The sequence below is a fragment of the Mixophyes fleayi genome, chromosome 2 (assembly GCF_038048845.1).
Source record: "Mixophyes fleayi isolate aMixFle1 chromosome 2, aMixFle1.hap1, whole genome shotgun sequence".
Taxonomy (NCBI): domain Eukaryota; kingdom Metazoa; phylum Chordata; class Amphibia; order Anura; family Limnodynastidae; genus Mixophyes; species Mixophyes fleayi.
Genome location: NC_134403.1, coordinates 202,674,571 through 202,746,659, shown reverse-complemented (window position 1 = coordinate 202,746,659; position 72,089 = coordinate 202,674,571). Strand labels below are relative to the sequence as shown.

Genomic DNA, 72,089 nt, shown 5'->3' with positions numbered 1-72,089 from the left:
AAAATGATGTCAAAGTAGACCGTATACCTAGAGGTCTGCAGATTAACAAATCTCCCACCTTTGGCACTAATGATTCTAATTTTGTTAAAGAGTGGGACACCATTCAACATGAATGTTCAAAAAGTGTCATTAAACTTATTATCTGGGAAAAAAAAGAACATTTTTCATAATCTAGAAACTGAGATCATTGAGAAAGAGAAAGCCTTACTACCTCATAAATACAAACAGTTGTTCTCTGAGAATGAACAGGTGTTAAATAAAAAGTTAGGGTGGAATCAGGTGTAATCAAAATTAAAGAAAGGAAATTTATCCGCGATAAACATGACTATGTGAAGAACCATTTTAAAAGTTCCAACAGGGTTCATAGGGATATACCTAAACAATATCAGTACCCTGATAGATCCAACAATTTTCAAACTTCATGGAACACTGTCACTTATAAAAAAAAAAAATCTTTCCAAACTCCTACATATGAGGAGAAAAAATATTTAAGATATAGACATGCTTCCAATAGAAATAGATTTTCTGTACTTGAAGGCATTGAGAGTGAAAGTGAGGATTTTTAATCTCCAGGCATGACACCAAGGGAGAGATGGAAACATTCTCAGACAAAATATAAAACGAGCTTCCCCTGTAAAATGCAGATACACCGAAGGAGAGAAAAACGTGGAGACTATAAGGCCACAAAAGAGGAGATATATGTAATGAGTGTTGAAAGATTGAAACAAGATGGTATCTTCAACTTATCTAGACACGTACTAACTAAATCAAAGACATCAGTATTAAATAAAGGGCTATCATTTACTCCTACGAAAAAGCCTAGCAGATTTCAATTGTATATAGACATAAATAAGTTTGTAAGGAAGTTAACATTGAAAAGGCACTTTGCCAGGAAAGATCTTGCCATTTTGGCTAACTATGAAACAAATTCAAAATTTGGTCTCAAAATACCCTCCAAATATTACCCCTTGGAGTCTAAAAGTAGACACATTGAAATTTTTCAAGATTTGATTACTGCGGATTTGTGTGAATCTGAAAACACCTTCCATACGTCTAGAAATTTAGAAACTAATGAAATAAAAGCTCTTCAAAATCTCCAAAGAAACATGGAAACAGTAATAAAACAAACAGATAAAGGAGGCATTGTTATACAGAATCATATTGATTACATAGCAGAAGTCGATAGATTATTGAGTGATGTAACATCTTACACCTCTTTAAAGGGTGATCCAACTTAGTTATTATGTTAACGTATTAAGAGAAATGTTAACCAGAGCACTTCATGATGGCATAATTGTGAAAGATGAATTACAATTTTTGATAGTGAATAAAATTCATAAGAGTCTGGATAATCCACCTGGAAGACCAATCATAGCAGGCATAGATTCATTGACCTCACATATCTCTAAATATGTCAATGTATTTCTGAGAAAATATGTTATTAATTTGGTCATATTTAAAGGACGCTACAAATGTGTTACAGATTTTTGAAAATTTCAAATGGAGCAATGAATTTTTATGGGTGACAATAGACAATAGGCTATTAGGAAATTTTTAGATACGGATGATACTCTGTCAAATGTACATAAAGACTTTATTTGTAATTTGATTAAGTTTAACTCACAATTATTTTAAATTCCTTGATAAGTTCTATCTACAGTTATGCGGAACTGCGATGGGTACAGTTTTCACACCCAGCTTCGTTAATTCTTTCATGGGCAGCTGGAAGAAACAATATATTTACAGCACTAGTCCATATTCAGAAAATATTGTTCTATTTAAAAGATATATAGATGATATTGTATTAGTTTGGAAAGGAGATATTAAATCATTGGAAAAATGTATGCTGTATATTGAAACAAATGAATTTAATCTTAAATTTACAATGAAATATGATCCGATACAAGTTAAATATTTGGATCTAGTCCTTACAGGACAAGAGGATAGAGTGATTACAAAAAATGTCATTAAATCTGTTGATACCAATAGTTATTTGCACTATAAAAGTTCTCATGTCAAAAGATGGAAGACTAATATTCCGTTTTCTCAGTTCTACCGCATTAAGAGAAACTGCAGTGATAATAACCACTGCAAAGAACAACTCAATATATATGCTGACAGATTTCGAAAAAGATCAAGACCTATTAAGAAATGCCATTGATAGAATGGAAAAATTAGATAGGCAAGATCTGTTGGTCTATTCTGAAAAGGAAAATAAGAACAATGATATTCCTTTCATGACCACATATTGCAGTGGAGAAAGTAAAATTATATCAGCCATATCTAAACATTGGAATATCTTGAAGAGAGATCATATTCTTTACAATATTCTTTCAGAGAATCCTAACATTATTTTGAAAAATCACTAAGATCACACATACTCCATTTCTGGACACAAAAGGAAGTATTAGGTGCAATCATTGCAATATATGTAGATATACGGCTCCAATGAACAAAGTGTTTTATAACCATAATAATATTAAGAGTTTCAAAGTTAAAGAACTCATGAATTGCATGTCAGTTTCTGTTATATATCTTTTAGAATGCGTATGTGGTCTAAAATATGTGGGCAAAACCAAAAGACCTCTGAAACTCTGCATTCAAGAACATATAAGGAATATTAAAAATAAAGTAATGAGTCATACGCTTTCATTTATGGCGATAGAACATGTAAAATTGGGCACAAGAGGTGGTGATTTACAGAAACGTCTCTCACGTGAGATGTTCTGGATTTACACATTGGGTACTTTAACCCCCCAAGGTTTTAACAAGAATTATGAAATAGCTCCATTTTTTATAACTTGTATATGTGTCATTTTGATAATGGACAAGTATTTTCTGCAGTATTTTTGTGCATTGGTTTTATTATGAATGCTTACATTCACGTTTTTATGTATAATCGTAAAAAATTACATACGAGTTTCTAAAGATATTTTTTTGTATGTAGGCTGAAGTGTCTATCATATAGATTTTAACTATATATATATATATATATATATATATATATATATATATATATATATATATATATATATATATATATATATATATCTATTATATTACTAGCTATATTATGGATATACAAATACGCTTTCTACATTTAAGATATACTAAGTCTGGTGATATATGTATTAATGTTACTTGTTTATAAGTTATGTAAGCATTAAACTTATTTTTATATTTAGAATATACATTTTACTGTGTTTATTAAATATATGAATCTTTTAACATATGGTTATAGATGAGTTGAGATTTATATCTGTGTATCTCAATATTTTGCTGACAAGTGTGTTCAACAGCATGTATTTAAGTGTCCACTTTTTATCTTTTTTATTATAATTTTATTTATGTCTGTTTAATATGTATGAAAAAAGTTTTTTATGGGTGCGGTCATGTGACAGCTGTTTACATTCTGCAGTTCAGTCACGCAAAGCGTGAAATGTCTTGGTTTGCTGCGTAGTGCTCAAGATGGCGCTGCGCATAGCATATAAGACTGAGACTCGAGTAGTCGTATATCTAATTCCTCCTGATGAAGTGTAAATTGTACAAGACGAAACGCGTTGAGGACATGTAGGTTTTTCCTATTCTGGACTTTTATTAATATATCCGGATTTGAAGCGGCACCAGCTGTAGAGGTTGTGAGCAGACTGGTTATCTTATCCGGGATTCATATATACCAAACCGTGGATGAAATTCAATATTTGGCGTGAGCCCCATTTGCCGTCAAAACAACATTAATTGTTCTAGGTACACTTGCACAAAGGCAAGGATTTTGTAGGATTATAGTCAGGTGTATGATTAACCAATCATACCAAACAGATGATAATGATCATCATTTTCATATGTAGCTTGAAACAGTCATTAATTGAAACAGAAACAGCCGTGTAGGAAATATATTCATAGGTTATATATAGTAAATATTTACTGTATATAAGTTCAACCATGGGTTATTAATACGTAAGTATAGCGAATTGTGACACTGTCTGCAGAGAATTAGTGCCGAACAGAGTGCATTCTGACAATTATCATTGATTTGCAAGGTGCCACACTGTACAACAGATCCAGACATTGGGGGAAAACAGGGCATATATAACCTATACACACACACGTGGTAGACAAAATAAATGCAGACATGAAAAAGAGGATTTATAATTATGATAAATCGCTTTCTCTGATTCCATCTGGGGGACACTGCTTTACCATGGAGTTGAGTCGGAGGAATTTGGCACCTAAATAGTCAATTTCCAAGCTGCAGACAGGCCCCTCCCCCTGCCAACTCCCTCACGAACTCAGTTTGATTAAAAAGTCCCAAGAAGATCAAATCAACCAAGAACACACAGAAGAAAGCAGAAGGGAGGGATCGCAGTGTCCCCAGATGGAATCAGAGAAACCGATTTATCATAAGTATAAATCCTCTTTTCTCTGTCATCCATCTGGGGGACACTGCTTTACCATGGGGACCTACTAAAGCAGCCCCCTTGAACGGTGGGACCGCTCTGAAAGCCCAGCACAGGCGTCAGATGACGCAAAGACATAGAACTGGTAAAATTTTGGGAAAGTATGGATCGAGGACCAGGTGGCTGATCTGCATAACTGATCCGCTGGGGCCCCATTTCGTGCAGCCCAAGACTTCCCAACAGAATGGGTAGAATGGGCAACAATACACTCTGGTACAGGACGGTAGCACTGAGATAAGCCTGCTTAATAGTCAGGGTAACCCACCTAGCAATAGATTGCTTAGGCGCTGGCCAACCACATCTTGAGAAATCAAACAAGACAAATAAAGAATCTGTCCTACGAATCTTTGCAGTCCTCTTGACATAAATTTGTAGAGCCTTAACCACATCCAAAAATCTCATGTTCCCTGTTTTGGATTCTTGAGGAACCTATGTGAACACAGGAACTACTATCTCCTGGTTTACATGGAAACCAGACACCACCTTAGGAAGGAATGATGAAATTGTTCTTAGAACCACACTGTCATCATGAAAGACCAGATAAGGCTCACGACAAGACAAAGCACCCAGCTCAGACACCCTCCGGGCTGAGGCAATAGCAAGTAGGAAAACCACTTTCCAAGTTAAGAACCGTAACTCTGCCGACTGTAACTGTTCAAACGGAGGCTCCTGCAGCATATTAAGATCCCAAACCAGCCGTGGGCGGAACATAAGGAGGTTGGATATGAACAACTCCCTGTAAGAAGGTCTTAACACCCGGAATCTCAGCCAAATGTCTCTGAAAATACACAGAAAATGCTGACACTTGAACCTTTAGAGGTCCTAATCGAATACTTCCATCCAAGCCATCTTGTAGCAAAGCAAGAAACCTAGCAAGATGAAATGACTCTGAACTGCAGGCCTTATTCCTACACCATTTTATATATGTACGACAGGTACGGTGGTAAATTCGATTCGAAACTGGCTTCCTAGCTTTGAGAGTATCAATTAGCCGCGAAGAGAACCCTCTGGATGTCCACAGACTGACGTTAAATTCAGCCGGGTTAGATCCTGATGCAAGAATGGTCCCTGAATTAGCAGATCTTTCCGAAGCGGTAACCGAAGACCCGGACCTACTGCCATAAGAAGAATTTCTGGAAACCAGACTCTTCGTGGCCAAGCTGGAGCCACCAGAATGACTGGCCGACCTCCCTGCTTGACCCTCCGAAGGAACCCGGGAATCATTGATATGGGAGAAAACAGGTAACCTAACCTGAAATTCCATGGCATTGTCAACACATCCACTGCCACTGGATCTCTTGCCCTTGCGCAAAACTCTGGAACCTTCCTGTTGAGACGCAACGCCATCAAATCTCGATCCGGAAGTCCCCACCTGTCTACCAACATCTGAAAAACTTACGGATGAAGAGCCCATTCTCCCGGCAGAACCTCGTGCCGGATTAGAGTCCGCTTGCCAGTTCTAAATTCCTGGAAAAAAGACTGCTGACAGCACGGGAACGTATTTTTCGGCCCAAGCTAGAATCTGAAATGCCACTTCCATTGCTCCTGCACACTTGGTGCCTACTTTGACCGTTTATGTGTGACACTGCCGTGACATTGTTGGACTGAATGCAAATCGGCAGTCCCTGCAGGACCCTCTGTGCTCCCTGCAATGCCTTCAACATGGCCATCAGTTCTAAAACATTAATCTAATTATGTATGAATGTGCATCAGTAGCCTAAGACTGTACATAAGCAAGCAGCTGAGGTAGACATTGTTAGCTTGGGCATCAAAAGTCTTTGGAACATATTTCACTAGGTTTTCAACCCAGCCTGATTTCCAATGTTCTCAAATTTTTCAGTAAGACTGTATATCTCTGAACATAATTTCTGATCCATAGCAGACTGGGATTTCAAATATTGACAGCCTTCGATATCAAAATTTGTTCATACAATCGGTCAACTATAATGCTCAGACTAGTCAGAGTGCCCATGCTGACCCCTGTTCACCGACGAAAGTGACTACATGTAAATGCCACAATTAGATCATGGCGCAATAGAAGGTGGCCTGGTCTGATTAATTGCGTTTTCTTTTACATCAATTGGACGGCCAGGTCAATCTGCATTGTTGACCTGGAGAAGAGATGGCACCAGGATGCACTATGGGAAGAAGGCAAGCCAGTGGAAGAGGTGTTATGCTCTGGGCAATGTTCTACTGGGAAACATTGGGTCCTGGCATTCATGTGGATGTTATTTTGACTCGTAACACCTATCTAAACATTGTTGCAGACCAAGTTCATGGCAACGATATTCCCTGATAGCAGTGGCCTCTTTCAGCAGGATAATGCGCCCTGCCACACTGCAAAAATTGTTCAGGAATGGTTTGAGGAACATGAGAAAGAGTTCAAGGTGTTTACTTGACATCCATATTCCTCAAATTCAATCCGATCGAGCACTTGTGGAATGTGCTGGACAAACCAAGTACAAGACACGGAGGCTACATCTAACAACTACAGCACTTAAAGCTGGCCTGGCCAACCTGCGGCCCTCCAGGTGTTGTGAAACTACAAGACCCCAGCATGCTTTGCCAGTAGACAACCTGTTGATAGCTGGAAGGGTTTAGAGGATATGACTTAGAAAGTGCAACTTGGAGAAAGTAGAAAGCCTACTCCACCACCTTGTCTGTTTCCAGTTCTGGGGTATGGCCGAGGAAGTGTCCCTCATAGGAGAGAGCTGCAGGGGAAAAAGCGTCAGAGGAAGAGAGCCAAATTTCTGAAATGGCAAGGAGGTTGAGGGATTTAGAAATCAATAAATCATGAATAGATGCAAGTTTATTACAAACAGGTCTGGCGTTCCATAATGCACAGAAGGGAAGAGAGGGTAGGGGAGATATGTGGATAAGGTTGGCAGGATTGCAAGTACGTGGTGGATGGGAAGTTTTTGGATGGAGCAAGGAGCGTGAGCAGTGTGGGGAATGTATGGCGTGCAGGGTTAGGAGAGATGTCGAGTTGGCAGCCATGAGTAGTAGGGTGAGGAAGAGGACATGCGAGGCTGGTGAGTGTGGTGGCTGCAGGAGACAAAACAGTTCATGTGTGCAGACTACTGAAAAGAGAAGTATAGAAGGTGAAATAATAGGGAAGGGAGAAATATAATGATGGAGAGACTAGGAGTTGAGAGAAGTGTGGTGAAAGTCTATAGGAGAAAGATCGTGTAAATTTAGTAGTTGCATGATGGAGATGTGAATGAATGTGTATTAGCAGGGGTAGGTAATAAGGGAGTGGAAAGGAACATATTGATCCAACTGGTGCAGCACAAACCATAAGGTGAAGGCTACTTTATCACCCCCTTAGCAGGTGTTAATAGAGTAGGCAGTTTACGTAGCTCCGACACGACAAGATCCAGGATACTGACAGCTGGGTGCAGAGGATCCAACAGAAAAACAGATATGGTAACAGCAATTACAATTGAACTAAGTGGGCAGCTGAACAGATGCTGAAACATTGACAGTTGAGCTCTGTGGGTCCCACAGCTGAACAGAGATGGTGGTTCAGTAGGTCCTAAAACACCCTTGTTTTTTGGTATGAAGTCGATCATCAGCGCTACTGTGATGTTTGCCAACAGTAATTAGAAATATTCAATGGTTTATATTTGAGAGAATAAGGAAAAGTGGGAGCTTGGGCAAAGTGCTGAGCCAGTATACAGTTTACTCCAACAGACGTCCACATGTCAACGTATTATATGCAAATTAAAGTATAGGATTGTTAGATGAAAATATATAATTTAAGGGAAAATAGTACATGGTAGAAATAAAATGATCAATGGTCATCTCATTTGAAACCTTGTGTGTAGTAGCAGGTAATCAAACAACTGTGGGGACCCATCCAAAATGGCATTTTGTTAACAACCTGTTTTATGTACCACACATTACTTGTTCTGGCTAGACAACAGTACACCTCCAAAATCAAAAGTCTCAGTCAGTTTGTGCTTTTAAATGTATAATAAATAATATATTTAATTTTCAATCATTGCTAGTGATAAATCTATGGATATTGCATCGTGGAGCTGTTCGACATTTGAATTGTGTCACAATTGTGTTTTAAATCTAAGCATCTGCATTACTTTCCCAGTACTGTATGGTAGAAGCAGTTGTCCCCTGTGTGATGCTGTTTATTAAGGTTTCCAAAAGAAAAATGTCAGACTGACTGAACATACAGTACTTGGATGCATGATCCCAACTGATATATAGTTACTGTGCTGTTTACTAATGGACAAATGATAAACACAATTTGGAAAAGGAAACCTATTGAATATGTAATTTGACAAATTGTAATTTGCCAATGAAACACCCACCTCTAGTCCTCATACTCATGCAGTTTCATTTCAGTCAGTCATGTCTCTCATTAGTATTTACATAATATGTGATAATTGTCTCTTTAGAATGTGTTCCAAGCATACACAAGTTGTGCTAGTAAATATGCAAAGATATGTAGTTTACAAGAATGGTATCATGTAAGTTAGGCTGTTTTATTTAAGATGTTTCACTAGGGTCTGGACCCTCCTGCTCCTGAACGCTGGTCCCCACAAACTACTCCTGCTCCTGTGATTACCTGGAACTCTCCCGGTACCTGCACTCTGTAGCCCTCACTGCCTTTTGTTGTGTTTCATTTGATCATACCACCAATCCATTTATTTAATTTAATTTTTATCTATTTTTCCCACTTTTCATTTTAGTATTACCCACTCTCCATTGCTTAGATTGTATTTTCATTCATTTCACTGTGTTTTTCATTCATTTCACCATACCACCTATCCATTTATTTTATTTATTCCACCTTTATTTTATTGTTCCCCACTGTACATTGTCCTCATTGCTCACCACACCACCAATCTATTTAAGCTAATCCATTTATTTTATTTACTCCACCTTATTTTATTGTTCCCCACAGTACATTGTCTACACCGCTTAGATCGTGACTTCAATCTACTTAAGTTAATCTATTTATTTTATTTATTCCACCTTTATTCTACTGTTCCCCACTGTACATTGTCGTCACTGCTTAAATCGTGATTATTATTATATCTCATTCATTTCACCCCACCGCCTATCTATTTAAGTTATCTATTTATTCCACCTTTATTTTTGTTCCCCACTTTACATTGTCTACACCGCTTGATCGTGATTTCATTCTCCTCCACTTCACATTGTTATTGCTCTGCCACTGCTCTTCTCCTTTTACATTGTCCACATTGCTTTCATTGGTTTCACTACTTTGTCTCCGCTTCTAATTTGATCTGTTCCACTTCGGACTCCCTACCGCTGCCCTCCTCTCTGTACTTCTCCCCCTCTCCCTCCAGCCGTTCTCTTATTCCCCTGTCTGTCATCATGCCGCCTCGCTCCTTTCCTATACCCATCCTCTCCCCCAGCCCCCGCCAAGGGCCCATATCTCTCTATCCTATCTCTCACCCGCCCCCTCGCTCCATCAACCCTGACAATCTCATCCATATCTCCTCTTCTTCGTCCCTCCCTTTTTCGTGTGCCCTCTGGAACTCCAGGTCTGTCTGTAACAAACTCTCCTCCATTCATGACCTCTTCATCTCTAACTCTCTTAATCTTCTTGCCATAACTGAAACCTGGCTCACTTCTTCTGATACTGCCTCTCCTGCCACTCTCTCCTATGGGGGCCTCTCTTTCACCCACTCCACCAGACCAGACGAGCGTCCAGGAGGGGGAGTGGGCCTCCTCCTATCCCCTAACTGCACTTTTCGGGTCATACCTACTCTACCTTCCCTCTCCTTCTCCTCCTTTGAAGTCCACTCCATTCGGCTCTTCTCCCCCATCCACCTCCGTGTCTCCGTCATCTACCGTCCCCCTGGCCCTACCTCTCTTTTTCTCGACAACTTCGCCGCCTGGCTCCCCCACTATCTTTCCTCTGACCTGCCCTCCATTATACTGGGTGACTTCAACATCCCTGTTGACAACTGTACTGACCCTGCCACCATAAAACTTCTCACTCTTTCCTCCTCCCTTGGCCTCACTCAGTGGACCTCCTCCCCTACCCACTGTCTTGGTCACTCCCTCGACCTTGTCTTCTCTAACCTCTGTGATCTCTGACTTCTCCAACTCTCCCTTCCCACTCTCTGACCACCATCTCCTCTCCTTCTCTCTGTCCTCCTCCCCTTCTCCCACCTCGCCTAAAGCCACCCTCACCAGGCGCAACCTTGACGCTATTGACCCCATCTCCTTCTCTGCCTCTCTTGAAACTCTCCTATCACCCCTTCCCTCTCTGGCCTGCCCTGATCAGGCGTCCTCTCTCTACAACCAATCCCTCACTACTGCCCTGGACACCGTCGTCCCGGCCTCTTCTATCCGCCGTCGTCGCCTTACTCCCCAACCCTGGCACTCCAAACTCACCCGCTCCCTCCAAAAGTGCTCTCGTACAGCTGAACGCCTCTGGAGGAAATCTCGTTCCCTGGCTGACTTCCTTCACTTCAAATTCATCCTCTCCTCTTTCTGCTCTGCCCTGTCCCTCGCTAAACAATCCTTCTTCAAGTCGCTCATCTCTTCAGTCCTCCAACCCCCTCCTCTTCCCCCCCCCCTCCTCCCACTGTCCCGCCTTCCCTCTCTGCGTCTGACTTCGCCTCCTTTTTCTCCTCCAAAATTGAAGCCATCAGACGCAACATCTCCTCCTCCCACCACTCTCCCCCCATCCCCACCGCTTCACCTCCCGCCATCAACCAGCTGTGGTCCTCCTTCATCCCCACATCAGGTGAAGAAGTTCGCTCCCTTATTCTTTCCTCTCCACCCTCTACCTGTCCTCTTGATCCCATCCCCTCCCACCTCCTTCGCTCTCTCTCTCCTACTGCCTGCTCCTACCTCGCACACCTCTTCAACCTATCACTCTCCTCTGGCGTTGTGCCATCCTCATTCAAACATGCTCTTATCTCCCCTATCCTTAAGAAACCCAATCTTGACCCCACCTCTCTTGCTAACTACCGCCCTATCTCTCTTCTCCCATATGCCTCCAAATTACTTGAGCGGATTGTCTCCAGCCACCTCACCAGACACCTCTCTGACAACTCCCTCCTTGACCCTCTCCAATCCGGCTACCGCCCCCTCCACTCCACTGAAACAGCCCTGGCTAAAGTTACCGATGATCTCCTATCAGCCAAATCCAAGGGTCACTACTCCATACTCATCCTCCTTGACCTCTCCGCAGCCTTCGACACCGTGGACCATCCCCTCCTACTGCAAACTTTTCTTTCACTCGGCCTCTCTGGCTCCGTCCATGCCTGGTTCACCTCATACCTTGCTAATCGCTCCTTCTCCATATCCACGTCTGGTTCTTCCTCCACCCCCTCCCCTCTCCCTGTTGGAGTCCCTCAGGGCTCTGTTCTTGGCCCTTTACTCTTTTCGCTCTATACTTCCTCCCTTGGGGCACTCATCTCCTCTTTCGGTCTTCAGTATCACCTATATGCTGATGATATTCAACTCTACATCTCTTCTCCTGATCTTTCCTCCTCCCTCCTCTCTCGTGTAACTGACTGCCTCTCAGCCATCTCATCCTGGATGTCCTCTCGCTTTCTTAAAATTAACATCTCCAAAACCGAACTCATTGTCTTTCCCCCACCCAGGCTCCCTTCTCACCATGACCTCTCTATCGTTGTTAACAACTCCACTATCTCCTCTGTCACCCAACTCCGCTGCCTTGGTGTCACTCTCGACTCCTCTCTCTCTTTTGCCCCCCACATTCAATCCCTTGCCCAAGCCTGTCGCTTCCAACTCCGTAACATTGCCCGCATCCGTCCCTTCCTCTCTCAAGATGCCACCAAAACTATCATCCATGCCCTCATCATCTCCCGTCTCGACTATTGCAACCTCCTTCTTTCTGGCCTCCCCTGCTCCCACCTTGTCCCCCTCCGCTCTATACTCAATGCGGCTGCGAGACTCATCTTCCTCTCACGCCGCTCCTCCTCTGCCTCCCCTCTCTGTCTTTCCTTACACTGGCTCCCCTTCCCCTACAGAATCCTTTTCAAACTCCTCACCACCACTTACAAGGCTCTCTCTCAGTCTACTGCCCCTTACATCTCTAACCTCCTCTCCATTCAAACTCCCGCCCGCTCCCTGCGCTCGGCCAATGATCGCCGCCTCTCCTCCACTCTGATCACCTCTTCCCACTCTAGAATCCAAGACTTCTCCCGTGCTGCACACCTTCCACTGGAACGACCTCCCTCGCTCCATTCGTCTCTCACCCAATCTGTGCTCCTTCAAGCGGGCACTTAAAACTCACCTGTTCCTTAAGGCCTACCAACCATCCACTTAACCTCTCTCCTCTTCTGCTTCTCCCCTGCCCCCTTTCTCTCTCCCCGTTGCTTCACTGGCTCCCTTTTGTGCCTGACTTTGTTTACCCTCCCTTAGGATGTAAGCTCGAATGAGCAGGGCCCTCTTCCCTCCTGTCTCCATACCTGTTCTTCTGCTCCGTCTCTACTGTATCTGCCTGCTTGGAGTTTCTGAAGTACTGGTACTTTGTGTTTATTGTCCTGTACTGTTTTACCCTGTATAGTCTACTGTTTGTACCATGTACGGCGCTGCGGAAACCTTGTGGCGCCTAACAAATAAACGATATTATTATTATTATTAATAATAATAATAATAGGGTCAGAGCAATTCTTTTTGTTAAAGTTAATTTCCTGGTCATCCAAAGTTGAGTTGGTTTGGACAATACAATTTGTAGCCAGGCTATTTTACTGTTCGCTGCTGCATGTGTGTGAACTCCTCCTGTGGGAGGCAGTAGTCTAATTGTGATTGTTAATGTGGGCAAGGCTACATGTGGCAAGGACAGTGATATGACCTGGGGGTAAAATCATTAAAGTAAGAAGCCCTACTTAGATAAAGAAAGTTGCCAGAAGGGGAATATATTCTGTGGGGGCAGATAGAGCTTTGTGTACCAGACAGTTGAGTCAAATTGAGTTAGGAGGGAGAACAAGCAGACCAATAGCTTTGTTTTTTGTTTAAGAGGGCCATAACATCTAAAATGGTGTTCAATGGTAGTACGTATGTTGTTTAGAAGTGCAATTTAAATTTTGTAGCACTATTTAAATGTTCCTAACAACTGTATCACCTAATCGGCGTATAAAGTTCCTATTTGCTTAAATAAATTAGCAAAAAATTGACTACATTTATAAAGTTTATACTCTTCGCCCCCACAAACATTAGAAAAAGTTCTTAGGCTTAAATCATACTAAATGTAGATAATATGTTGCTTCAGTAAACTGTGAATGTTCTATTTGCTGTAACCATTATGATACGTGCAGATTTATTTAAGCCAAGGATGCTTATTTACACTACTTCCTCAATCATATTACCCAGTACAAACCAATTATTGACAAAGCCTGATGACTTGTACCCAACAGTCTGGTGCAAAGGGACCAGTTCCTCGTGAGCACTGCAAATAATGTACAGATCACCAGGTTGTGTAGAAGTAGTTATAAGACAAATGGTCAACCTAAGAATCTCAAACATGGTTTATTTACAAGATCTAGCAGCACAAATTATGTTAAGATTTTGCTTTAAGCATTCAACATCGAACATTTTAAATTGAAGGCCTTAATACCTCCTTTTGACTTATAGACAGCCTGAAAACAAATATTAGAAACTAGATGTAATAAACATGTCCAAATCATTCTGCTGTTTTCGCATATATGCAAGACATTTGCTTATTGAAACATACTGCACCTGATCTTTTCAATTAAAACCAATATTTAAGTCATCTGTTTGTCAATTAGAGCAGTTAATGTGACTAAAACACTGCATGAACCTCTGCTTTTTAAGTAAAAGTAGTTTAATATATTTAAAGGACAAGCTGTCCAGCTACATAATTTTTTTCACCTATTTTCTCACATGGTGACAGAATAATGAGTCCCTGGAATGCAGATATTTTCACCAATCTCTAGAAACCATTGTGTGGTGGAGATATCCAATACCATAGCAAATCCAAGCATAGTAATATAGTAATATCTACTACACAGGGAAATTATGTAGTTGTAATTATGTAGTAAACATGAAAAATTGACAATTACCCCCCCCCAAAAAAAACACACCCCACAAACAATTACAATTTTACCAGGACAGATTGAAAACACAAAAACATTCATTTAAATGTAGAAATTCACCTTTGTTTAATCCACAAGCTTTACACAACTTATGTTTTAATCTTTTGCAAAAAGAAAAAAATACAATAGTCAGAGACCAGGTCATGTGATGTAGATTTGGGAACAGGTAATTGTCCGATAGAGACAGCAGATACTTTAAGAATGGAGGCAACAACGCACCCCTCAAAAAAAATATAAGTGAAATTCCAGTGTTCCATGTTAGCTTCTCAAAAGAAAACACATGTCCACAACACTGTGGAAAACAGAACGTATTGAATATAGCAGATCCAGAGGTAAACTGGTTTTAATGGCCTCAAAACACAGGTATTGAACACAATGGCAATATTACTCTACGATTGTTAATGTATTAACAGAATTGCTAAATCCTGCACCTAAACAAATGCATGGGGCCTCCTTCTCACACTCAGTATGTCCTTCATGTAATGGTTATGAAAATAAACAATTGTCTGTACACTTTATTAAATCTGGGACATTCATAGCGTGACAACGGAAAAATATAAAAAAAAAAAAAAAAAAGAAAGAAAGAAAAAAAAAAAAAAAGGGAAACATTTTAACCAAATATCAACACTGACAGTACAGAATTGGGCCAATACAATAAATGTTCATGGCTAGCACAAACAATCGATTCCCACCGCCTTGTCTCAGAGGTGCAGTTGTTAAAATCCTCCCATTAATGTATGAATTAGGTGTATGATGCAAAACCTCAACATAGTAACACTTTGAAATACTCTAACCTTCCAAGTGCATGAAGTCTTCAGAAAAACAGGGAAAGTACAAACAAATAAAAATTTACAATTTAGCAAATGAAATTGAACAGAACTAGGATTGAGGGGAAACCTGCGCTTTCCTCATGGAACGCAGTGCCTTCTCTCGTAAATGCTTCTCCAAATCGTCCAGATTTCCTTCTCCGTCACTTTCAGTCTCCTGGTGGGGGGGAAATGTATAGGATTTTTGTTTAGGGAGGTACACGCCCGTCATCAGCAGAATTTTTATTACACTGCAGCAGAAGACAGAAAAGGAGGCAGAACAGTGATTGGTGACCAAAACTAATCAACGGGGCCCCCCTACACTTCCCGCCCACCAACTTATTCTGTTTACAGGGGGCAGTATACTTTCTGTAATAAACAAACATGCAGATGCGGTTTAATAACTTGAGGATAATGCATTATTAGGGAATTAAATTGTTGACAAATGGAAGGGTACATACTTTAAAGATTGGGCAAAATATGCGCCTCCCTCACCTTCTTTGCTTCAATGTCAGCATCTGGTTCAGCTGCCTCCTCGGAAGTAGGGGAAACAGCAGCTACAGCCTTTTCTTTCTTATGCTTTTTGTGTTTCTTGTGCTTCTTATCCTTCTTATGTTTCTTGTCCTTTTTCTTCTTCTTCTTTTTCCCTCCACCGCCATCCTGATCTGAAATCTAAAAGGAAGAGAAAAAAAAACAACTTAACCTTAACAGTAGTAGATTTTTTTTTTATTTTTTTTTACACGAATTCCACAAGATTCCTCACAAAACCAAAAACTTTTTATAGAACAAGAGCACTAAATGTGGACACAGTATCTCCCCAAAGGTTTCAGAAAAAAAATAAGGACTTAACACAAATACAAAAACGCCACTCATTTTATGGGGGTGGGGGGCACAGACGATGGGGACTTCCCAAAGCTGCCCATTCGGGTGGGTGCTCAGTGGTTGCAGCATCTTCCATTGAAAACTAGCATCTTTCAACACAAACATTGATCCTTTAAATCCCAGTACCAGGCAGCAGCCCAACACTGCTCAATATGAGGATCCATGCAGTGTGGCCCAAAAGGCACAACCGGTGAAGAACAGATTCCCAGCTCCAATGTAAGACTGTCATATAACAAAAGTAAACCATCAAACGATAGTTTGCTTCCACACAACCTAGCCTCTTTAGTGAGCTCTAGTTTCTCATTGGATGCCCAAGTTTACCTAAACTCAGGAGTCATAAAGTTAAAAGTCCTAATAGAATCCAAAGGAGTGAAGAAAGCCCATGTCTTCTAAGGATAGATATTGGTGCAATGCCAGGATCACAATGTGCTGATTTAAATGAAACCTTAAGACTGAATAGATGTCTTAGTCCTGTCCGCCTGAAAAATGAGATACTGAGAACTACAATGCCTTCAAGAGCAAGTTCAAATTCCAAGGAGCTAGAAAGTCTGCACTTCTGCTACTGTGCCGCACTCTGAAAGAAGACAGAGAGCTGAGAACAGGACTTTAAAAGAACAGAACATTTTGTTTTGGTCAATGCATGATCTTGTTAGTTTCTGCCATGGCAAGGGAGCTCTTTGTTCCTCCCTGAGGGGTGATGTATGCCACTGCTGTGGCAGTGTCTAAGAGAGTCTTTATGGGCTTTCCCCATAACAGAGGACATCCTCTGACTAGAGTTGCAACACATTTAATTGGAGGCCTGGCTTCCACTAGAGACCAAATACTCTGAAATAGACATTAAAGAGTGAGAATGCTAGCATCTGTTGTTACGATTGTCCAATACCAAATGGCAAAGGGACCGATTATTGTTGAGGCGATCTACTCTGAGTCACTACTGAAGACTGGAGCATTTTTGGAGACATGAATGATGAATTGGCTGGTAAAGTGAATGTGATAGTAGTTCCATTTCGATATATATGAGCGCCATTTGAAACGCTCTTGAAAGACTGCCTGGACCACATTGTCTGTGTCCCCCACCGACGTAAGAGAAATTAGTTGTGTTTTGTATTTTGGACAACCAACACACATACAGATGGTATTTTTACGTGAAAATATTCAATTGTTGCGATTAAAGGTTTACATAATTCGCAGGGTATGCAGACACAAGTTATTGAAAGTAAAAGCTAAAGCACAATTTAGTATGCTCCTCTTCATGTTAGGAAACAAGTAAATACAATAGAAAAATCTGTAGAATATGTGATTGTGTGTGTAGAGCAGTTTGGGTACCTGAGCTGGAGATGGGCTAGGTGTGGTGCTCTTGGCTTTCTTTGCAGGAGGTGGAGCTGGAGACCAGTTGCCAGAGTGAGAACGAGATCTAGATGGTGAAACTGCTTGTTTGTTGGGAACTGGTTCAGGGGATCCAGAAACAGACCTTGAGGATGAGCCTCTTGTGGGCTGTGGACTTAGAGACTCCCTTGATAAAAAAAACAAAACAAAAACACATTGCTTACATAGAAATCACATATTAGATGGAACTGATAAGCATGAAAAATAGTTCATTCTATATATATTGCAATTATAAATAAAAATAAGTTTTACTTTTTGATTTTTTTCGGTTCTGGAGTCCTGGATACTCGTCTTATAGGTCGCGTACTTGGAGAAGGAGACTGTTGCCTTCTTGGAGATGAAGATGGACCTCTCCTGTGTACTGAAGGGCTCTTCGAGTCACGGGCTGCCAGTGGGCGTGGAGAGATTGATAAACGTTTAGGTTGGGGTGGGGAACGGGCTTCCCGTCCTGATCTGCTTGGGGAAACTCCTTTTCTGTGCTTAGAAGGCAGTGATGGAGAACGCCTCTTTGCTCCAGGAGATCCTTTATGTTTTGGTGGCGGCGAATGGGATACTCTGAGCTTTGGTGGAGGAGACTGTGACACTCTTCGCTTTGAAGGTGGCTGAGCAAGTGGTGAAGAAGTTCTCCTTTTGGGGGGTGGAGAGGGGGAGTATCTCCTTTGAATGGGTGGTGAGTATCGTCTTTGTGAAGGAGATTGCCTGCAAGGAGAGGGAGACCTACAAAGTAAATAACAGATATAAATTGCAGCTGGAGACCAGTCTTCAACACAGTAGTTGAACAAAAAGTAAAAAATTAAACGCTACTGCAACAACAATTTATGCTATCAAAGCCCCCAAAAAACACAAACTAATTTCACATGTCTCTATGGGGCGTATTCAATTGTTAGCGTTAACGCTAACGAGCGCTCGAAAAATCTTAGCGTTAATACAGTAATTACCCGCGGAATTTCAGCTCCAGGGAGCTGCGAGCTGAAATTCCGCGAGTAAACTACGGTATTAACGCTTTTCGCGCGCAATAATACCGAATAAACGGTAATATTTTTAGAGCGCTCGTTTTTCAGCGTTAACGCTCACAATTGAATACGCCCCTAAGTGACAGTTATTTGCTTTCAAAACAGTGTCTCCATTTGAAATACTGAGATCTCGTCAATGTACAATCTGTTTTGCTACTGCTTGTTCACGTTTATGGATTTTTTATTTTTATATTTAATAAAGTAAACCAAATTATTATAAAACAAATAAAAACAAAAAAAATTAATCCTTGAAAGGATACTGGATGTATTATTGAATTCTCAGTTTAGGCAAGATATGGCAAGTAAAAGCACCATTTAAATTGTCATGGCTGAGCTTCCAGGAATTGCATTTAAGTTTCACACTCCACCCAAGCAACTTTTATGTTTATAGGGGTCTCTTTGAAACACTGAGTTAATAGCTTTTTATTTTAAAATCTATTAGACAGTGACTAGAAAAAAAACCCATAAAATACTTGGTCTTGCCCCAAACACCTCCCATTCCTAATTTAACCTCTTAAGATGGGTGCAAAGAAAAACAAAATGGCTTATATTGTATAAAAAACAACAAAGGCTATTGCTCAAAATGGGAATCCTAGACTTTAAGGAACAATGGTACCTCGCTGATTAGGAACCTCTCACTCCCCTCCTCAGTAATCACAAATAGCAATGCCACTTTAATTCCTTACAATAAAGAGCTTGGCTTACTGAGCACACCTCTACCAGGTGACTGGAAGTGCATGAACACTGCAGGAGCTCAAAGCAGATCATATCTGCCAAATCTCTCTTTTGGGAGTGAATGCCTGCATGTTTTAGGCTGCATACTGGGACAAATACAGAGGCAAGAGATTCATGTGCAGTTAGTGGATAAGGGAGTGTCTCCCCCACTGCCATAATCTACTTGTCAGCAACTGCTGAACAAGGAATCCCACTAACAGTGAATAAATATTCTTAGTTTTTATTTAAATTAATTTAAAGCCTAAAGCCTGTACATATTGTACAGGCAAATAGGTAATGTGTTTGGAGGCAGGCATTTAAAAGAAAAGCCTACCAATACTTAACCCTGCTCCTCAATTTTTTGTGTGTCCATGTACAATTCTTGAATACAGCATTTGTTATCCATAACAGTTCAGTGAATTTGTATAATTTACATTAATCTATTACCTTCGCCTCTGTGGAGAAGGAGAACGGCGTCTCCTGGGGGGTGGAGCAGGAGAAGGGCTGCGCCTCCTTCTGGCTGGAGGTGGAGATGGGCTCCTCCTCCTCCGGCTACAAAAAGAAAAGTATACACATTAGTCCGATAAACAAATAAGTTACATATCCTCAAAAATCTTGGGAGGAACTACAAAATTTTACGTAGATCTTCTGTCCACTTATCACAAAGTATTCTAATCATGTTAAAGGTTGAAACCGTATGTATTAAAATTCTAACTTGCTAATTTCACCTTGCAAAACCCTCCAGCTATAACCAGTTCTTTAATACAAAGCTAGAATATGTTTAAAGGCAGAGGTAGACAACTGCAAACACTTTAAAAGGATATTTTGTTACTTACACAAATAAAAATTGTATTATGAGTGCGCAAGGTTAAAATAGGAAAGTAATATTGATACAAAAATGTTCCCCACAACATTGGTATCATACACTCTTACGAAAACATATGGCTATTATACATTATAGTCTTAGCTATCCACAATATCATAAAGAGATTATCTAACTACTGAAGCCAGTTTCAAAGCTAAACAAACTGGTGTGGTTACATGACTTTGAACCAACCTCAAAAATATGTAAATTTATTTTTGGTTTGATAACCATGGTGTGTCTAAACTCAAAGTCAAGAGTTCAAGGATCACAGGTAAGAGACTTTAAAAGTAAACCATAAACTGCTGCCTTCTCTGCACGGTCAAGAAGTCCGTAACACCACAATGCGCTCCTTTAAAATTAATGAAATGTATACAAGTGAATAAAATCATTAGAGAAAGTGCTGCCAATTAAGACCATGGTGTATGTTAAAACTGAATATAGCATGTCACTTCAAAACAAACATCACTAGTGTGTCAGTTTATACACAAGTTTGTGCACAATTTGCTATTTTTTGTTTTGGAGTGCTGGGCTATCTTTTGTTTTCCCATGCTCGAGAAGAGCTAATCTTAAAACTTGTAGTGTGTCAAACCACTCCCCTTGGCCGACTGTATGGCTCAAAAAAAGCTTTTCTCTGGAATCATGTTCTCTATCTCACAGAGTGGTGTCTGTTAAACTTCACCAATTTGATAAGCAAGCACATTGCATTCCCTCTTTATGCATTTGGCGGTTATTTTTTTTTTTTTTAAAGCTGCTTAATAAAATGTTTTCATACACTACAAAGTGTCCCCCTTCTATTGATTTTACAGACTTTCGAGGTCCGTATAGATTTATGAAATTTTAAAGGGAATAGTCAGACATGTGTAAAGTATGTTTACTAAGCTGCGGTTTGATGCCATTTTTTTAAAAAAACAGCAATTCTATAAAGACAATACAATGCCCATAAGGTTTTGACTAAGAAAATTACTGCTGAGAATTGGCAGTTTGATGGAGCTGGCGATTAGTAAATATACCCTTAGTGTGTGGGGAGACAATCTGGATAAGATTTTGCTGGACTGCCCAAGGACATTGACATAAGAAAGTAGTTACAAGGAAAACAAAAAGGGATATCTATACGCAAAGCAAATCACTTTGTATGAGTAATTATAAAGAAAATAACTAGTAAAGTGCGCTCTGCAGAATGTGAAGATTCAGGAGAAACTTTGGTCACAAAAACAGAAGTTTTTTTTTTATTTTTACTTAGTCCTACTAAGTTCTAAAATATCTTTAGCAACTACTAAACATTACTAAAAAGGTTGAACAAACCTTTTAAGAGGTGATTGCCACCTTTTCAGTGTCTGCATCCTGAGAGCAAGGAGGAAAAACAATTTCAAGTTCATGAAAACCTAGTAATTTGCAAAATGTAACATTTTGGCTGGGAAGCAAGTAATGCAAATATTCTGCACTGAAAACATGTACTTACTGTGGGGACGGGTCCTTGGGTCTCTTCCTCATAGGAGAGGGGCTCCTTGATAGTGAACGTCTGCGCCTTCTCCCAACTTCTCCATTCTTCACTCCTGTGCGCTTTGGCCGCTCATCCTCTGAAGAGGATGATGATCCAGAATCTAGAAATTAATTGCAGAGCAACACAATATTGATTTCAGTGAAGGGATCATTTCTAAGAATTTTACAATCTTTTGTAAAAATGAGTATACACCCAAAAGCACTGAAACGAAATACCAGCATTCCCCTACAACTAGTAGAGATAATTTCTTTCATACTATAGAGCGGGGAGGGCGCACTGCTATCTTTGGTATGTGGACTGGTCCAGGAGTTGGGTACATAATTTGCATAAGCACAAATACATGTGTGCAACATAGCAGAGAAGGCAGAGCCAGCCTGGGAAATGCGCTAGCCAAATCTGTTGCAGAGCTAACATGGCTCGCTGCTAGACCTCCCCAAATGGCGTTAAATAACGCCTAGACCAGATCTGAAAGAAGATTTTGAATTCGCAGACTGCAAGTTCTGTGGGACCTATTGAGTCAAGGTTATTCTTCTTTATCAGGATTTGGCTCAGAATGCTTTGTTGTTGAGGTCATGATTCTATGAGCAAACGTTCACTTGGAGAGTGTGGTCCAGACCACGTTTAAGGCTAGAAAGTCTATTTCATAGACATGGAAAAAAGGAAATTTTCTGGTGCACAGGGTGAAAACTCCTTTTGGGCTGGGCCAACTTCTGTAATTTCTGCAAGAGGGTCATGACAAAGGCTGAAGACGAATTTCCTTAAAGGTTCAGATCTCTGCCCTGTCAGTCTATTATCAAAAAAAGTTAGCTCTTATGCCAGAGGTTCAGACATTTTTGCAGGGTGCACCGTGTGTACAGCTTCCATATGTTCCTCCAATTGCTCCATGAGACCTAAACTTGGTTCTAGTGGATTTGCAACATCCTCCACTTGAGTCTATGGAGTATGTGAAATGAAAATACATTACATGGAAGACTGTATTCCTTCTAGAAATCACTTTGGATAGAAGAGTTTCCGAACTAGGGGCTATGTCATGCAAATTCTCGCATATTATATTTCATGAGGACAGGGCAAGTCCTGCTAGCTTTGGACAGTAAGTTTTGTGCTCAGCAATTTTTGAGTGTACTCTACCATAGAGGGAGCTTTGGAATATCCCCCAAGGGGAAAAAATAAATAAATAAAAAACAAAAAACAAAAACAACCTCCCACAAGATTTTGTTTGCTCTTACATTAAATGGAGTTCTCATATTACATTGGAGGGACACTCTGCTCCCACCTTTTACACTCTTTATTTTTTCGGTTTACCGTTTCAAGTTGCTTTGTCCACAGAAAAGGGGAATTATTATTGTTTTAGTTTTTCTCTCCTATCCTGTAAGTCATCGTTAATAACTTTAGATCCTCGTAGGGAGAGTATGTAATAGGAGTTTCCGAATTTCTGCAGATTCAAATTAAGTGCCTAACTCCTAGACCTGCCCATATTTCCAAAGTAGCAGTGTCGCCAAATGAAATCAGAGAAGAATTTAACAGAAGTACAAAAATATTGTTTTCACAATTGCTTATTGTTCTTTTGCAACACTATTTTAACAATAAATTGTATAAATCATTGTACCTGAAGAAGACTGCTGATTTTGTCTTCTATACTGACGTCGTTGCTGCACTGAATCAGATGCTCCAATTTTACCTCCTTTTTCATCATCTACAAGAAGACGTGTGGTCTTGAAATACATATATCCTTACATATCTATACATGCGTACAGTCATGGTCAAAATTTTTGTGAATGACGCAAATATTTTTCAAAGTCTGCTGCCTCAGTTTTACGATGACAATTTGCCATCATAAAAACTGCAACAAAAAGAACCAGCCGACATCAGGTCATTTATTCTCTTGAGAACACAGGTGAGAGTGTTGACGAGGGCAAGGCTGGAGATCACGCTGTCATGCTGATTGAGTTAGAATAACAGACAGGAAGCTTTAAAAAGGAGGGCGATGCCTGAAATCATTGTACTTCCTATGTTAACTGCAAGGAAACACATGTAGTCATCATTGCTTTGCACAAAAAGGACTTCACAGGAAAGGATATCGCTGCTAGTAAGAATGCACCTAAATCAACCATTTATCGGATCATCAAAAACCTCAAAGGAAAGAGGTTCAATAGTTGTGAAGAAGGTTTCAGAGCGCCCAAGAAAGCGCCAGGTCAGTCTCCAAAAGTTAATTCAGCTGCGGGATCGGGGCACCAGTGCCTGGTGTCAAGGTCAGCAAAGCAGCCACTTCTCTCCAGGAAAATCATCAGAGACAGACTATGCTGCAAAAGATACAGGGATTGGACTGCTGAGGACTGGGCTAAAGTCATTTTCTTCGATGAATCCTTTTTCAGATTGTTTGGGGAATCTGGAAAACGCTTGTCCGGAAAAGTAAAGGTGAGCGCTACCATCAGTTCTGTGTTATGCCAACAGTAAAGCATCCTGATATCATTCATGTGTGGGGCTGCGTCTCAGCCAAGGGAGTGGACTCACTCACAATTTTGGCTAAGAACACAGCCATGAATAAAGAATGGTACCAAAACATCTCCAACCATCCAACTGTTTGGTGATGAACAATGCCTTTTCCAGCATGATGTAGCATCTTGCCATAAGACAAAAGTGATAACTAAGTGGCTCGGGGATCAAAACAACGAAATTTTTGGTCCATGGCCAGAAAACTCCCCAGACCTTAATCCCATTGAGAACTTGTGGTCAATCCTCAAGAGGTGGGTGAACAAATAAAACCCACAAATTCTGACAAATCACAAGCATTGATTAGGCAAAAATGGACGGCCATCAGTCAGTATGTGGCCCAGAAGTTGATTAACAGCATGGGCAAATTGCAGGGGTCTTCAAAAAGAAGGGTCAACACTGCAAATATTAACACTCTGCATACATTTAATGTAATTGTCAATAAAAGCCTTTGACACTTATGAAATGCTTGTAATTTTACTTCAGTATCAACATCTGACTAAAAGGTCTAAACACTAAAGCAGCAAACTTTGTGAAAACCAATACTTGTGTAATTCTCAAAACCTTTGGCCACGATTGTACACAAATAGAGATGTGTACTTTATAAAAAGGTGAGAGTCCTTCTCAAAAAATGTAGTGCTAAGAGAAGCAGAGCTGTGTTTATTAATATTGTCAAGGGTGAGCCACTTACCAGAATCTGACACGTCCCTTTTGCGTGGTTTTGGGGGTGGTGATGGAGTCTTTCGCTTCTCTATAATTGAGTGTTTTGGTACTGCAATGAATTATACACATGAATTAAAACAGTTGCAATAAAACTTGGTCTATCAAAGTGTAAGCAACCAAAATAATAAATAAAAAAACAAACCTTTTGTCATATAGCAGGAGGGGGAAAAAAATTATTAAAAATGTAGTTACCTGTAGCCCGAGCAGGAGAAAGTGATCCTCTAATCTTTCTCGAACGAGAAGACTGCTGTGGTGATGGAGAACGTCTTTTTGGAGGTGGGCTTGGAGGGGGAGACTGCCTATATCGCCTCCGTGGTGGGCTTGAAGATGGAGAGGAGCGACGAGGCTTGCGTGGTGGGCTGGAGGAGATTCTTTTGGGTTGCTTCTTAGGGGGTGGTGGTGATCGCGATGATGATGAGGAACTGCTGCTTCCAGACAATGATGCTGAAGAATGTCTTCTACTGTGTATTAAAGAATTTTAAAGAATCATTTTACAAGTATTTCGCAAGACTAATATTGATATACATCATACCCTAAATCAATGACTTAAAGCACTTTTTAAAATTACCTTGCTAAATGTATGTTCAGACTTCTAGCAGATGGCTTAATCACACATCAGACCATTGTTATACATACACGTTTAAGAGCAAGTATTTTCAACATCAATACTAACCGCCTAACTGGACTTCGGCTTCTTTTGTGTCTTGGTGGGGGAGGCATTCGGCGAGGGGGGCTCCTTCTTCGTGGAGATGGTCTACGCCGGGGGCTTGGTCGCCTTCTTGGGCTGTAAGATCTGTTATGTACATATTAAAAAAAAACACAAAATCAAGAATAGGTAAACACTAAAGATAGGTAAAACATACACATTCCAAGGTGACAAGGGATACCCATTCAGATTTTCTTAACTACAGATATATATCCATTTTCAACTTTAACCAAATAAAAAACCTTCAATCTGGATTTGTGCATCACTGTATAGACACTATCATTCTTAGAACCAGTCTGTCGGTAGTCACATTTTGTTATGAAACATTTTTGCACTTCAATGAGCAACCAAAATATAGCCCAAAAAATTAATTTACCTGGATCTTGATCGATGCCGCCTCCGTGGCCTCGAATGGGAAGGCGAACGTGATTTAGATTTAGATTTTGATCGTGAACGAGATTTGTGACGATGTCTTTCTTTCTCCTTAATTTTGCGCAAGTTTGGATCAGGAGATGCATCCTTGCTATCTGGGACAGGGTCTGGTTTGGAGAGCTTCAGTATGTCACTGGGAGAAAGCACGATTAAGAAAGAAACAAAACATTTTTATTTTTTATTTAGAACCCCTCCAACAAAATATTACAAATTGAACAAACTGACATTAATAGATGCCAACACAAGGCAGTGATGTTGCAGTGAGCAAAGCGGAATTGATTGGAACAGTGTAAAGGGCAATTAATTTACAAAGTTGCGTAGACATACAGTGGTCTGCCTTGACCAGAGTTGAGGACATTGAGTCATACCAATTTCTTAAACTCAGGTCCACTGAATACCTTACAGGTAAAATTTGGAGGCCAAAAATTTGATCCCTGTAAAGCTATACAGAAACACACATCTACACTGCTCAGCCAGTATGTGTCATTTACAATATACATTTTTTTTTTTGCATTTTTACTTATTTTTCAGCCCAAGACAAAACATCCTGTCTGATAAATGCTGTTTTTGACGACTGGCAGCCTGAGTTGAAACGACAGACGATTTGTTTTTGAATGCCCCATTACTTTCGGCCATCTGGTACGGATACTGATTACACTAATTAAGGATACTGCTCATGTGATGACATGTTTATATTTTATATAGATTTGTGAGTGCATAATTGATTTTATTTGAAAAATATACAGGATTGCACTATGTTTCTTTTCTCTTTTTCTCCTATGTACACCGCATGTGGAGATTTATGACCATGTAATCTATCTTTGAAGAAGATCAGAAGCAAGTCTCAGAACATACCAGGGCTACTAGATTCTTCAATAAGGATATTACAGTCATCAGACTATAGAAATCAGAATTAGAGTTTTAGAGTTACAAAAGATTGTATTTGGTATTGATCACCATCCATGTTAAGGTTTAATGAAGTGATGCTGTGACTAGTTCCATTCAGACATTAGCGAGATCTGGAAAACCTACACGCGGAACCATCCAAAATGGAGATAGAAACAGGAAAAGAATAAAATTAACAACCAACAACATTCTCTTACCAATAAGACTACATGTCAAACTGTAGGAGAAACTAGAGCGTTTAAGGGTGGGCACCCAGGGTCCCCCAATGGACTAAGAGAAACGGATTTTACGCAAGTATAAAAATCCCATTTTCTCTGTCTTCCTTTGGGGGACACCGGGGACATCCCAAAGCTGCCCTATGGGAGGGAACGCTCAGAATAAATGGCACGAAACGCCTTTCTTCTAAAATTTGCATTCTTGGATGCAAACACATTAAACTTGTAAAAGTTAGTGAATGTGTGTACAGACTACCACGTGGCCACCTTACACAGCTGTTCTCTGGAAGCACCATAGCGGGCCGCCCAGGAAGCACTTACAGACCCTGTAGAGTGCTTGCATAGATTATCTGGGACAGGCTCCCCAGCCTTACTATAAGCTTGACTAAATAACAGCCGTAATCCACCTAGCAATAATTACTTTAGAAGCTAACCAGACTCTTTTGTGAGCATGATAGAGACTCAAAAGATCGTCAGTCTTACGCATCTTCTGAGACCTCTGCACATAAATTCAGAAGACTTGTACAACATTGAGAAAACCAATAGAAATATCATTGAATATATAAAATCATTCAGGACCGGAATGACAATGTGTTGATTTAGATAAAAACGAGACACAACCGTAAGGAATGAGGTCCTGTTTCGAAGAACTGCCCTGTTTTTATGAAAAACAAGAAGAGGAGACTTGTAAGATAAAGCAGCAAGCTCTGAAAACTGTGCGTGCCGTAGAAATGGGCAAAAAAGTTTTCTAGGATAGAAATTTGAATTCCGCTGTATTCAAAGGTTCAAAAAAAGGCGGATGCCTTAAAGCATTAAACACACAATTTCAAATCCCATGGTGGTATCGGAAGAACATATGGAGATTGTACATGGAGAACGCCCTTAATGAAAATGTGTACATAAGGAATGACAACAAGTTTTCTTTGAAAGACAGAAAAAGCTGACACCTGACCTTAAAAAGAACTAAGGCGCAAACCTGCATCCAACCCCTTCTGCAAGAACCTAAGTAACCTGGCCAATCAAAAGAAAAAGTAGGATATCCCTTCTTTTTACACCAGTCAATAAGTTTTCCAGACTCGATGATAGATCTTTGCAGAGGCTGGTTTCCGAGCACAAAGCATGGTTTGCACCACAAGTTCGGAAACACCTTAGCGCTTAGGATCATAGCTTCAACAGTCACACCGTTCAAGCCAGACGATATAAACGTAGATGACAAAAAGGGATTTTGAGTTAATAGATCTGGGCGTAGCGGCAACCGCCAGGTCCGAGCTCGTCAGTGTACCAGGCCCTCTGCGGCCAATCCGGCACTATCAGAAGAACTGGAACACCCTCTCTCTTTACCTTTCTTAACACCCTTGGAAGCATGGCTACCGGTGGAAAAAGGTACACTAAGCAATACCTCCAAGGGACAGACATTTCGTCTACTGCAACAGCCATAGGATCTCTTGCACGGGAGCAGAAGAGGAGAACCTTGTGGTTCATCAGAGATGCCACCATGTCGATATTCGGGTGACCCTACCATTCCACCAACTGACAAAACACCTTAGGATGAAGGGACAATTTCCGCATGGCCAAGGGACTTTTGGTACCGCTCTGATGATTGAGGTATGCCACTGATGTGGCATGGTCTGACTGAATCTACACCGGCCTTCCCTGCAGCAAGTGTTGTGCGCTTATAAGAGCATGAAGACTGCTTACAGTTCAAAGACACTGATTGGAAGCTTGGATTCCTTTTAAGTACAAAAACCCTGAAACCGAGCATGAAGACAGAATGCCTCTAATCTCGAAGGCTGGCATCCTTTGTGATTAAAGTCCAATTTTAAATTGATAAATTGCGTCCCCTGGCGAGAATCTGTTTATGTAACCACCAAAGAAACAACTAACTGGTCTGCGGATACAGGTGAAATACCTGGGCCGCCAGATTCAGAAGGTATTTGTTGCATTGAAACAGAAGATCCAACTGGGACTGCCGTGCAAACTGGACCGCCTAGAAAGTCGATACCATGTTAACAAAAACGCTCATGGTGAAATGTACCAAAGGCTACATTGCCGTCAACCAAGATCTTTCCCTGCTCTACAAGGCTAGAATCCTGTCTTGGTTGTTAAGAACACCCGTTTTGACGGATGTGAAATAAAAATACTCAAAAAGATCATTTGCTGAGATGGGAGCAACTTGGAATTTTTGAATTTGAGAATCCAACTATGAAACTGTAGAGTCTGGATTACTACTTGGATATGTCGCCTACAGCACCTTTGGAGACTCTGTCATTAAAAGAAGATCGTCCAGACAAGGGATGATTGTAATCCTCTTGGACTTTAGCAGAGCAGCCACGAGCGGCATGATCTCTGAGAAGATACATGGGGTCCTGGCCAGACCAAAGGGAAGAGCCTGAAATTGTTAGTGCTGTGACCGAACCGCAAACCTCAAAAGGGACTGATGACCCCTCTAGATAGGTACATAAGGATAGGCATTTTTGATGTCTAGAATGCCCATGAATTTTCCTTGTTCCATGCCGTGAATAACCGAGCTCAAAGACTCGATCTCGAACCTGGGCACTCTGACATGGGTGTTGAAAGATTTTCAGAGTCAGAATTGGTCTGAAGCAGCCCTTTGGTTTTAGTACGAGAAAAAGGTTGTAATAAAAACCCAAACCTCTTTGAGACTCTGCCACCGGAATCATCACTCCGGAATAAAGGAGGGATAGAATCGTTTCTCGTAAAACCAGTCGCTTTCGTGGACAAGTGGGAAGCCCTATGGCAAAAAAACTGTCTGGGAGCAGATCGATCTTTTATCCTCAATCCACTACACCCAAGCCCAGACATCGGTAGTAGACTGCAACCACTGATCCCGGAACAAGAAAAGACGAGCTCACACCACTGGCGGCAGCGGAGGAGCAAAATGTCTGTCATGCGGACTGCTTGTTTGCAGGTTTCGCTGCTGGACGTCAAGTCGACTAGGCCTGGCCCCCACACAAACCACCCCTAGGGGCGGATGACTGGCCTGTAGAAGATTGGCCTGAGGAATATTAACCACGAAACCTTCCTGAGTACTGAAAGAACTGGAATTTGGATAATCTTTGTTTGGGAGCATTAACTGGGAGAAAAGTGCCTTTTCCACCTGTAGCTTAACTGATAATGGAGTCAAGCTGAGGTCTAAACAAAAGATCCCCAGAAAACAGTATGGTCTCAAGAACCTTTTCCAACTCCCCATCAGCCTTCCAGGCCTTAAGGCAGAGAATACGATGAGCTGAAACTGCAGAGGCAGAAATACGTGCACCAATCAGTCCCGCGTATGTAGCTGCTTCTCGTAAATAAACTATCGCCCTCTGAATTTGCTCCACTAATGGAAGCAGTTCAGAGAAAGGCCTGCCTGCCAACAAACCTTGAAAACAGTGTTTTGACCAGCGTTCTACTGCTTTGTTAACCCACACAGATGCCAAAGCAGGCCTGAAAGAGGCACATGCTGCCACAAAAATGAACTTAAGGCCGGCCTTAACCTAATTGTCTGTACCATCCTTAAGAGTGGCTATGTTAGGACAAGGAATAGTAGTTACCTTGGCTAACCTTGTAACTGCAGCATCCACACATGGAAGCGTCTACCATTTAGCAAAAAACTTCAGGAGGAAAAGGATAAACCGACTGCAGTCACCGAAATACTTGAAACTTGCTATCTAGGGAAGTCCAAGGCTCTGACAACAAATCTTCCAATAAGGAAGAAGCCAGGAAAAAGAATGAATATTTTTTTTTCTCCCCTGTGCAACAAGAGGAACCTCTTGCTTAGGAAAGTGAAGTACCAGACACACAGCTTGTATTAATTCCTCCACACTCTGGCAAACCGCATGAATCTCCTCCACAAATGAAGGAGCATCCATGTCAGCATTCTGGGAACTACAGGAAAATAAGCCAGATTTGACTGAAGTTGTGGCGCCATCCTCCTACGCTTATGTGAGTAAGACGGTGCCGCAGATTGTAACATCCTCTCTAAGAGGAAGAAACCCTGTTCAGAGGATGCAATTCCCTGTACCCAAGCAGGCTGTACACACTCCGCCATGGAGAAACAGCTGTATTACACGGTATGCTCTTTGAAAGCCGGCAGGCTGTGCACAGAGCCTGCGCGCCTGACTGACCTGATGGTAACGTAAAGTGACAAACAGCCCAGGTGAAACTCAACATTGATGTAACACACATGGTTTTTCCCCTTCCGACATGTTAACAGATGGGACAAAACACAAACAAAAACAGTGTGTGTCTCCTGAGCTAAAAATAGAATCTTTTTTTTTTTTTCCATAGAATGACTGCTCCTAGTAAGAAGCAGCCTGCTCAGGGACACACTGCGATTTTCTACCCCTCTCTCTCAGCATTGTGCTGGGAGAGGGTTTCACTTACCTTCTGCCACCCCTCCTCACGCAGTGTCTGCAGTCTGTCAGATCAGGACGACGGACACAGCCTGCGGCGACTGTGCCTAGCTCCTAGGAGGGTATGAAAACGTTGGGAGAGGGAGGCTGGCAACAGAGGCACCTCTCACAGCACCTCCGATCCGCCCCCTCCATACAGCGCTTGCTGCACGCTGCATACAGCAGATTCCTGCCATAAAATAATAAAAGTAACAGAAGAAGGCTGCTGAGCAGCCCAGACACAGCCCTTTCGCCGGGCACTTAAACTAGACTGAGGCTTGACAGGAGGTGGGGTATAGAGGGGGAGGAAGTAGGGCTTAGTTAAACAGAAGTTTAAAGTGCCAGTTCGCCCTGTCCCTACTCTATACCCCAATGTCCCCCAAAGGAAGACAGAGAAAAATCATTGGCTGGACAAGAATTAGGTTAGATTTTTAGCAATTGATAATCAATTTGGGATTCCCATGGTTGCATCAACAGTTCACCCACTGACACATCTTCTGCATCTCCCCTTCCATGAACACACACAGATGTCACCAGGCTGAAAGGAAGAACTCAAAATTGATAATAGACTGCAAATCTAAAAAGGCATTACTAACCACCTTCCGTGATTGGAACATACAAATAGACATACATGATGTTCATGGAGACCATGAACTTGTTCTGCTCCATGTCGTTTTTGTCAGACCAGAGACTCCATCTTCAAACTGTCCACTTAAAGCTGGACATTTAGATATATGCAGTTCAAAAGGGGCCAGAAGGATAGTATGGTTTTTGGACAAAGAAGAGAGATTAATAGAAAGCCAACCCCCTCTGCTCTTATGGGACTGGAATAACCACCCCCGACTGAATACACTCCCTCAGAGCAAGTCTCTTTGCTTTGCCTCCGGGAAGACTTATGATGTAACCCCAATCTACAATTCTTCTCACCCGGGCAAGTGGAATAAAACTACTGACCCCAGAAAAATAGACAGGCACTCCTCGGTGGGCAGACTACTATAATGCTGACACTTTCTAAAGGTTTGAAAGCTGGTCACTTATCTGACCAAGCCAGATACCTTCTTGTTTTCCTACATTCAAAGCTAGTGTTGTCCACTGAAGTTAGGACCCCTAATTTACCACTAGACTTTGGAGCAGTAACAGACAGAAAATACATTTACTCCAGTGGCCTGGCTAATAATTGTATCCCCTTCAGGATCAAACACGATATTACTGGCAAAAGGAATGGACTTAAGAGTCCTCTTACGACTGTCTGCTTGTCAGACACTAAGCCAGAGCACACCAGGCACCAAGACCAGAGAGACTGAAATCCTAACCAACATGTTCTGTACCAAGAGCCACATAGCCCTAATACTCGGACACCTCCCATATGTGGTCAACCAAAGTAAACAATTCAGATCTTAGATTACTAAACTGCAAGCCACTTTCCAACAGCCTTGAAAACCCAAGCCAATATGAAGATGTGTCTAAGGCACCGCAGCAACAACGTACATACTTTAAAATGGCTCTTGTAGGGCTTCACTACAGTAAAGTAGCACAGGTGCACCCTACTGTTTTGGACACTTGGCTTGATGTGTCCAAAACAGAACTAATCTTCCCTGCTCCAAGATTCACCACTTCCCCTCAAATCAGTAACACCATAATATCCCTAGTATCCCCCATGCCTGCTGCTTAGGAGTCCACCCCTGCTTTATTCTCATCACATCCATGCTCTCTCCCAGTCTTGTCGACTCCACCTTAGAAACAATACATTTCCTTACCCAACATGCTACCAAAACTTATCCATTCTCATCTCCGATCTTAAAAACAGCAACCTCTTGCCTATCTGGCATGGCCCTCACCCATGTATCTCCAGTTCAAACCATTCTAAAAGCTGCTGCAAGACTGATCTTCTCTCACCGCTCTACATGTTCCACACCACTTTTCAAAAACGTACACCGATTCCCTGTGCTCTCAAAGATCCAATTAAAAATACTCACCCTTACCAGCAAAGCCAACATCACCTCTTCATACATCTCAAATACTACCCCCCTCTCGCCCCCTTAGATCTACCTCTAAACTGCACCTCACCTTTGGTAACCACCTGTCACTCCTGCCTACAAAACTTCTCCCATGCCTCAACTTAATTATGGAATTCCCTACCCCAATCAGGCTTTCCCACAGCCTTCAAATCTTTAGAAGCTCTCTGAAAACCCATCACCATTAGACCTTACCTTACTCCTTGCTAATACTACGCACACAAATGGAATCCACTTCTCTTGTATCTGCTGTGTCCTGTTTCACTTAGAATGTAGGCTACTGTGAGCAGAGACCTACCTACCCTTTGTTTCCAGGGGTGGGGTAGTTATCATTGGCAACAATAATGCCGACAAGTTATATTGACGCGAAAATTCCAATGGCCACCAAAGCAACAATGTCACTTCCAATATAAAAAGTCAGATTGACGGTTTTAAAGCAGCAATGGTCAGACCCACCATCTGTATAATGTAACCCAAGCAGCCAATCTGACTTTGTCCATTGGAAGTGACGTACTTATGAGTGAAGGGATTTTATAGTCAGGATTTACATGTGGCGGACATAAAGCATGTGGTATGTCTTATATAGTACGTATATTTTAACATTGTCGCTTTGGTGGCCATCAAAATTTTACATTGATGTAACGTGTGTCTGCGTTATTGGTGGGGAAAAAAAAACTACCACCGGTTTTTAGGTCTAGATTTTATTTTGTCTACCTTATATGTCCTGTTTACCCTACCGTCATGCAGAGCATGTTAATAGTTGTTACTTAAATTGCCTGAAGGTATAGAGAGGCACCTTTCAGCATATGCAGATTTCAACTTGAATGCAAAACATCTGGATGAGGCTCTAATGCTCAAGGTGCAGTGTCCACCCAAAAGGATGACAGCATTTATATAAATATTTTTTTTTTTTAACAAAAGCAACAGAGTCATCTGCTATAATCACCTAGTTGATGTTGCCTCTTGCACAGATGGTTCTTTTACTTTAAGAGATGGCTCAGGTTCTTGTATCTCTGGCTCTTTTTTCTCAAAAACTGGAGAAGGACTAGGACTTTTTGTCTTGTGTCGGGGTGAATGAGAGTGACTTCTCTTCCTCTCTCTTCTACCTGGAGATCTCCTCCGTGGTGAGGATGACCTGGATTTGCGCCTAGTTAATGAAAAGCCAATGAAAACAGTTGAATATTATCACTGAAAGAAGAAGAGTAGGAAATATTTAGCAGCTACAACTGGAAATTGGCTACAATCAGAGAAACAGAAAACACAAGGCACCTTCGTGGACTTCTGGATCGATCTCTTTTGTCTCGGTCATCTTTGTCCCTCCTATCTTTATCATCATCTTGCTTCTTCAGAGATGCCAATTTCTCTTGCTCAATCTTTGGGGGAAGGGGAAAAAAAATAATTAATAACGATCACTGATTGAGCCACTCAAGTTTTTTATTCCCCATCATTTTATTAGGCAAACAATTATTTCCTATTTCACCATATATATGATAGGATCACCATTGAGAGATTTTATATATATATATATATATATATATATATATATATATACATACATACATACATACATACACACACAATTATTATCTTTGACTTATAAGGCGCCACAAAGGGTCCTCAGCGCCGTACATTACATATACAAAAAAACAAAACCAAGAAACATGATACAAAAATGAGTACAAACACAGGTGACAGGGTAAAGCAAATCAGATTGTATCTGGGACAGATCGTGAAAGGGATGGTAGAATATATACACACAGATACACACTATAGAAAACAGTAAGGCCTTTTAGCAGGTTACATCGTAATTACACATACCTGTCTCTGCTTTATTTCTTCTTTCTTTAGTTCAAGGAATGCTGTTGGAATACCAGCAATATTTTCTTGAGCACTCAGAAGAAGTGGCCATAACTCTCCCATGAATTCCCGAGCATTTTTGCCATTTAGAAAGCCGGTCAAGTTAATCTGCATCATTTTGGAATCTGGGTTCTGAAAGAAAAACAACAGGAAGATTTACAGGTGAGTACTGAAAAATGTCCAGGGTGTGTGTTTTTCCTTATATGACAGATGATATAAAGCTAGTTTATACAGTTGTGGGAAACAATTAAACTTTCCCTAGAGCTTTGTGGCTTACATTTCGCCAAAGACCAAATATCTTGCCTTATCAAACGGCCTGTTAATCCTTTGTGGATGTTGCCAAGATTTGCACAGATGCATTGTAATCATCTGACTTTGCAGAGTCTACCCTATATACTGATTAAGAAACAGTTCTTATTACTAAAGCAATAACTTACTATAAATGATGTAGGCTACAGAAGATTTCATGAATGCCCCTGCAATGTATACAGTCCATTTGACTACACTGGTGGGTAACATGTGGAAAAGAGGTATAGTCCACAAAGGCTTAAAAGGTTAAGTTGTCGACATTACTGGGCAGTGTGACACATTATGTGCATAGTCAAGCAATATGGGTCCGTGTGACAAGCACAGCGCAACAGCACAAAGTACAGATTCCAGCAGTCTTCAGCCTCTTCTTGGAACCTTGGGGGAGGTTTTGGGTATCTCCAAGTTCCCCTGGAGAGAAAGGTGTTCGCTTGGCTTGCTTCCGACTGCCTACAGCAACTCAACCACCTTGAGCTTAATGTTATATCATTTATCTAAATTGCAAAAAATGAACAAGCAATAATGAGTACACAGCCAGAAATATAAAAGTTATCAAAGATCTACTCTTTAAACTCATGCTTCATATTAATAAAAATAGAAAAGTTACTTAACAAATGTATCTTCTTTTATCCATCCGATTTTTATACAGAAATCTACTTAAACTACAGTCTATTACGACTTAAATTAAGTTGAGGAAGATGAGTGCACCTTATTTCAAATAAAAAATACACAAAGGGTGCTTAGCTTGTAGAACAAAGTATGCAAGTATCCAACCGATCTCTGGACCAACAGCTTTTTTTGGTTAACAGTGGAGTGGTTAAGGAAGGCCTCCTCCTACACGAGAAGTAAATACAGCAGAACTGGCCACATTATAAAAAGCACTTAAAATGTAATTGACGATCTAATGTTTAAAAAGCATCAGTAAAGTTTGCGGCAATATTATAAAAATAGCACTATTCTGTTGAGATAAAATAATTACGTAAAAAGAATGTTGTCTATTTGATAGAACATTACATAACTTGTTTGTAGAATACATAACCCTCTCCACACTTTACATCACTCAACATGAAAACTTGCATTTGTCTTTTATCCGACATCGGCTCTAAGTTTATTAAAAGGGATGATATTTTTAATGTTTTTTTTTTTTATGTGTTTTATTTGTACATGTTTTGTTTATTTTTTACTGTGCTTTTGTGTTTTTGCTCATCCACTGTAACACAACTCACCTCCAGAACACACACTGCATCATCAAGAGTTGGGTCAGAGCGACAATGGACACTCACTCTGCTGTGCCCTAATTAGTTGATGGTGCTATACTTCACACGCAAGGAATAACTTCCATTTTGGTTCAGGCCTTTTAAATCATAAATCACATCATCATTAGAAAACTGCCATCTAACCCATCATGTCACACAGCAAAACAATAACTTCTTCCTGACTTGCTGACTTGAATACCATGTACCGTCAGCTAAACTTAATCCATCAGCATTGGTTTTAAAAGATTTGCAAGTTTGCACAATGTACATGCTAAGTCAAGTGTTGTATCTCACATAGAAATAACAAACACCAATATTTAAAACCTTCAATAAGGAATACCTTCACTTCCAGCTGGTTGAAAATGAAGTCAATAACCACATCGTCTTCGAACCCCAATATCTCCGTTACACGTTTGGTAATCCAGGGCTTGATTACTTCTAAATTTACTTTGCCCATTTCCACCTAGAAAAAATAAATAAAAAAATCCTTCCTTAAATATTACAAAACTAATCTAGCAATACCATAGCAATTTACAGATATATGGGACTCTAATAGAAAATGATGAGACGTGTGTAAATCAGCATCACTGCAGTTGACTACATATGAATACCACTCAAACTGTAAATTAAATTTTTACTGAAACCTGAACTACTTGAAAGTCAGTGTACTTCAAAGATGGCAAACAAACTAACTAAATTTATGATAAATACCAGATTTTAAAAATGGGATTTTTTATACTTACGTAAAATCCGTTTCTCTTAATCCATTGGGGAACACCGGGAACATTGGGGGTAGAGTAGGGACAGGCGAACTGGCACTTTAACTTTTAGTTAAACTAAGCCCTAGCTCCTCCCCCTTTATACCCTACTTCCTGTCCAGCCTCAGTCTATGTTTAACCAAGCCCATAGAAAGCAGAGATAGAGGAAAAACACGAAAAGAAAATAAACTAACAAACCAAGATTCTCTTCACAAGACAACATGTCAAACAGAAAGAGAAACTAGAGCGTTTAAGGGTGGGCGACCGGTGTCCCCCAATGGATTAAGAGAAACGGATTTTATGTAAGTATAAAAATTCCATTTTCTCAATCATCCTTGGGGGACACCGGGAACATCCCAAAGCTATCTCACGGAAGGGAACGCTCAGAAGAAACGGCACGAAGCACCTATCTCCCAAAACTTGCATCCCTGGATGCAAACACATTAAATTTGTAAAACTTAGTGAATGTGTGTACAGACGACTACGTGGCCGCTTTATACAGCTGTTGACTGGAGGCACCATGACGGGCCGCCCAGGAAGCACTTACAGACCTAGTAGGACGCGCCCGGAGCATATCTGGGACAGGCTCCCTAGCCCCATTATAAGCTTGATGGATAACCGCCATAATCTACCAAGCAATAGTCACTTTAGAAGCTTGCCAGCCTCTTGTGAGCATAGTAGAGAACCAACAGATCCTCAGTCTTGCGCAGTTTGTGACCTTTTTACATAAACTCGCATGGCACGAACGACATCAAGATAACGAATAGACTCGTTATCCAAAGATGAGGCATCAGAGCAGGAATGACAAAGTCCTGATTTAGATGAAATCTAGACACAACCTTAGGAAGGAAAGAGGGCTTGGTTCGAAGAATTGTCCTGTCTTTATGAAAAACCAGCAGCGGAGACTTGCAGCAAGTTCTGAAACTCTGCGTGCCGTAGAAATGGCTAAAAGAAACACCGTCTTCCAGGTTAGAAATTTAAAATCCACAGAGTTCAAAGGTTCAAAAGGCGGATGCTGTAAAGCATTCAACACCAAATTCAAATCCCATGGTGGAACCGGAGGAACATATGGAGGTTGTACATGGAGAACACCTTGAATGAAAGCTTGCACATCAGGAATGACAGCAAGTTTTCTCTGAAAGACCGAAAGAGCCGACACCCGACCCTTAAGAGAACTAAGACACAAACCTGCATCCAAGCCGTCCTGCAAGAATCTAAGTAACCTGGCCAAGCGAAAAGAAGAGGTAGGATATCCCTTCTTTTCACACCAACCAATATGTCCTCCAGATTCGATGGTATATTTTTGCCGAAGCAGATTTTCGAGCATGGTCTGCACCACCCGATCAGAAAAACCCTTAGCTCTTAGGATCCTGGCCTCAACAGCCACGCCGTTAAAGCCAGACGTTGCAAACCTATATAACGAAAGGGACCCGGAGTCAACAGGTCTGGGTGTATCGGCAGCCGCCACGACCGACCTCCTGCTATGAAGGTCTGCTTGCCACCAACAGGGATTTCACCATCCTCTGCAAGGCTAGAAATCTTGCCCTGAGGAAAGAACACCCGTCGCACCGTCGGTGTCGGGTGTCGAATAAAAGACCCAGAAACACCATCCGCTGGGATGGGATCAACTTGGATTTCTTGAAGTTGATAATCCAAACGTGAGACTCCAGAGTCTGGATTACTACTTGAATCTGCAACTGAAGCCTCTCTGAAGAATCTGCCTTTAAAAGAAGATCGTCCAGGTAAGGAATGATTGTAATCCCCCTGGACCTTAGCAGAGCAGCCATGACCGCCATGATCTTGGTGAAGATACGTGGGGCTGTGGCCAGACCAGAGGGAAGAGCCTGAAATTGGAAGTGCTCTGATCGAACTGCGAACCTTAAGAGGGACTGGTGACCCTTCCAAATAGGCACATGGCATCCTTGATGTCTAAAGCCACCATAAATTCTCCTTGTTCAATGCCGAGAATGACCGAGCGCAAAGACTCCATCTTGAAGCTGGGCACTCTGACCTGGGTGTTCAAATCTTTTACATTGAGAATTGGTCTGAAAGAACAGTTTGGTTTTGGCACAAGAAAAAAAAGGCTGGAATAAAATCCCAGACCCTTTTGAGAATGAGGGACCGGAATAATCACCCCGGACAAAAGAAGGGATTGAATTTCTTCTTTTAGAGCTGATCTTTTCCATGGACAAGACAGAAGCCCTGTGGAAAAGAACCGTCTGGGAGGAAGACCGAGCAGATCGATCTTGTAACCATGGTTCACCACCACCCACCCCCGAGTCCAGACATCGGTGGTAGACTGAAACCACAGATCCCTGAACAAAAGGAGACAGGCCCCTACCATCGGCAACAGCGGAGAAGCAAGATGCCCATCATGCGGACTACTTGTCTGCCGACTTTGCTGCTGGACATCGAGCAGAGCAGGCCTGATGCCCCTGCTGCAAACCTCCTCTAGGGGCGGATGACTGGCCTCTAGAAGATTGGCCTGAGGAATATTGTCCCCCGAAATCTTCCTGCGGAACGAAAGGCCCAAAATCTGGACATCCTCTGCTTGGGAGCATTGACAGGGAGGAAAGTGCTTTTACCTCCTGTTGCTTGACTGATAATGGAGTCAAGCTGAGGTCCATCCAAACAAAACACCTCCCGAAAAAGGAATGGACTCAAGAGCCTTTTTAGACTCATCAGCCTCCCATGACTTAAGCCAGAGAGTACGACGAGCTGAAACTGCAGAGGCAGAAATACGTGCCACAATTAGTCCTGCATCCATAGCAGGCTCTCCTAAATAATCTATCGCCCTCTGAATTTGCCCCACTAATGGAAGAAGTTTAGAGGACGGCCTGCCTGCCAACAAACCTTCTGACAGCTGTTCTGACCAGCGTTCTACAACCTTGTTAACCCACGCTGATGCCAACGCAGGCCTCAAAGATGCACCTGCTGCCACAAAAAAAGACTTAACGGTCTCAACCTTACGGTCTGTACCATCCTTAAGAGTGGCCTGGTTAGGAAGAGGAATAGTAAATACCTTGGCTAACCTTGCCACAGCCGCATCCACCCGTGAAAGTCTCCCATTTAGCGAGAACTTCAAGGGGAAAGGGATAACACGACTGCAGTCGCCGAGATACCTGGAACTTCCTGTCAGGGAAAGCCCAAGGTTCTGGCAACAAATCTTCAAACTGGGAAGAGGCCGGGAAGGAAAAAAAGCCTTCTTCTTGCGCCTTACAAAAAGAGAAGAATGAGCAGCCTCTGGCACTTCTTCCTCAGGAATATCAAGAACCTGACACAGCCTGAATTAACTCCTCCACACTCCGACGATCAGCATAAACCTCCTCCACCACAGAAGGAACATTTATGTCAGAATCCAACGGTAACTCACCCTCTTCCTGGGAAACACAATCAGAATCCGACTAATTTCCCTGAAGAGGTACCGCCACTCTCTTACGCTTACATGAAGATGACGGTGCGGCCGATTTCATCATCAGGCTGGTTCTACAGAACAGAAACAGTGCAGAAACAGTCAAAATCTGAGTTTGCGAACTAGAACTCATGTCATTCGCAACAGAGGAAGCTGAATCTGAAGATGGAGCAGCTTGAGACCTTACCATCAGAGCAAGCTCAGCCACCATATTAAAGAGACCAAGCCCAGGCAGGTTCCTCCGTATGTGAACAAGCAGCTGCTATTTCACACAGTGTGCTCTCCGTGGGCCGACAGGTTACGCACAGAGCCTGACTGCCCAGACGGTAATTTAGCGTGACAGACAGCACAGGTGAAACTCAGCATAGAAGTAACACCAGCCCTACCATGCATAGATTTCTCCCTCTCTGACATGTTAACAGATGGGACAAAAACAGCACAGTGTAATACACACAAAACAGATACCAAGCAGCACACAAACTACAATAGAAAGTGAGCCTGTGATACAGCCAAAATCTCCCAAGTGTAAAAGACAAACCTTTTTCAAAGAACCACCCCCAACCCTTTACCTTACAGGACACAGGATAGAAAAGGGGAGAGGCTGGAGCTATAAAATGGCTGTCTATTCTGGTGTCTGCACACAAGGAGTGAGAGACCACCCCACGGGGGAAGTGCAGAAGAGGAAACCACTCCCCCCAGGGCCCAGCACTGGATTGGCTATCGTCCAAATCTGACAACCTCCTCAACCAATCCAGAGCCTAGCAGGGCTCACTAAGTTAGTGGCCCTAGCCTGACCCCGTTCCCTGAGCTAAAATAGAAACTTTTAAAAATGACTGCTCTTAGTAAAAAGCTGCCAGCTCAGGGAACCACTGCGATTTCTACCCCCCCTCTCTCAGCACTATGCCGAGAGAGGGTTTTCACTTACCTGCTGCCAACCCTCCAGACGCAGTGTACCATGCTATCTGCACAGGAGGACGGACACAGCCTGCGGCGACTGTGCCCAGCTCCTAGGAGGGCTCAAAGTTCGGAAGAGGGAGCAGGCACCTCCGCTCCGCCCCCCGCAGACAGGTTACAGCCATCCATGCTGTGCGCTAGACCGGAGGCATCCCCCGCTGTATATCACCCCCCCCCCCCCCCCACAGCAGCCGCGGGAGAGTTGTAAAGCCTGTGCCCGCAGGGAGGAAGGGGAAGCATGCCTACCCCGAAGCCTCCCATAACAGCAGGCAGCGGGACCTCTGATTGACAGCTGGCTACGCGGCTCAGAGAGCAGTCGGCTGTCAGACCCCCGGAGAAACAAGTCTTCGACAACGTAAAAAATAAATATAATTAAAAAGAAACCAAAATTGTCTGCTAAGCAGCCCAGTGCACAGCCCGTTCGCCAGGCACTTAAACTAGACTGAGGTTGGACGGGAGGAGGGGTATAGAGGGGGAGGAGCTAGGGCTTAGTTTAACTAAAAGTTAAAGTGCCAGTTCGCCTGTCCCTACTCTATACCCCCAATGGTCCCGGTGTCCCCCAAGGATGATAGAGAAATATTTTATATCAATGCCAATATATCTTCTCATGAGTAAAGTGCTTTCCCATAGTACTTATAAATGTTGGATATTAAATACTACACAAAGTTTATAGAAATCACATTAATAGCTGGAAGCAAATTATGTAGAAGCAATCACACAGACATTACTTTTGCATTACGAAAATACATATTCAAAAAATAACTTTCCGATCTCATAACAAGCTTGAGTGCAGCTTTTATGAAAATTCTATGGAAACTATTTTCTCATGTGAAGGGAGAGTGAAAAATAGATTTTGTCATAGAAATTAGCAATTTTTTTTAACATTTTACTAAATGTCTTTTAAACATTAGTATTAGAGGCATCCTCAATTGGAGTAAATACTACAAAGATTAGATTCATATTCAATTAAAGAGTTAATGTGAGAGAAGTGGCAAGATTTTATTTGCTTTTGTAATACGTTGCACTGAAGCCTACCTTCTTTTCCAGACATTCTGCAAATTTCAGCTGCTTTAAAAGCTTCTTCTGTTTGTTGCTAAATCGATTATCCTGTTCTGCACTTGTACCCTGAAGATAAAAGGAATCAGAATTAAAACATTCCACGTGCTCCACAGTCAGTCTTATGCATTTAAAAAACAAATATACATTTGAAAATATGTACTCACATCTTCAAAGGGTCATCTTCTAGGGTGCTCTACAATAACTCCATTGTAACAACAGTTACTACATATTCAAGTTAGACAGGGCAATCGCCATTTTTGCTTAATTTCAATCCCATATCTTACATTTTAAGTCAACGTTTTGGTCCAATACTTGTCTTACTATACTTACCTTACTAAGGTTTCAAGTATAGTACTAAGATGTCGACTTAAATGGGGGGGGGGGGGGGGGGGGATTTAATTAGTGTCTCGCGTAAATTCCGGAGACACTTTGCGGCTGGGATTTTGACAAAAACCTCAGCTCAATTTTCCTCATGCCCCATAGAGGCGAGAGGAAAAGTGAGATTTCTACCGTATCAGAAAAAATGTGCAGCTGCCATGTTCTGGGGAACACTGCAGCTAAATAAATCTGCACCAAAATGTAGGATATGGGATTGAAATAAAGAAAAGAAAGCAAAAATGGCGAGTGTCATCTAACAGGATAGAGATATGTAGAAAAATGTGTGTGTGTGTGTGTGTGTATATATATATATATATATATACACACACACACATTTAATACAGGCAATAGATGTAAATATCACTTATTATAATGCGGTATATATAATAAAATTAATAGGCCCAAAGCGTACCTTTTTTCAATTTATACTGATAGGAATTTATGCCTAGCATTTTTAATTACGCACATATATTTTCTAGCACTCTAGCTGATGGTACCTGAAGGTGGCAAATGTTTTTATGAGAGGATTGTGTTACAATCTGGACACGTTACATCTTCCAATGTCAGCAGGATGGAAATGCCCAGAATGAAGCCCTTTGCATTTGCAATTTCAACAGCACCAACAGGTTTGCTGATACAGCAGTGTAGTAGGAATATAAGCAGATAATCTCCCCCTAATACGCACAATGAGGTGAGAAAACACTTCAAGATCACTGACCTACACGTCAGGTACTAAATTAAACCTTTGGATCTACTAAGTCTAATGTAGAGGAGTATGATAATGGTGTAAATTTCCTTTAACTAGAGAAGAATCATACAGTAAAAAACAGAACTGGTACTTCCAAATAAAAAAAATAAATTACAATCTCAAGCGCACACAATAAAAACGACAGCAGATAATGTGTTCCCGTCCCAGAACATCTCCTGTTAATTTCTGTGTGGCAGGACACCTTGGACACTGCTGGTTCCTGATTATGGAAGCATAAGTGTCAAAAAGTTAACACCCAGGAAAACACATTTCATCAAAGAAAGTTGATTTTCTCAGGAGATTGTGGATTAAGTTAGGCATCACGCAGGGTAAGTTTATATAATATAGATGGTTAATACATGTGTGTTATGATCATCATCAGCTATTTAAATAGCGCTTCTAATTCTGCAGCATGGACGAGAGAACTCACTCACATCAGTTTCTGCCCATTGGAGCTTCCAGTCTAAATTCCCTAATATACACGCACACATAGACAGTGTTATGCTTATATTTAATTGTTTGAGAGTTGTCAATCAATAAGAGCACACGTTTTGACTATCTAATCTATATAAACTTACCAAGCATACTAACTTCGTGAACGTCCCTCTGAGAAAGTCAACTTTCTTTGCCAAAGATGGTGGGACAGATGATAGATTTGTGACACAGTAAGGTTTCCGTAACAAGGAAGCAGCAGTATGTTCCATGCTGATTAGCAAGAAGAGAAGTTCCACTACAGCTGACGCTGGGGCCGGAAAACAAAGGCCTGCTAATGCCATTTTATAATTTAAGTTACTACTTCATTAAAAAAAATGGATACACTTCTGTATTTTAACGTTTGATTATTCCCTTTTATTAGGTCCAAGTGGAGGAGATACTGTTTATGAATAGACTGCAGATCATCCCTAAGGTATTGCAAAGATCACCTGTGGATCCCTGTTGAACAGTTATCTGCAAACTGTGACAAAGTTGTTTATTACAATTCATCACAACTGTAGGCCATAACTATACACACTGTAATGGTGATGGGAGGTAAAGTTACAGGTCCTTTGTAGTCTTTCAAAAAAAATCTAGGTAGCCCTTGCAAGACAAAGATTTATCATTTTAGCACTTCCAATTGCATGGTCAAAAATACTATCAAAACCAATGCCAGCTAAAACAGGTTTGCATACACACAGGTGTATGTCCTTATTGAGCAACAGCTTGCGAGGTGTTTAAATTGATAATCATGTGCAACAATTACTTTCCCATTACAGATGAATGTGCTGTCAGATATACACTGGGGGGGTCAAGTTACAACTTGTAGCACACTAGCACAGTGCTGGATAAATACTGGTCACCAGGTTGTCATTGTGATGGAAAATATGTCCTGGCAACTGGAAAAAAAGGGGCACGAAGGCACTGGTGCTAAAGACACAGCTATAGAATCCTTTACTGGCACTTAAAGGTGTGGGACATCCTAGTGCAATCTTGTACTAAATAAAAGACTACTGGATGGACAAAAGATGTGGTACTACAAATCTTCAACATACCAGATTCAACAGTTAGAGCAGGTTGGGTCTCTAAGGCTAGGTGAAGGTTTTTCTGCCGATTATCGGGTCAATCACTCGATAAACGACCGCTCACCACATATGGCATTAGTATGTATAATCACACAATGAACAACAATCGTTCCAAAGTGCCAATTGTCGTTTCATTTGGTTAGTCGTTATGTTTAATAATCCTGTTCCAATCACCTTCCGATCAAGTAGTGTGTATGCACTCACGATCCCCATAGAGTTTACAGAGTCATGGTCTGTCAGACGATGCAGACAATGAACACGTCCTGGTGACTAAATGTAGAGTGCTGTAGATGGAATATTTTGATTTAGAGTTACTAACGAAATTTGTAAGGACATATGGATAGCTATAACAGGCTGATTTAATCAGTGTGACAGGAACAAATGAATGACTATTGTGTTATTCTCTAAACGACTAGAGGACCAGATAAAGAGCACAGATCTTAAGGTAAATAGTGGGTAGTGTGTATGCATGAATTGCCCGACCGGTCAGACATTCAGGCATAGGTACAATCGTTGTAGATAACAGATTGGTCGGAAAATTCTCCAGTGTGTACCTAGCCTAACAGCTCTTCCATCTTAAAGAAGTTCCATGAAGGGGCCCCCAGACACAGGATTACATAAAGGAGATGCCTTTAAGAAAAACTAGCTAGCAACAGAAGTTCAAACGGTAAGGTCAGTGCAAGAAACAACCCATTGACTATCTCCATACAATCTTCTACTGCTGACTAGCTTCTCCTATGCAAAAAATAAGGGCTTTGAAGGGCCATTGGGACATAAAGGATGGTATCACTGTGAAACAGTAATAGGACTAGACAAAGATTGTGTGGTGGGTTGAGAAAAAATAAATTAGGAAGTAGTGGTAGTTCTGTGTTCTATGTTTCACAAATGAAATGGGTGATCAAACCTGTTACATACAACAGCCTATAACATGTGCTGTAGAGCACTTTTATTGGTAGGACTAAATTCACTGGGGTGAACGTCTGATATGAAAGTTACAAGACTTTACAGATCAAGCATGGATTTCAACAGTTAAGTATGTTTAGCAACTATTTATCAACCCAGCATTACTACTGTAGAAAAACAAAAGTGCACATGATGTTACGAACAGCAAATAAATTGTACCTCCAACACGAATGCAACGTTATTTAGTAATAGATAACCAAACTACCCATTAGGTGCACGAAGCCACATTTGCATAATGATCTGGGCTTTACAACGGCTTTTAAAATCGGATTTAAAAAAATCAGTACTGCCCAGCACAGTAATGGCAAAGGTCAACCTATGGTTCACAGGGGCCTAGTCTGCCACCCGAGGCCACAACACCGTGAGATGTACCGGCCGCGGGAGAGCAAGCGTACGCATCTCGGGTTACGGCAGAGAGCGCAAGGCCAACACGAGGTAAATTATCTCCAAGTGCCCGACTGTCCACTCCAGAGCAGGCCGCGGCCTTCCCTTAGAGGCTTCTAGCCTCGCCTCTCACAGACAGAGCTCTCTGCCCTCAGCCTGGTTTGCAACCCGCACACAACCAGTGGTCAAACGCTCCGACAGACTATACCCCCCACGCGTGTATCCCTCTGTTGTTTAATCCCTTTACTTACGCGGAAGAAGCCCGCATCCATCTTGCCTCGTTCTCGCCTCCTAACGCAGCTCAGCTCCCCGTTTCCCACAAGGCAATGCGCAAGGAGAAGGCGGAGCTACCTTGGTCATGTGGTAAAAAGGAACGAGAAAGGTAGGCGTGACGTCAGTTCCGGGCTGTTCTGCGCCCTGGAGCTTAGGGGAATGTACTGTCTCTAGTTACTATCACACTGCTGCTCTCCCAGCTATTGTTCCTAATGTCCACGGATTGTTACAGCTTCTAAACATTTGTGTGGAAAATGTTGCTTTTGGGAATGTCCTTATATTAGCCAACTGTTTGTGATATTTGTAACAAAAACAAATTATAGTACAAAATTGCTCTGGTTAAAATACAAAATCTGGTGCTAAACAACAATATAACGACATATCAACATTTATTTATATAGCGCCAGCAGATTCCGTAGTGCTGAACAATTGGGAACAAAGTAATAAAATACATACAGAGAGGTAAGAGGGCCCTGCTCGCAAGCTTACAAATATAACAACGTGAAACAATATAATAAATGGTTTATTTGAAATTATGTATTCTTTCTTCTTATGAAGTGTATTCTTTTTTTATTCCTCCCATATTACCATGTTAAAAAAATAAAATGCAAAACAGTGTAACCCGTATATATGCTGCACATAATCACAATGTGGCTTAGAAGTAACTTTCACACAGAAGAAAAATCCTCTTTCAACCTTCCAAAACAGATTTAGAGCTGGATCTTTATATATTTTTTTTTTCTCACAGTACAAACAGCTTTAAAAACAATTTTCTTTTATACCCAATACTTTTAAATCCAATTAAGCCTTGCGGGCCCAGAGGGCCAAATAATTCATAGCCATGGTTAAAAATGACAAAGGCAAAGAACGCCAACTTACATCAGACATAGTGGCAGCTTTCCACTCGTTCTACTCCCAACTTTTCATCATATCAGACAAGAAGTTTAGGACAGATTTTCCCAATAGAAGTCCCTCAATACTATCTTACAGGAGATCGCCTTTCCCACTCTCTCAGATGTTGACATAGCCTTGCTGGAACAGCTATTTACCCACGATGAACTGGCTGAAGCAATAAAATTTACACCTTCAAGTAAAAGCCCAGGCCCCGATGGTTTTTCAATATCTTACTACAAACATTCAAACATAAGCTACTACCCTTGATGGTGCCAGCCTTCAACGCTGTTTCAGAGAGCACCCCTTTCTCCACACAATCCCTAGAAGCCCACATCACAGTAATACCTAAAGATGGCAAGGACCCCTCTCTGTGCCCGAGTTATCGGCCCATTTCCCTACTTAACGTGGACATTAAACTATACGCAAAACTTATAGCTAACCGTTTGAAGCCGATCCTGCCGGGAATAGTCCACTCTGACCAAGTGGGATTTATTCCTGGTTGTAAAGCAAGAGATAACACAATTAAGATTATCGACCTGGTCAATTCGGCAGTGAGCTCTAATACACCCTCTGTTGTTATCCACAGATGCCGAAAAGGCCTTTGATCGAATTGACTGGTTATTTCTCGGCTGCATGTTATCCCATATGGACCTAGGACCAATTGCCCTTCATCGGTTTTTTAGCTTTCTACCGTACCCCTACAGCTCGTATAAAATTTAACGGGTCTCTCTCGGATCCAGTCTTGATAGGAAATGGCACCAGACAGGGGTGTCTACTCTCCCCATTGATTTTTGTACTTTGTATGGAAGCCCTGGCTAGGGCCATTAGAGCCAACCCTGACATTTCAGGAGTGGTACTGGGTAAAGTGGAATATAAATTAGTGCTTTTTGCAGATGATCTAGCCGTGGTTACCAACCCAATCATTTCAATTCCCAATCTGGTTAAAGCATTCCAACGATTTGGTTCACTATCCAATTTCAAAATCAATTATTCAAAATCGGTGGCTTTGAACTTATCTTTAGCTCCTCGTGTGGTTGAAGGGCTCCAGCAGGCTTTTGCATTCCAGTGGCACCCATCACATATTAAATATCTGGGTATACTTATTTCTAAAGATCTGACGCAACTGTTCAACCTTAACTTTAGTCCTATCATGGCTAAACTTCGCAAGGTTCTGAGAGAGTGGCAGAACAAGGTCTTTTCCCTGATAGGTCGTATCAATATTATTAAAATGAACATTCTCCCACGTATCCTTTACCTCCTCCAGACTCTTCCAATTCACATACCCAATAAATGGTTTCATGACCTACAGAAATTGCTGAGAGACTTTGTTTGGAGGGGAAAGAGGCCCCGTTTCAAACATAACATTTTATATTGAGGTAGACACATGGGGAACTCCAACTTCCACACTTCCCTTCATACCATAATGCCGTGATGTTGGGAAGGATCCTGGAGTGGTCAAACGCTAATAGTGAGAATCAGTGGATCATTATTGAAGAATCATACCTTCCTTCCTCACCTCTATTTACTCCATGGTTAAGCAAACTACCTATCATCAGACACCCCATAATTGTTCCTACCATTTTAGTATGGTCCAGACTTCGGATCCTTCCAAACCTCTCATCTTTTATTTCACCACTGACCCCCATATTTGATAATCCTCTTTTCCCCCCCGGGCATACAAACTGGCCCCTTTAAGACATAGGTGCGTGCTGGGATTACACGTGTCGGCCAGCTGATAAATTCCACAGGTGTGTCCTCCTTTCTTGAGATCCAGGCCAAGTGTGAGCTTCCGGGATTGGAGATACCTCCAGATCAAGCACTTCCTGACCTCGGGATTACCTCGTAATGATATAACTAGAGCCCTCACAGCGTTTAAAACGTGGTGTCTAGCAGATGGCTATTTTCCCCACCTGCTCTCCAAAATCTTCAAACTACTTATAGAAAACCTTTTTAGCTCCTTACCCAAATTCACCACTGCTTGGCAGAAAGAAGTGGGAGAGCAGGTCCGTGAAGCAGACTGGTTAGCCATTTTTGAGACCACACATGCTTGTTCTGCTAGTGTCTCTATAATAGAAACTCATTACAAGGTTCTAACAAGATGGTATAGGTGCCCAGCCCAATTAGCAAACTTTTGCCAGGGTGTTTCTGACTCCTGTTGGAGATGCCAGAATGCCCAGGGCACTACTATGCATATCTGGTGGGATTGTGAGATACTCAGACATTTCTGGTCCACGATCATGGAGGTCTCTGCTGAAATATTAGGAGATGTGGTTCCTGATAGTCCCGCCTTCTGGCTTCTCAACAACATCGACGTCCCAATTTCCAGGTTTAAAAAAAAACATTTTACGTGATCTAATTTTGGCTGTGAAAGCAGTGATTCCAACCCATTGGAGATCTCCTAACCCCCCAACCGTCCGGGAGTGGTTCCAGAGATTGGAGTTTTATAGAGTTATGGATGAGCTTTTACTCTCATCTGCTGATAAATTTACTGAATATTACTCCATTTGGAGCCCATGGCTCGAATTCCAAGACTCTGATAAATTTAATCATTTAAACAAACCAGTTCTCTCATCTACTCTCCTTGCTAGGACTTGAATTGTTTATTTACACAATCTGTACTAGGAAACATTGCCCCCCCCCCATACCTTCCCTTCCTTTATCTCCGTCTCAGCCTTTTCCTTTTTCTCTTTTCCTTCTTCTATTATAACATTTATTTGAATGTGTTATTATGGCATTTTGTATTAATGAGGTGGTTTTGTTACCCACTTATCTGTTCTTGTGAATCTTTGTTGAAACTGCCTTAAAAACTTCAATAAAGATAAATATTATATAATGAAATCAAATTAAGAATTTCTAATATATGCATTTGATAGTATATAAAGAAACACAGGTGATGCAAAATTGTAATAAAAGCTTATTATTTAGCTGGACTCAGGCATGTCAAACATAGTAAAAACGACCATCTCTCAGTGTGTTATCCAATTTCCCTGAGGGTATAAGCTTACCCCAGAGAGATGGAACATAGAGTGCATAGAAACTAGCAAGTGTCTGTAGATGATGATATTGAACGGCCAACAAGACAGTCTCTCCAGCTCCCAAGTGTGGATAGTACAGCTGTTCTCAGGTCCCCACTCAACCAACGCATTTGAATTAATCTTTATCAAGGTTTGGGGATTTCATTGAAGGTTCCGGTGTTTAAACTCCTCGTAACCAATCATCTTATTATTATACATTAACACTCTATAATAAAAAAGTCTTTCTAAGCGTTTACAAATAACGTGTCCAACATTTACATCACCTAATATACAAAGCCATAACAAAATAATTATCAAATTGCTAACGTAGAAGCTGGGCTAAACTGCCGTAGCTACAAAGAAAGTGGAAGTATACAATGCCTTTTAAAAATTTATTAAGAAACTAAATGCCAATAGAGACAAATCTATTGTCACACACCGCGCTCTAGGGGGTAAATGTATTAAATGCCGATTTTTCAACTCGCTACTATACGGCGAGTTTGCTGTGGAAGTTTAAAGCTGCAATAGCTTTAAATGCATTGTTTTGCTTTTAAAGCCATTTCCGCTTTAAATTTTCACTGCAAACTCGCCGAATAGCAGTGAGTTGAAAACATCGGCAGTTAAGACATTTACCCCCGGGTATCTCCACTCGGGCATCGGCACACCTGCCCTCGTCTTAATTCTCCTCATCGTGCATGCTGTCAGCAGCAGTCTGCACCTGTGCTATGCTTCACCTGTGTTACTTGGCCTATCTAGCCATAGGTCTGTACTCCTTTATAAGGCTCCTCCCCTCACCTTTCAATGCTGTTTCTTTGAGTCTTCACCTGGCCTGAAGCAGCTTCCTTCTCTCTGTTGTGATCTACCCTGCTATCTACTCTGCATGCACCGCTGACCTGCGCTGATCCGCTTCCAAGTGGTAATAGCCGAGGTCCACCGTCTGCTGCATATCCTGTATACTGCTGATCTCTGCTCACCTGTTCCACTTGTTAGTGGTAATTGCTGTGATCAATGCCTGCTACTTACTCTGCATGCACCACTGTCCTCCCCTGATCCGTTCCACCTCATAGTGGTAAGAGCTGTGGTTCATCGTCTGCTACATTCCTGATCCCTGCTGATCTCAGCTTAGCTACGTCACCGTGGATTGCCCTGTCCGGGTTCATCATCTCCTTCTCTCCAGTGCTCTACCAGGACTCATGTATCTGTCCTTCATTGGCTGTTACTCCTCAGTGTCAAGTTGTCTCTTAAAGTCATCTCTCTTTTCTGTCTCGCTGGAAACTTCCCTAGGGGGCCGTGACCTGCAGGGTGGAAGCCGCTAAGCCCAAATCTCCTTGCAGGGATCCCTGGTGAATACCTTCCGCTCTGTTAGACTCTGCGCCTCTGGGTGAGTCTATCAAAAACCAGCTGAGACAGCAGGATCTCACTCATCCTTCGTGTTGATAAGTACTAATGTAACAAAATTAGGCCTTCCAGAGCAGGGAGTGGACATTAGGCACCACGGACGCCAGTTTGTCCACATGAGTGGTTATAGGTCCTCTTTGGTTCCAGGGACTCTGGTCTCACCAGGAGTCCTTATTGACCATCAATGTCCTGAGTTAAAAGCGATCTACAGAGCGCTCTTACAGGGTCAAGGGTCCTATCGGGAAGGCCCATGAAGATCTCATGGCAAACTTCCTTAATCCACTGACCCCAGGGTGAATTACATAACGATTCAGTGGTAGTTTCGTCCATTGTACTTGTTTCCGCCAATTTCCATACTTCCACAGGTGTTAAAAAAGCTAAAAAAAAGAACAGGTTGCTCCACATTGGCCGGCATAGGATATGGTTCACCAAAATTCTAGGGACGGCCATAGGTCCACCTTGCCAGTTAGCTGTTTGTCCACGTCTTGTGGTCTAGGGTCCTCTTTAACGCAACTCTTTAAATCTTCTGGTTTTGACAGCATGGTTACAGAATCCTTGATTCTTAGGGCCAGGAGTTTTTTCCTAGAAGGTTGTGCAGACAGTGTTTAAGGTGAGGAAAGCATTATCCTCTATATATTACCGGTTATGGAAACCATATATTCCATGGAGTGAAGGCCACAGTTTAGTCTTCTACACCCGTTACCTGTTTTACAGATGTGTTTTCATAAGGACCCTAATCTCTCGTCTTTAAAGATGAAGACTTCGGCGCTTTCAGTTTTCTTTCAGCACTAGTTAGCTTACTGTGACATGTACAGACTTTTTCTGAGTTGGGGGGAGCTGTGCTGTACCCCCCATTTTTTTTCTGATTTTCAGTTCTGCCAGAGCGGTGCTTCACATACATCCCTTTTAGTGTGCCAAAGGGAGTTTCCCGTGAACCAGGAGATTGCTGTTCCAACACATTGTCCTCAGTCTCCAAGTTCTAATGTTTCTGTGCATCTTCCGGATGTGGCCCAGGTTTTCATATGTTCTGTGGATCATACGGCTTTGGTTCGTAAAACCATTCAAGGTTTCTTTCTGTATGTCCAACATCTAAGCAATTGTTTGTGTGTTTTAAAAGATCTGCTCTTTTTGCTTACTGTGAGGTGGCTAGACCTTGGCCAGGTTGAGTGAAGGCTCATTTAAACAGGCAGTTGGTCCTTTTTGGGCGGTGTGTCATGTTCTTCCGCCAAACAGTTGTGCCAGGCTGCATTGTGGTCGTCTGTCCACATCTTTTTAAAAAATGTACAAGTTGCAGGTTTTTGCATCCCAGGATTCAAGCTTTGGGAGCATTCAGAGCGGTCCCACTCTTTGGGGCATCTTTGGAATGTCCCCTTTGTTGCAGTGTCCCCCAATGGCTGGAAAGAGAAAAAAGGATTTTTTACTCACTGTACAATCCATTTCTCTGAGTCCATTGGGGAACACTACACTTCCTCCACTTGCTCTGACTTTCCTTGTTTTTAAGTTTACATTCTACGTATTCTGTTACGCCTAGTTAGGGGCTGGTTATTCCTAGCGGGGGGGGCCCGCTCGTTTTTTTCAGCGGACCCCACTCCCTAGGGAATCCAGCCCAGCACTGAACAGCCTGGGGTTGGTTTGTCATTATGGAAGGGGAACCCCTACCGCGTGTCCCCCTGCTATAGTGCCAACCATCCCGGCTGGTTTGCCTAGTGCTGGTTATGTGAAAATCAGGGGGACTCAAAGCAAATTGTTTTTTTAACATTTCTCTATCTTTAAACTTTTGACAGTTGCCGGACCTCGGGCTGTATAGACAGCCAGTGTAACAGTGATGTGTTTACTAATCTTGCAGCTAGGAAACAAAGGAAAGTTTGCTAAACACGGGAGTGTTTGAAATCACAGCAAATCGCTAGAGATGACCAGCGATTTTGAAGATCAGTGTAAAAATCGCAGCTTAATACATCTGGCGACTAAAATTGCGGGTTATCACCCTCGATTTGCCGCGATTTTAAATCGCTGGAAAAAAATTTGGACCTTGATACATTTACCCACTGGAGTATTTTGGCTTTTATTGACTGTTCAGAGTTTCAATATGCAGAATAAACATATACCAGCAGGTGGCGATGTTATATCACAGACATACAATAGTGCAGTGTTATAGAGAATGTGTACAGATGTCTGTGTGAAGTTGATATTGACAAATATTTGATATCAGTCCAGAATGGGAAAAAGATATTCCAGATTCTGAATACTAACCCAAAACATCTGCCAAGGTAGGCACACAGCTGTTACCCCGTAGGTCTTCACAGGGTTGTCTTTATTGTTACTATGAATTGTAAAATATTAGGGAATAGTAATATTGGTAATATAGAAAAGAGGGAGTCTCTAGATTAAGTAGCTGAGCATACCTCCCTTACAGGCAGTGTTTTTGTCTTAGACTTAGAGGTGTTGTCCTGGCAACACAGAGCTGGCTGTCAGTCTTGTGGAGTTGCCTTTAAAGCATTCATGGGTTAGCCAGAATAGATTGAGGACATTTAAGCAGCCTAATAGTTTCAACTGCAGAGAGAGAGAGAGAGAGAGTGTAGTGTGGATCAAGTGGTGCAGGGGACAGGTCTTTCTAGAGGCTCTCCTTTGCTGCTAAATCCAGGGCCTTTGTAGTCCAATGGCCATATTGCATGGAACCTGGATCGGGTATGGTGGGAAGCCTTTAGGTATGTGTTGGGTTCCAGGAGGAGTTCAACAGTGCAGCTGCATCACAGTGGTGAAGCCCAGAAGTTCCATGTTGGAGGCACCCAGAGCTCCTCAATAGAGCAGGCCCCATCTGCAGCAAGCAGTATCAGGGGGCAGGTGAGTCCAACACCTTTATCCCACAAATAGCATAAAATCCCAATTATAACTTTATGCATATATTTCTTTATTGTAGTGTAGCATTTAGATTGATTCCTACAGAAAAATTTTGGCAACAATTCCCAGTTGAATGTGTTCCATTATTTTCAGAGTAAATTAAGCTAAAAGTAGAACTATCTCTTTGAAAATATATAAGTTTATTAAAGTCTTTGCCTTTGGCTCAGGATCTTTTTTTGTTCACACCACTTTATGTTGCTGCTTGCAGGCCCCCCCACAAACAGCCAAGTTATCCTTCTATGGAAAGTACTGACAATAGTCTCTCATTGTGAAAGACAGGGGTATTATTAGTATGCCATCTTTAAAGTAATAGGGTCCATGTGCACAAACACACTGCTTTAAGTCTAGTACATATTAAAACATAATGGGCAAAAAGCTACCTCGAACATAAGTAATACTTATAAAAGAAAGCAAACAAGATATATGGTAGTCTTCTTTTCACTCCCTGATTCCTAGGATCACAGTGGCTTAGGTAAAGGCAAGATGGGGCTTTATTGTGTTCCCACATGAAATGTGCGGCCTACTGCATAAAACAATATGCTTTCATCTTTACGAGCACAATTCTAGTACAGGAGTCTTGTCTGGTTGAAGAGTTGTGGTATTTTTAGGGCAGCACTTTGACATAATGGTTAGTAGTGCTGCCTCACAGAACTGGGGTCAAGGCTTTGATTCCGACTAGGACGCTATCTGTGTGGGTACTCCGGTTTCCTCCCACACTCCAAAATTAAATATGTGTGTGTGTGTGGTAGGAAATATAGATTGTAATCTAATGTGAATGGTCAAATATTCTCTGTAAAGCACTTCATAATATGTAGGGGCTATATAAATAACTTTAAAAAGAAATAAACGGGATGTGTGGACCCAATTGTTGTGCCCCTGTCACTTGATAGCTGTATGTGTAGTCAAAAGCATTTGATATGCTCTAGCCTATATTGACTCTAAATATGATTTCCTTTGATAGTAAAACAAGTCTTAAGGCTGACCAGATTCCATTTCTTAAGCCTAGAATTATTACATTTATTTATAAAGCATTGACACAATACGCCTCACTGTATATTGAAGGAATCACGTTATGGCACAAATTATATTGTTACACATTGCACTAGCTAATCCTGCATTATGGTCTGTTCTTACCGGTTTCCCTCTTTCTGCATTCACTTGCTGGGCTGAAATGAACATGCACATACCTGTTCTGCACATTACATTTTGCACTCTCTTGATTGACTAATTACCTGTCAGCTCTGCCTATTTAAAGCATCTGCTTTTTTACCAAGTTGCCAGATCTTCAGGTCTCTCCTCCAGGTTAGATGTGTCCCTGTATTGATTCCTGTAACTCTGCTTTATTTCTTATGTTCCTGATTCAAGTTGCTTCCAAGCACCACAGGATTCATCAGCAGCCGCCCCTGCAGAACGTCTTTCTACTGTATTCTGGCTTATATTCTCTGCCTAGATCCACTGGACATCTTTAGTAACCAATACTGCAGAACACCCTCTTCTGTCCCCCTGTCCCTCAATATTTCAGGATTCCTACAGGTTTCACCCATTGCCCTCTGAGAGGACCATGACCTGCGGTTAGGGAGCCGCCAAGACATACTCCCTTTCGGGAGCCTTGGGTGAAAATCTCCTTCTCCGTTAGACTCAGCACCTCAAAGAGGGCAGTGCTAAATCGGATAAACTAGTCGGGCACTCCTAGTCCTCCGTATCGTGACAGTAAGATCTGGACAGAAATGCACCCCGATGGAGAACCTACCGCCAAGAACATGTTGCAACATCTTGTTGGCAGAGTAGAGCAACAAAATGCCACTCAGATTCAACTCCTCCATTGTTTGCAAGCACTGGCAGTCTGTCTAGGCAACATCCAGGCAAATCTTCCCGCTCCTCCGGTGGCGACAGCTCCTAATCCACCAGCTCCTGTTGTGGGAGCAACCGCCTCCACCTTAAGGTCACCCTCTCCTCAGAAGTTTGACGGTGATCCAAAAAACTGTAGAGGATTCCTAAACCAGTGCTCAATCCAATTGGAGCTGCTTCCACATAACTTCCCCTCTGGTCACTCTTAAGTCACCTACATCATCTCCCTCCTCTCAGGACAGACTTTAGCTTGGGTATCCCCACTCTGGGAGCGGGATGACTCCATTCTTAATGATTTTACAGCCTTCATCTCATCTTTTCGGAAAATCTTTGATGAACCAGGCCGTGTCTCTTTGGCATCTATTTGTATTCTCAGACTGCGCCAGGGCTCCCAATCAGTTTCTCAATATTTAATCGCGTTTCGCACCCTCTCCTATGAACTCTGGTGGAACGACGAGGCCCTTATTGCTGCATTCTGGCAGGGACTTTCGGATCGGATAAAAGATGTCCTAGCCACTCAGTAACTACCAACAACATTAGATGCCTTAAATTCTCTCTGCCATCGGGTGGATACTCGCTTCAGGGAAAGGTCTTCTGAGACAGACGCTCCTCGTCGCCCTACCATCAGATTGGCACCCCGATTCTGGACATCAACTCCCACCGAGAAGCCAATGCAAATTGTTCAGTCAAAGCTCTCACCTGAGTAAAGGCAACAAAGGATTTCCAACAATCTGTGTATCTATTGTGCAGAACCTGGACACCTGATTGCTTCCTGTCCCAAGCGTCAGGAAACGCCAGGCCCTAACCTGCTCCGGGGAGGTCAGACATCAGAACTCTCCAAACTTAATGAAAATTAGACAAGTAGAAGATTAGTTTACCATTCTGGGCTCCTCTGGACCAGATCGTTCCTCTGCTCTTCTGGATTCAGGAGCAGCCAGCAATTTCATCTCCGCTACCTTAGTGAAACATATGTCCTTACACCCTCGAATCTCTTCCTCAGCCCATTGTCATCACAGCTATGGATGGAAGTAGAATTGCCAACGGAACCATCTACTCTCAAACCAAGCCTCTAACTGTTCAGGTAGGAGTCTTGCACTCAGAGACACTGTCGTTCTTTATCCTTCCTCAAGTCTCCAGTTCGGTCATCCTGGGCCTGGCTCCAACAACACTCCCCTCATATGGGCTGGGCTACCTTCCAGATATTAGCCTGGGGTCCTCTTTGCCATTCCCGCTGTCTTGCTCTTGTGAGGCATCTGCAACTTGTATCCTCATCGTCTGGGCCCACCTGCCTCCTCTTCACGCCTCCTTCACGGATGTTTTCAAGACCTTACCACCTCACTGGGTGTGGGACTGTCCTATTGATCTCCAGCCTGGCAAAACTCCTCCTAGAGGTTGGGTGTACTCGTTATCTATCCCCGAGACCCAATCCGTGACGGAATACGTGTCAGAAAACCTCTAGCGTGGGTTCACTCAGCCTTCCTCCTCTCCAGCTGGCACTGATTTTTTCTTTGAAAAAAAAAAGAAAAAGAATAAGGACTGCTCCTTGCGCCCATGCATCGATTACAGAGGTTTAAAAGCTATTACAATCAAAAACCGTTATCCTATTTCACTTGTGATGGAACTCTTCGACTGGATTAAGGGGGCCCAAATATTCACCAAATTAGATCTGCGGGGAGCTTACAATTTGATCAAGATCCGCAAGGGAGAGGAATGGAAGTCCGCTGTCAGACGCCGTCCCCGCGCCTCCACGCTAAGCAGGGACGGACGTCTGACTCTCCTGCAGCGTCCCGTTGCTAGGCAACGGAGACGCACCTTCCGGCGGCGGTGTGCGCATGCGCGCCCGTCGCCATGACAACGGGATGCGCTGCTAGGATTTCCTGTCGGCGGCCAGACAGCTGGCCACCGAATCACTGCCCACCAATGGGGATTTAGCTCCTGCTATTTATATCCTGCTCTGACATCACTAGGATGCCAGAGCAACTAGTTTCCTAGCCTCCAGCGTTTCAGACATTCTTAGAGTAGTCTCCTTTTGATTCCTGTGTTTGACCCGGCTTCCTGACCTTGCCTTTGGATTCTCCCTGTGTCCCGCAATTATACTTCGGTTCTGACCTCGGCCTGCTGACTATCCTCTGCCTTCTGATTTTGTACCTTACCTGCCCGCTTGGTTCTGACTCGGCCTGTACCTCCACGGATTTGCCCTTACCTCGCAAGTAGCTACCTGGGAGGGCCGCGACCTGCACGTCGTTCGCCGCGAAGTCCAAACTCCCTTGCGGGGGTCCCTGGTGAATACCGGCGGCGTGTTAGACTCCGCGCATCCTGGCATAGCTGAGCCAATACTTGCAGGTACTAAAGTCACCTCCGTGACAGTTTGCTCTGGCCATGTCTACCGAGTTGTCTAACGTATCCTCTGCTGCCGCCAGCCTCCTTAACCTCCGTCAAGGGTCCATGACAGTCGGACAGTACGCCATTCAGTTCCGCACCCTGTCCTCTGAACTCAGCTGGAACAACGAAGCCCTAGTAGCGGCATTCTGGCAAGGCCTATCGGATTGAGTTAAGGACGAGTTAACGTCTCGGGAGCTTCCTACTGATCTGGATTTATTAATCACCCTATGCAACCGCATTGATCTACGATTTAGAGAACGCACCCAGGAACGTTCCGCCTCCAGACGGGTCCCTACTCGCCTTGCTCCCATGTTCCAAAATCCGATTCTTCAGGAGGAACCGATGCAGATTGGCCGATCTCGACTTTCTGCTGAGGAACGTCAGCGACGCTTTAAACAGAATCTGTGCTTATACTGCGGGGATCCTGGTCATACCATATCCTCTTGCACTAAAAGACCGGGAAACGCCCCCTCCTAGTCGGTGGCAGGGAGGCCGACTTAGGAGTTGGAGTTACCACTCCCTACACTACTACTAGCACAGATTGCCTCATGCCCATCTCCTTGGACTCAGCTGTCGGCCCCTTTGAGACCCTAGCCTTTGTGGATTCCGGCTCTGCCGGGAATTTTATATCTGCCACTCTGGCATCGCAACTCCAATTAAATACTCTAAAATTGCCTCAGCCGTTATTTCTCACCGCAGTTGATGGGACTCGGATCTCCAACGGGTCGGTGTCCCACATCTGTTCTCCTATTCGGCTGACGGTAGGGGTGCTACATTCTGAACTTATCGAGTTTTTGGTTCTTCATCGTTCAGTCAACACTGTCATTTTAGGATTACCTTGGCTCAAGCTTCACTCACCCCAATTTGATTGGAATCGTGCTATGGTCACCTCCTGGGGCCCACAATGTTCTAAGTCCTGCCTGTCTGGTCTAAAGTCTGGCCACTCTGCTCTTCCTTGTCATCGAACATCTCCTCAAATTGAATTACCTTCTGCATATAACTCCTACCGAGATGTGTTCTGCAAGACTGCAGCCGAGACCTTACCGCCTCATCGGGCCTGGGATTGCTCCATTGTACTTCTTCCTGATAAACCGCTTCCCAAGGGCAGGATTTACCCATTGTCTCTTCCTGAGACTGCTGCCATGTCTACTTATATATCTGAAAATCTCCAGCGTGGATTTATCAGGAAATCTACCTCTCCCGCAGGGGCGGGATTCTTCTTTGTCAAAAAAAAAGACGGGACGCTGCGACCTTGTATAGATTACCGGCGATTGAATGCCATCACTGTGAAAAACAGATACCCGTTGCCTCTCATCTCGGAACTATTTGATAGGATCTCTGGTTCTAAGATCTTTACTAAATTAGATTTGAGAGGAGCATACAACCTCATCCGGATACGCTCTGGTGACGAGTGGAAGACTGCCTTTTGCACTAAAGAGGGTCACTTTGAGTATCTCGTGATGCCCTTTGGATTGTGCAACGCCCCTGCTGTGTTTCAGTCTTTTATTAACGAGATTTTTCAAGACCTTCTCTACGTTTCTGTTGTAGCTTATCTTGACGATATTTTAATCTTCTCTCCAGATTTGGCCACCCATCGTGCTCATGTTGCTGAGGTTCTTTCTCGGTTAAGAACAAATAAATTATACTGCAAACTCGAGAAGTGTGTTTTTGAGGTATCCCGGATCCCCTTCCTGGGTTACATTGTATCTGGAGTCGGACTGCAGATGGATCCTGTGAAATTATCCGCTATACTCGAATGGCCCAGACCAGTGGGACTAAAAGCAATTCAGAGATTTGTCGGATTCGCCAACTACTATCGACAGTTTATTCCGCACTTTTCGTCCATTATTGCACCCATTACCCATCTGACCAGAAAAACAGCTAATTCCCAAGTTTGGTCTCCGGAAGCCATTACTGCTTTTGAACTCCTCAAAAAGGCCTTCTCTTCCGCTTCAGTGATTGCTCAACCTGATCAAAACAAACCATTTCTAGTCGAAGTTGATGCCTCCTCGGTTGGTGTCGGAGCAGTCCTGTCGCAAGAGACTATTTCTGGGAGACTAATACCTTGCGGGTTCTTCTCTAGGAGATTTTCCCCTTCTGAATCTAACTACGGCATCGGGGATAAAGAGTTGTTAGCTGTAAAATCTGCACTCGAGGAATGGCGCCACCTCCTAGAGGGTGCTCTCCACCCGGTCACCGTACTTACCGATCACAAGAATCTAATCTACCTTCGGGAGGCTCGGTGCTTGAACCCCCGTCAAGCCAGATGGTCCTCGTTCTTTGCCCGGTTTAACCTCAAACTCACCTACCGTGCTGGTTCACTAAACGCCAAGGCTGATGCTCTGTCCCGTTCCTTCGACACCTCTGATACTCCTCACTCAGTAGAACCTCCACCGGTCTTAGAACCTTCGTGCATTGTGGCCATCACTCGGACACCGCCTGTCGGTTGCTCCTTTCTGGAACCACACCTTCGCCTGAAGGCGCTCCGTTGGGCACATACTTCCAAGTTTGCTGGACATGCCGGATCAGAGAAGACTCTTTCACTACTCTCTCGGCAATACTGGTGGCCCACCATCCGTACTGACGTCCGGGAGTTTGTAGCCTCATGCACCACTTGTGCTCAGAACAAAGTACCTAGACAACCTCCCGCTGGACTGTTACAACCTCTTCCAATTCCTGACCACCCTTGGTCTAGCATCTCAATGGATTTCATCACCGACTTACCACCCAGCAACGGCTACAACACCATCTGGGTCACTGTCGACAGATTTTCTAAAATGGCTCACTTCGTCCCCCTCAAGGGCCTTCCTACTGCAAATAAACTAGCACAAGTCTTTATTAAAGAGATCTTCCGCCTACACGGTTGTCCTTGGGAGATAATCTCGGACCGTGGCGTCCAGTTTGTTTCTCGTTTCTGGAGAGCCTTCTGCAAGGACTTAGGTATCAGTCTTAAATTCTCCTCTGGGTACCACCCACAAACCAACGGTCAGACGGAGCGAGTTAATCAAGATTTAGAATTATTTCTTCGTTGCTTTTCTTCACAACACCAATCCAATTGGAGTCTTCTGTTACCTTGGGCCGAATTTGCCCAGAACAACCACAATCATTCTTCTGGTTATTCCCCATTCTTTACTGTATATGGGACCCATCCCATGCTTCCCTCATTTTCTTTCCCCCCCCCCCACTGTCCCTGCCGCCCACGCCATGACTCAAGATATGGCTAAACTATGGGTTTCCACCAAACAGAATCTTCTCAAGTCTGGACGTCATTATAAATCCTCCGCTGATATTCACAGAAGAATCGTACCAGCCCTCCAGGTTGGGGACAAGGTCTGGTTGTCCACTAGGAATTTGAGACTTCGGGTTCACTCCATGAAACTGGCACCCCGCTTCATTGGACCCTTCTCAGTTACTCAAATTATTAACCCAGTTACGGTTAGACTCCAACTTCCTCGGGCACTAAAGATCCATAACACCTTCCATATTTCCCTCCTTAAACCGCTGATACTCAACAAGTTTTCCCACGTCACCCCTGTTCCTCATGCTATCCCCACCACTATGGGGGACGAATATGAGGTTAGTCAAATCTTGGAAGAACGTAAATTTCGAGGACGTTTACAGTACCTGGTACATTGGAAAGGCTTTGGTCCAGAGGAGAAGTCTTGGGTTTTTAAAGAAGATTTGCATGCTCCAGGATTACTATCCGCCTTTCTTAAACAGCGCTCCTTACCAGAGAGGTCTTCCGATTGTGAGGAGGGGGGTACTGTCAGACGCCGTCCCCGCGCCTCCACGCTAAGCAGGGACGGACGTCTGACTCTCCTGCAGCGTCCCGTTGCTAGGCAACGGAGACGCACCTTCCGGCGGCGGTGTGCGCATGCGCGCCCGTCGCCATGACAACGGGATGCGCTGCTAGGATTTCCTGTCGGCGGCCAGACAGCTGGCCACCGAATCACTGCTCACCAATGGGGATTTAGCTCCTGCTATTTATATCCTGCTCTGACATCACTAGGATGCCAGAGCAACTAGTTTCCTAGCCTCCAGCGTTTCAGACATTCTTAGAGTAGTCTCCTTTTGATTCCTGTGTTTGACCCGGCTTCCTGACCTTGCCTTTGGATTCTCCCTGTGTCCCGCAATTATACTTCGGTTCTGACCTCGGCCTGCTGACTATCCTCTGCCTTCTGATTTTGTACCTTACCTGCCCGCTTGGTTCTGACTCGGCCTGTACCTCCACGGATTTGCCCTTACCTCGCAAGTAGCTACCTGGGAGGGCCGCGACCTGCACGTCGTTCGCCGCGAAGTCCAAACTCCCTTGCGGGGGTCCCTGGTGAATACCGGCGGCGTGTTAGACTCCGCGCCTCCTGGCATAGCTGAGCCAATACTTGCAGGTACTAAAGTCACCTCCGTGACATCCGCCTTCAACCCCAGGGACGGTCACTATGAGTACTTCGTCATGCTCTTCGGGCTCTGTAATGCTCCGGCGGTATTCCAGAGTTTCGTCAACAAAATCTTCAGAGATTTATTATACTCTTGCGTTATGGTGTATCTGGGTGATATTTTGGTGTTTTCTCAAGATCTACCTTCTCACCGTAGGCAAGTGGCTGAAGCACTTACCCGGTTATGGCGGAATCAACTATTCTGCAAGCTCGAAAAGTGTTCATTCGAAACCCACCAAACAACTTTCTTGGGTTATATTGTATCTGTATCTGTTCTGGCCTGAAGATGGATCCAGAGAAGATCCGTGCCATTCTTAAGTGGCCTCTCCCTTCTGGAATCAAAGCGATTCAACGTTTTCTTGGCTTCGCCAAATATTACAGACAATTCATCCTAGGTTACTCTATAATAGTCTCTACCATTGTAGAACATACTCGAAATGAAGCTGAAACCAGACTCTGGCCTCCTGAAGCGATCAAAGCTTTTGAAACCCTTAAATTGGCCTTTTTCTCTGCACCCATTATCAGACAGCCGGACACTACCTTGCCCTTTCTTGTGGAAGTCGATGCCTCAGCGGTAGGTGTAGGAGTAGTACTCTCCCAGATCTTCCCTTCTGAGAAAAAGTCTCACCCTTGTGCTTTTTTCTCTCGTAAGTTCCTGCCTGCGGAGAGAAACTACGCCATCTGAGACAAATAGCTTTTAGCCATGAAATTATCACTCTCAGAGTGGAGGTATTTTCTGGAGGGCTCCCAGTTCCCTGTTAAAGCGCATTCTTATGATCAGTGATGTTATCTTCAAACTGCTCAATGCTAAACCCACGGCAGGCACGTTGGTCTCTCTTTTTCTCTAGGTTCAATTTACATATTATCTTCAAACCTGGCTCTAAGAACAAGTAAGTAGATGCATTGTCTCGAGCATTTATCCATGAAGCTGAACCTTGGGAGTTTCCTCTCCATCCAATCCTAGATCCTAAGATACTCCAGGTTACATCTACCACCACCTCTACTACTCCTCCGGGCAAAACCTTTGTTCCTCCATCTCTCCGTAAGAAGATACTCCAATGGGGTCATACCTCACGTTTCACTGGTCATGCTGGAGTCGTTAAAACCATCGAGGTCCTTTCCAGGGACTATTGGTGGCCAACCCTTTGCACGGATACCAAACAGTTTGTGGCAGCCTGCAATATTTGTGCACAGCATAAGACTCCTTGGCTGAACCCTGCAGGACCCTTGATTCCATTACCTCTACCATCCAAACCATGGTCATTCATCTACATAGATTTTATCACAGACCTTTCTCTAAGCAATAAATTCAACATGGTTTCGGTTATTGTAGACCATCTATCTAAAATGGGCCATTTTGTGCCCCTTGTAGGGTTACCATCGGCCGCTCAGTTGGCCCAATTGTTTGTGAAAGAAATTTTACGCCTTCACAGCTGTCCATTGGAAATCATGTCAGATCGGGACATCCAATTCACCTCCCGATTTTGGAGATCGTTGTGCAAAATACTCAGCGACCAACTCAATCTCTACGGCCCATCACCCGCAATCAACAGGTCAGACAAAAAGAGTAAACCAGGACCTGGAGACTATCATCTGGATTTACTCCTCAGCTACTCGGGATAATTGGTCCGATCTGCTACCTTGGGCGGAATTCGCTCCTAACAACCTTTATCGCAAATCAACCTCTTCCACTCTGTTCCACTCCTAATATTCCCAGATTTGCTGCCCTCCCACCCACCCAAGTGGTGGCAGTCAATAATCTCTATCAAAATTTTTGTTCTATTTGGACCCAAAACCTTAAGTATCTCAAGCTATTCTCCTCTCATTGTAAACATTTTGCGGACAGAAAACGTTGTGCAATTCCTCCGCTGAAAGTAGGCGATAGAGTGTGGCTGTCCACGAGAAATATCTGCCTCAAGGTACCATGCATGAAATTTGCACCTCGATTCATTGGTCCTTTTAAAATCCTTCAGGTCTTTAATCCTGCATCAGTTAGACTCAAGCTCCCTACTTCCCTTCGCATCTTATCTTGAAGCCACTTATCATCAACTGATTTTTCTCCAACAAACTGCCTCCATCTCCTCTTTCTGTCTCACATAGTGAAGAATTCAAGATCAAAAAAATTCTTGATTCCAAACGCTCCCATGGGAGACTCAAATACCTTGTAAACTGGAGAGGATTTGGTCCTGAGAAATGCTCATGGATTGATTCTTCTGATGTCATTCCAAAACTTCCAAAAACTCGAATCTTAGGTGTGTGTGTGTGGTTTGTTCTCACATGTTTCCCTCTTTTTGCATTCACTTGCTGGGCTGAACTGAGCATGCACACACCTGGTCTGCTCATTACTTCTTGCACTCTCTTGATTGGCCAATTGCCTGTCAGCTCTGCCTATTTAAAGCACCTGCTTTTTTACCAAGTTGCCAGATCTTCAGGTCTCTCCTCCAGGTTAGACGTGTCCTTGTACTGGCTCCTGTATCTCTGCTTTATTTTTTGTGTTCCCGACTCAAGGGTACTACCAAGCTCCACAGGATTCATCAGCAACCGCGGCTGCAGAACCTCTTTACTCAAGTGTTCCTGATACAAAGGCGCTACAAGCTCCACAGGATACATCAGCAACCGCTGCTGCTGCAGAACCTCTTTCTACTGTATTCTGGCATATAGGCTCTGCCTAAATCCACTGGATCTCTTCAGTAACCACTACTGCAGAACATCTTCTGTCTCTCTTCTGAGGTCTGCGGCTAGGAAGTCGCCAAGACCATACTCCCTTGCGGGAGCCTCTGGTGAAAACTTTCCTCGCCGTTAGACTCCGCACCTCAAAGAGGGTATACTAAACCAGGTATACTAGTCATGCACTCCTAGTCCTCCGTATCGTGAATATATACAATAGCATGAAACAAGGTAAAGGTGGCCCTGCCCAAATGAACTTCAAATCTAAGAATTGTGAAGAACATATAATACAGAAAGGAGTGGAATAACAACTGGTGGGGACAGTTTGAGTGGCTATGATTAGCAGTCAATTAGCAAATGGCATTTCGGTTTAGCTAACGGAGGTTCAGCACAGTTGGATCGAGGAGAGACATCCTTGGTGTGATGACAGTGCCTGTCACTACTGCAATAATTTCCCACTTTTTTATATTTGCAGGAAGATAATTATGTGGTAGGTAGGACACAGAACTCCAACTGCAGTCTGCATGGCTTATGGACTTGTAAGTGGAAAATCTTAACACATTTGATTTGTGACTTATAGTAGTCCAGAATAAGTTTAACTGCAGGCCAAAGAGTATGGAAATGCTGGTTATCGCATAGGTCTCCTTATCATTATCTCATGAGGGCTTAGTCCACTCTTTCTGGTGGATCTCATGCTCATTAGCACAATAGACAATGCATCATTACATTTTAACCCTGTTTCTGCACATATTTAGGGAAGTTTATTTTTTAAAACATCATTTTGTCTTTCTATTTTCCCCATAACTTGAGGATAAAACTTACATTAAATGTGACATTTATACATGATTTCTAGAGCTTTACATACCTCACAGGCTACCTGCCCTGTAATATGCGTGCTCCTATCTGGGTTTACCTCTAATGGTATCCCAAACTTAGGTTTAATATCTAATTAACTTGTGGCTGACTGTGGTAGTGTCTGCTTTGTCACATTGGTAAGGCTAAGTACACACTGAAGAATTTTCCGAACGACATGTTATCAACAACGATTTGAAGGTCCGATCGCTGGGGCGATTCATGCGTACACACTAGACACGTTTTAAATGATTAATGAAAGACTGACCGGCTGGGCAGTGACTTTTAACAGTCATATTGTCATGTTAAAAAATTTGGATTTTGTACTCACTGAAACGACATATTTGGTCCCTATAGCAATATCCCCAAGAAATTTAAATAATGGCTGAGCATGTTCTTTAAGAACCAGCCAAAAACTCTTAAATGGAGATGGAAACATGTCTTCTTCATTCATTCTGTAACATATACTTGTTTACAGTGCACGTTCATTCACATCCGTACAGCAGCAAGTTTTTTTACTGTTATGGATACTGTTGAAGAACAGCAAGCCACTGCTCTTTTGCTACTTTCTTGTAGATTGTACTGACAAAGGTGTATCAGGGAAATACCCGGTAGACCCCACTGTCCGATGGCCTTGCCCCCTTTTGCTAGTGGGCGGGGCCAGAATGTGATCACCAGAGCCCCCACGGAGAGGTAAGTGTAGTAGCAGCCTGTGCTGCTGGTAAAGCAGAGGAGTTTCCTGCTCAGGCAGAAACTCCTCACTGTCTCCCATCACCCCCTCTGCTATGCTCTGATTAGCTGATACAGTCACTCAGCCAATCAGAGTAGACAAGCTCCCTACCCACACTGCCATGGAGGAAGCAAAGCAGGAAATGTAAGATGGTGTGTCTGTGTGTATGAGAGATAATGTGTGTCAGTGTGTATGATACATTTATTAGTGTGTGTGTGCCTGTGTGTATGAGAAATGAATGTCTTTGTGCGTGTTATGGTAATGTGTGTGTGTTATGTGTGTGTGAGCAATGGGGTTTGTGGCAATGTAATGGGGGTGAGGACAGGGGGGCTTGTTATAAGTGAAATGGGGGTGAGGGCAGGGGGGCTTGTGGTAATATAATGTGGGTGTGAGGTAGGTGGTGGCTAATGTGTGCAATTTAGTTTGTGAGGTGATGATGGGCCAATTTAATTTAATAGTGGGGACTATTAAGTTAAGATGAGGAGGCAGGACCTTTAATGCTGGGGTGGTTTGGGGCTATAAATTGAATATGGGGTTAAGTTTGAGCAGGAGGGCTATTTATTAAATACGGTGGTAGTAAAGGAGAAATGTGATTTTACTTAGCTGACGCCATCTTGTTGCCTTATAGCCATTTTATTCTCTTATAGCTCAAACACAGCTTAGATACAGCTAGTTTGTAGGAGTTATTCATTATTATCTCGCTGTTTGCAAGAAATGCAAGAAATGACCTTGGATATGGCAGACAGGAGATAAACCAAACCCCACCTGGGGAGAATTCCTGTGTGAAAATGTGAGAATGTAGCAAGATCTGTGTAAAGGAAGCATGAGTGGTTAAAACCTTTTGGGGCGTAGTTTTCTGAAATACGTGATTTTTTGCTATATAGATATGAACTTGTAACTCATAAATCAGAGCTAATTGCACACACAGAACTTGCAGTGTCTTATTCTCTGACTGATGAACTCATAAACTGATAAACTGACACTTACAGGGGAACAGACTGTTTAGATTCAGCATATCGATGCTGACTACCCCGACAACACTTACCACGACATGATGATTCCAAAGGGCTCCTTACCGACGATCACCTATGACGACTACTGTTGAAAGCAACTTGAACCAATCACGAAGAAGTAATAAGCCGGCTCCCCTTCCATCATCGTGCTGTGTCCCTACCGCAATCACTGCTCATTAATTGTGAGGCGGGGAAACCCCCATGCGACCGACAGCTCTGGTGCTGATCACAGGGACTGTGCCGGAAATCAGTGCTCCCCTCCAAGCTGAGACAACCTGTCTGCCTCAATCAACGCTGAGTGACAAATACGTGGATGCTCTACTCTTGATCGTTAGAACAGGAGACCTCCACACTCAGAGCTGCAGGTGAAGCATCTCACTACAGATCAGATCACATGTGACAAGGCCACCTGACTTATGTGTCAGTGGCCTCACCGGCATTCTGCTAACTTGATTCGGCTGCATTAGACTGACTGGAGAATAGAAAAGCCTGATACTCTATATGTCTAGTCCGTTACACAAATCTGTAACTTCAGTGCTTGTTACTCAGACCTGGTGAGGGAGATCTACAATAACTGTTACACTACACCTGGTGCCAGTCCTGAGCATACAAACCTGTCATTTCCTATTGCCACCATTTTAAGCATGATCATCTGTCTTAAAAACCTGCCAGGATAGCAGAAATGAATGTTTTTTTCTCACTGTCGGCTAAGCAAGCATACTGTACTTTGCTGGCATCTAGTGACAGTTTTTCATATTGCAGCTCTCCGGTATTGTTATTATGCAAAAGTGAAGAGAGGCACTGACAAATCTTAAATCTGTGGGGAGGCGTGGCTTGGGTGACACGGACACTGTCCCCATTGCTTGCTTGCTAGTCCAGCTACCAGTGCCCTGTACTCACTGATACCTGCTCTCATTACACCTGCCAGTGGTGAAGATAACTGCGGTCCCCTTCTATCTGCACCACTCCACTATTGCTCTGTTGACTTCTGTATTAACCTGGAGCTCTCCCTTCCATAGCTGGTGGATCCTGCACTAATTGACTATTACATACACTCCTCAGACTCCTACCTTGGCATCACTGGACTCACATCTCACCCACTGGCTTAATGTCCTGCAGCTTGGCCATCACTCATTGTTGCAGTCTCATACTGACTCCACTGTTAGCACCCAGTAACACCTCGTGCTCACGATTTGAAGACTCTCCCACACCCCAGCCCAACCTCCCATGTTTTAAACTTCATTGACTCACGGGAGCCGGTGTAACAGTAATGTATGGTGAAAGTAATATAATATGGAGTACTTGCCTTACTCTAGATCAGCGCTGGCTGGCCGGTGGTCCGGAGTCTAACGAACCCCCTGGTGTTCACCAAGAACCGCTGCAAGGCGGGATGGGCTTCGCTGCGGAGGATCGCAGGTTGCGGTCCACTGATCTGCCTCTAGAGGTAAGGATGCGGGAGGAACCCGAAGGCAACACTGGTGCCAGGAACTGTATATAGACAACACCGTGGTCAGGATAGCCGGGTCGGTACACAGGAATGCCAGGTTATGCGTGGTCAGGATAGCCGGGTCGGTACACAGGAATGCCAGAATATGCGTGGTCAGGATAGCCGGGTCAGTACACAGAAATGCCAGAATATGCATGGTCAGCATAGCTGGGTCTGTACACAGGAATGTCAGAATATGCGTGGTCAAAATTTGTGCAGGAACAGAGGAAGTTGCTCTGACGCTGCCCAGGCGTCAGAGCAGGGTACATAGAGGCCAGTTTGAATTCCCCGCCAGCCACGATCATGTGACCAGCCGACAGCCGGGAAGAGAGATGGTGATGCAGCGATCGCGGTGCAGGAACGGGGAAAAGGTGAGTGTAACAGCTGGTTGCTATCTAATCTCCCATTCTGAAAGTATTTCACCTTTGCATGTTCATTGACTCTCTCTTTGTTCATCCTTGGCTTCTACTGTTCACCGGAGCTCTCATGGCTCATAAACATAAAAGCAATCACAACCACAGACACCCAGCATGTTCTCCAGAAGCAGCAAGGCGGGCCCTCCACCCACCACTGGCTCGGCATCCTCGGGCCATGACTCGGATCCTGACTCTCCACAGCCGACCATGGCTGAAGCCATAAAACAAGTAGGCTACCATCAAATCGGAATTCTGAGCCTTGGTTACGGAACTGCACTCAGAAGTTGCTGCGCTGGGGTCACACAGGAACTCCTTGGAAAGAACGGCTGATGAACTTTGCGCATTCCAGTCTCAAATTGACCAGTTCTTAACTACCCTTTATAGTGAGTTGGACTTTCTCAAGGAACAATTTGAGGACCAAGAAAATAGATCCTGCCACATCAATATTATACTCAAAAACATCCTGGAGACAATTACAATGGACGACTTGCCTTCCTACCTGCAATACCTCTTCTCTACTCTTTTTCCAAACCTGCCCACCACCGAGCACCAGGATCA

At 42.9% G+C, this 72,089-nt stretch overlaps 1 protein-coding gene across 13 annotated transcripts; it reads right to left on the bottom strand.

Annotated features, from left to right (window-relative positions):
- Nucleotides 1–14,586: 14,586 nt before the first annotated feature.
- Nucleotides 14,587–47,588, bottom strand: SRRM1 (serine and arginine repetitive matrix 1). Of its 13 annotated transcripts, none has more exons than XM_075195357.1 (18): nt 47,479–47,588; nt 43,172–43,261; nt 37,353–37,475; nt 35,412–35,582; nt 34,863–34,966; nt 34,540–34,740; nt 26,008–26,196; nt 25,599–25,718; nt 25,118–25,386; nt 24,894–24,974; nt 23,319–23,405; nt 21,671–21,812; nt 21,514–21,552; nt 19,794–19,898; nt 17,872–18,336; nt 17,560–17,746; nt 15,847–16,023; nt 14,587–15,529 (listed from the first exon to the last, which is right to left on the bottom strand). In XM_075195357.1, exons 1-18 carry the CDS (start codon nt 47,497–47,499, stop codon nt 15,425–15,427), a joined length of 2,676 nt encoding a protein of 891 aa, XP_075051458.1. In that variant the 5' UTR covers nt 47,500–47,588; the 3' UTR covers nt 14,587–15,424. The 13 variants fall into 13 exon arrangements, with proteins under 13 accessions (XP_075051458.1, XP_075051460.1, XP_075051459.1 ...); XM_075195359.1 differs by having other exon boundaries at nt 17,872–18,318; XM_075195358.1 differs by having other exon boundaries at nt 25,118–25,383.
- Between the last annotated feature and the right edge of the window lie 24,501 nt (nt 47,589–72,089).

Coding starts and splice junctions, on each gene's coding strand:
- SRRM1 (XM_075195357.1), bottom strand. CDS start 47,499: ATGGATGCGGGCTTCTTCCGC. Junction 43,262..47,478: donor TGGATGCGGGCTTCTTCCGC/GTAAGTAAAGGG, acceptor TTTTATCTTCAG/GGTACAAGTGCAGAACAGGA. Junction 17,747..17,871: donor GAACCGAAAAAAATCAAAAA/GTAAAACTTATT, acceptor TTTTTTATCAAG/GGAGTCTCTAAGTCCACAGC.